Genomic DNA, 72089 nt, shown 5'->3' with positions numbered 1-72089 from the left:
CAACTGCATTCCTAACTCTTGTGCCAAAGATCACTCCAATTATCTTAAAGAAATACAATTTGCATTTATTTTATTTCTGATATCTATGATATGTAAAAATACATTTAGGTTTAGGTGGTGTATAACAGGATAATATACAAGCAATCCTTACATAGAGAATAGGACTCGGTGCTGACTTAGAGTTAACACTGGGAGGAAGTGTGGATGGACTTGACTGAGGCAGTTGCCTCAGAACAGTGCAAATAGCAAACTTCAAGACAGGATGATAACTCTTCCCCAAAATTTGTTTTTCTTCATTTTCAAGGAGTTGGAACCTGTAGAAGCTAGCTGCTTAAAAAAACAGAACAGTCATCATGAGGACAAATACCAAGAAACACGAAGAGAAACTGAAAAAGGGAATAATTTGTTCGATGTACCTGGATCCAGACAAGGTAGTGACAAGCATTTAGGAATTTTTTTTCAATTTACAATGAAATGAAACTGATTTATTCAGCTTTTGTGAGTGATGGTAGGATGGGGCAGCCTGTGTGGGTGAGGGTGGGGCTGGGCAGTGTGGCTTTGTGTGTGTCTGGTGGATGGCCGCAAGCTGAAGGTCTTCCTCCGACGTGACAACCAATGACCAAGGAGAGTGGGCCAGATTTCTGGAACTGTGTTGGCAGAGTTGAGTGTTGAACCCTAGGTCTTGTGGCATACATGGCAGAGACTTCTGAGAAAGCTTTGATGAGGTGCTGGTCTCTGGTCTTGGCAAGGGCAGTGAAGGTAAAGCAGGATGTGGGGGAAGGGAGTTTTCAGGCTGTGGGTACCTGTGGCAAGGGGCATCTTGTGTGCTTTGGATGTGGGATCAATAAACTCAGATCTGTGGTCTTCTGTGGTCTATAACAGGGGACAGTGAGCGGTGTTGGAGAAGGATAGGTTTTCTCCTTGATGCCAGTGAAGCATAGGTCTGCTTGAGGGCAGTGAGGAAGCACAGCTCTGCATGGGAGAGAGGAGTGGGTCAGTGGTGACTGTTGTGAAGTCCAGGTCTTCCTGGGAAAGGGAGGCAAGTGTGGTTGGGATTTGGTTGGGCTCAAGGTCAGTGGGGAAATGCATTCTGTGTTGGGGCAGATGATGGAGAAACATGGGAAGGTTTCCAAGTAAGTTGAAAATGATTATTGTGACCTCCAGGATTGCTTTGGATGTGGTCCATAAGCTGATTCTGAGTTGGGTTGGTGGGAAACTCAGTCCAAAATGGCGTGGGGGCAGTGAGTAAGCATAGGTCTGCATCAGAAAGAGGAGTGATGTGTTGACTATAGATCTTCCTCAGGGGCTTGAAGTAACTGCAGGGGACATTGCATCAGCAGGAAAGTAGGGGTTCTGTATGTTGCAGAGAAGAAATCTCAGTCTGAAGTGGAGTCACCTCAGAACCCATGTCAGGAAGTGAACTCTGGAGTGACTGAGGTGAACAGGGACTCTGTGTAGTATTGGGGCTGTGTGCTTCTGGGGTCCTGTAGTGCTGGGGCTATTGTTGGGGGTCTGCATGGTGCAGGAAGCTGGGTGATCTTGGGGTTCAGTCATACTGGTGACTGTGAGGTGTTGGGACCTGTTTGTGGTTGGATAACTGTGTGATGCTGGGAGGTATGTAATGCCGTGGGTATTGTGGTGCTGGGCATTGTGGTACAGGGGGCCTGTGAGGTGTGGCAGGGCTGTGCTGCGAGATGTGTGATCCTAAGGGCTGTGTGGTGCTGGGGGCTACCTGCCATTGTGGGTTCTGTGGCTTTGTGAAAGTTTGTAGAACTCATTGCTGTGAGGTGTTCGGGAGTTGTGTGATGGAGGTGGTTTGTGGTGCTGCAGGCTGTGTGTTGCTTGGAGGCTGTGTGGTCCTGGGGCACTGTGTGGTGCTGGGAACTGAGTGATGCTAGGTATTACATGCTGCTGAGGGGCTGTTTCGTGCTTGGGAATGTCTGGTGCTGGAAGACTGTATGGTAGTTGATGTCTTTGTGGCTTTGAGACACTAGATTTTGCTCAAGCCTGTGGTGCTGGGGGCTCTGCAGCACCTGGAGATCATGTGATGCTGCGTGGTGTCGGCATTGTGTTTTGGTGCTCTGTGATACTCATGGCTGTATGGTCCTGGAACATTTTTGTACAGGTTGTTGTGTGTTCCTGGAAGCTGTGTGTTGTCGGGGGGCCATGTGGTGCTGAGGATTGTGTGACCCTGGGCACTGTGTGATATTTGGTGCTGTGTTGGTCTCTGTGGTTCTGGACTGTGGTGTTGCTGAGGGCTGTATGGTGCTGGAAGTAGTTTATTATTGGCTTGGCATGGTGCTGGAAGATGTGCAATTTGGGACACTATGTGGTGCTAACTGTGTGGTCCTGGGGTCATTATATAATGCTGGGCATTAGTGGTTCTGGGGCCTGTGTGTTGTTGGGGACCTGTACAGTGCTGGAGACTGTGTTTCCCTGTGGCTGCGTGGTCCTGGGGATACTGTTTGATGCTGGGGACATCTTGGGGTGTGGTGCTATGGGTTTTTTGGGGGGATTGTATGTTTCTGGGAACTATGTGTTTGGCTCTGCATAGTGTTGCTGGTTCTGTGTTGATGGGAGCTATGTGGTGCTTACTGGCTCTGTGGTGCAGAAACTACGTGGTGCTAGGGGAGGTTCCCTGAGTGGTGCTTGGGTTGGTTGTATGTGAGGTGTTGGGGGCTGTGTTGTGTTTAGGACCTGTGTGGTGCTAGAGGCTGTCTGTTGTTCACATGCTGTGCAGTGCTGAGATGTTTGTGCACCTAGGGCCTTGTGGTTCTGGGGACTGTGTAGTTTGGCACTGTGAGGGCTGAGGGCTGGGTGATCCTGTAAGCAGTGTGCTCCTGGGGCATTTGGGTGCTGGGGAGTTGTGTGGTATTGTAGTCTGTGTGCTTTTTTTTGAAATTGTCAGGCAAAAGACTGTGTAGTGTTCAGTAGTTGTGAAGTTTGTGATGGTGTTGTGATGCTGGAGGCTATGTAGTTTAGGGAAAATGTATGGCAGTAAGGTGAGGTGTATGGTGCTAAGAGCTATTGTGGTACTGTGGCCTGAGTTATCCTGGTGGTGGTGTGGTGCTGAGGAGCTGAGTGGTGCTGGGGGCTATATGTTGTTGGGGGATATACTAGAGCCTTGTGGCATTTGGTGGTTGTGTGGCATTGATGGGCTGTGTAGTCCTGGGTAAGCTGTTTGCTTTTGAGTGTCTGTGTGGTGCTTTGGGCTGTGTACTACCAGGGAGCTGTGTGGTATGGGTCTCATGTTGTGCTGAGTGATGGTGTATTGTTGGGGTTAGTGTGCTGTGGCGGTGTGATAGGGATGATAGGGAGCTGAGTCTGATGTGTGTGTGTGATGTGTGTGATGTGGACTCTCTGATCTGGGAGGCTTTAAGGTGCTTGGTTGCTGTGTGTTATGAGGGTGTCTTGTGGCTTTGGGCTACACAAGCCTTTGTGTGTAGAGAGGGACTCACAAAAGAAAGATCTGTGGATGCTGGTGGCCTTAAGCAGCTGGAGCTTTGGGTACAAGACAACCTGGTAAGACAGTATCTGTGGGTACAGGGAAGGGCTCACATGACAGTAGCCTTTGGGTACAGGAATGGCCTTGTGCTACTTTGGATTGGGTTCATGGATGACATTGTTTGACAGAGACCTGTGTGTGCAAGGATCTATGGTTGCAAGGCCTTATGTGACAGGGGCCTGTGACACAGGACTGATCTTCATGACAGGGGTTTGTAGGAGCAGCAGGATGGCTTTGCTTGATGGTGTCCTTTTGATACAAGGAAGACCTTGTGTTTGGGGGCCTGTGGGTGCATGGATGCCCTACTGTGACAGGGGCCTTTGAGTGCAAATGTGTTTTCATGCATCAAAGACCCATGTGTACAAGCACATCTTAGCATGTCCAGGGCCTTTGGATTCAGGGATTATCTCTCATGCCAGAAGTCTGTGAGTGCATAGACAGCCTCACACTCCTGGATGCTGTCAGTGCATGGATGGCCTCACGTGTAAGGCACCTATGGGTGAGCAGTGATCTTGTCAGTCAGGGTTCTGTGGGTGCTGGGACAGCCTTTCTTAATGTGGGTCTGTGGATGCACAGATGACTTTATTATACAGGTGCCTGTCATCGTGTGGATGGCCTTGAGAGTTAGTGTTCTGTGGTATGGGGTGCAGGGTGCCCCTGCACATCAGTGGCCTGTGGTTGTGGGAAGGACCTCCCACATCCTGGAAGACTTGGTAGAAAAGTCAGATTTGGAGCCAGTTACAGGGTCTCCAGGGCAGCAGAAGTTTAGCCAAGTACAGAGAGGGAAAAGCACATGTGTCAGGCCATGAGGAGACTCCTATTTTGGTTTGCTGTGAAGTCCTGCTCCTTACTGCAGATTCAGCCTGTTGTGTTGTGTTTCTTGTTGCACTCTACAGTTCATGCGTATCCTGTGTGTCAGAGTCCATAGATGGCACAGTGGCTCTCTGAATCATCCCTGTGTGCCCTGAGAGGTTTTCCTAAAATGCACAGCACATTAGGACAGGTGACAGGGAGTGGGTGTAATTCAGAGTTGTCCTGGAGATTGGGTTGTATTCTGTGGTACACAGACAGCTGACACTGTCTGGGCTCCCATGTAGGACTTACTGTGTCATTTATATCAAAGCAAAATGTGACCCCAGGAAGTTGCAGAATAATCCATGTTCCATGTCTTTCCTGGAAGAAACCAACTCTGGAAGTGGAAAAGGGGTCTTTAGAGGGAATGAAGTTAAGTTCATTAGGATGGCCATAGATTGCTAGAATGGGGGACATCTTCACAAAGACATGCATAGGGATAGCAGTGGAAAGAGACTTGGAAATGTGAAAATGGAGTATTGATTGCTTGGGGAAATGTTGTCACAGAAGAGGAGGGGTTGGAGCTACCAGGAGATGGAGAGGCATGGAGCACCAGCAGGGCCCTGTAGTGTTGAGTCTATGGCTTCAGGCCTATGAGTAAACATAGCTCTGTTCTTAGCCATCTGGCTTGCGGCCCTCTGTATTCCTGTATGGTGCAGGTTTGTGTCCTGGATGCTGCACTTGCAATCTAGCTCTCTGCTAAAGGCCTAGGAAAGCAATGAAAGATGGCTTGGACCCTCTGGCCCTTCTGGATGTTTTGCAGTTTGGGTTGTTTTGTCCAATTAGAAATGAATGCATTTCTGGGTGTTTTGTCTAGCTGGGAAGTGAACTAACAGAAGGACGACCTCTCTGTGTAACTCAGTTTAAAATAAATAATCTTGAGAAACAAATGGAGAAGAAATATGTAAAGAAGTGAAATTCATCCATGTGCCTACTCTATTTCCATGTGCTTTTCTGGGCTGTTGGGCTGTGGCATAAAACAAAGCCAATGAGGGCTGAAACCGTGGCATAGTAGGCTAAGCCTCCACCTGTGGTGCCAGAATTTGAAATGGGCTTGGGTTTGGGTCCTACCTCCTCCACTTTTAATCCAGATTCCTGCTAATGCACCTTGGGAAAACAGCAGAGAATGGCCTTGAACCCAGAAGAATCACGTGGCTCCTAACTTTGGCTGAACTCAGCTCTGACCTTTGCAATCATCTTGGGAGCAAAGCTGCAGGTGGAAGATGTCTGTGTTTCCCCTTTTCTTAACAACTGCCTTTCAAATAAAAAAATAATTTTAAAAGAGGGGAAAAAATTGAAAACTCCTATTGAGCCAGGTTGAAGTTACAGGGAGGTGGTGGCACTGCTCCTGTAGGCCACAGGGTGGCAACTTAACACAACACAAGCTCTGCAGATATCTCTTCCCTCTTCAGCCTCCAAAAATTGTAGAGCTGCCTATGGCCAACTGGGATGTTTAAAATTCCTGGTGTTTTGCTATGCTAACTTCAAGTAAAACTGCATTTGAAGTAGAACAAGTATTATGAAATCACCATAACAAGAGGGAATCTTCAGCATCCAAAATGAATTCTTATGCATGTTGAGAAGTGTAGAAGTTCACTTTCATAGTTTCATTATCATAGTTGGATAATAACAGAAAAGAGAATTACAAGAGTTAACTGTAGAGAGGGAATTCAAGCCATGGATAATCTCAGTATTGTTCCTGATTTCATTATGTCTCCTTTGTCTGCACGTGTTTCTGTGTGATCATGAAGCATATGGTGTTTGTGTGTGTAAGAACATTAAGTTTCCATTTAATACTGTCACCAATATGAAGTGAAACATATTAAGAAGCATGGTGTTTGTTTGACTGTGGGTTCCCTGGTGCCAGGATTTATGGGAAAATGGAAGAATGCCACAGTACATTTTTAACAAGAAATGGAATCTAAGAGTCCCATATTATGTCACAGTAGCTTTTCCAGCCAGTGCAAGAATCTCAAGCTAGTCTGAAGATTTACTTTCAGCTTCTTAACTTCTTTCTAGGGTAGATAGCCTCCAGGTCACTTAGTGCCTCCCCTTACTATCTCCTCCAGAGTTTGGGACCCCCCATAATTGTGGGTGGTCCTTGCGTGTACTTCCTCTCTTGTTGTCCCTCTCTGCTGTTTTTCTCCTGTGCTTGGGCTCCCTCCATTGCCATAGCTGCTGGTTGGCATATCCTCCCACTTGATGGCTGTCATCCTGAGCTCCAAACAGGCAGTCCCCGCCCCACTGGCCATTTTGTAGAAACGTGGCTTTTCTGGCCCACCCAGGCCTGCTGAGTCAGAACCTCCATGGAGGGACTCAGAACACAGGTTTTGTAAAACATCTGGGGATTCCAATCTATGCCAACATCCCAGCATTGTGCTGTGTGGCATTGCTCCTTTTATCAGAGAAGCTACACAGCATTAGCTCTTAACCATCCCTCAGGGCATGGTAGCCTAAAATCTGATGATTTCTCAGCCCTGTAGGTTGAGCATTTAAACATCTGAAATATGAATTTGATTTTTCTGAATGTCAGTAATTCAGTAGCCTCATGCATTTAAATTTGATAACGATTTGAATCAATTCTAAAGGCTGCCTTTTTGGATGCTATTATCCAGTTGATTCATCAGGAAAGAGGATGCAGTGGAGGGAAGATTCACCACATGACCTCACCCACTAGACCATTTCTCTCTTGACCTCCAGCCCTCTTCTGCCTCCATTGACTTCCCTTAGTTGTTTCCACTGAGTCATGCAGCCAACTTGCAAGACAGACTGTTAATCAGCATGTGCTGGCACTGCCTGCTCACTGCTGCCTTCTGTTTCTTAGAGTGCAGATGCAAGGTTGTGCCATGAGACAGACAAGCTTCTCTGCACTCCCTTCAGTACTTTAACGTGTTTACAAGCAAGTCTGTACTCTAAAGAGGCTTCAAAAGACAAAACACCAAACAGCCCACAGGTCCCTTCTGCTGTGGGCTAAAAGCTGAAAAGAACTTGAAAAAACAAGTCTTGGGTATTGGCTGTGCATGGACTGATTAGAAGTCAGAGACGTGAAGTTCTGACCTGGGGAGTGAGTGCAGAGTCAGAGAAGACTTGGTGAAGCAGAGGCTTAGGAAAGATGAATGACTTGCAGCATGGTTTTATTCACGTCTCTCCCATAGACCTGGAAAGGAAACAACAAGAGCTAAAGCAGCTGAGAATGGATTGTGAGCACTTAAAACCTGGCTGGATAGCATGCAGGCTGACAGTGTGTGGGAGAGGAAGGTGCAGTCTGCCCATAGCTATCTTTCTGGAGTCTGAAGCTAGCCTCACCTCCCCAGGGCTTGGGACACCTGCTGCAAGATCCCACCCCAAGATCCAGACATTGTGATTTGGGACCAAGATATAGGGCACCAAGTCTGACCCACTTCTGACCAGCAGTCCACTAAAGGTTCCAGTGACTCTTGTCCTCTATGACATAGGCCAGCACCACATCTGTCCCTAGTATACAGATCACCCTGCACACCTTAAAAAAGGGAGGCAGCATCCTCCTAGCACCCTTAGACACACAGCCAATACACAAGCCCAAGCAGAACCCAGCCAGTACACCCTACACCATGCCACATCCACTCACAGTATGTGGGGTGTGCCTTGGAGGATGTACCTGTAGGGTGAGCACTCATGGGACCTATGCAGGACGCTGCAAAGCCTGGGTCAACTTCCCAGTCTGAATTCAGCATTGGGAGTCAGATAGCTCCTGCCTTCTCAGGCTTTTGGGCATGTGGTGGGCAGCTCAGCCCTGGGCAGGGAAGTCACCGAGCTCTTGCCCTGTCCTGCCTAGCCCCATGTCTGAAGTTACTACACCAGAGGAGGTGTCCAACCTGGCCCCAGAGTCATGCTCTGAGATTCTGTAATTGCTAGAAGAAAATGAGGAAAGATAATTGAAAACAATGATGAGGGTGATTATTTTTAAATGAAACTCCCCAAATTCAGGCAATAAAAACACAAGTAAGAAAATCATACAAAATTCAGAAATGCCTGCATGCCAAGGAAATTTCAATAGAGTAAGAAAACATCTGACAGAATGGGATAAGATTCTTGCAATTTCCTTATCCAACAAAGGATTGACATCCACAACAATAAGACAAGCAATCAAAAAATACCACAAGAAACCGAATAGACAATTCTCAATAGAACAAGTGGAAATGGACAACAAATATAACGAAAAAATACTTAATATAACCAGCTATGAAGATGCATTTTGCAACCCCAGGGAAGTGCTGTGCATGATAGGCTAAGCCTACAGTGCTGGCATCCCATATGGGTGCTGGCTTAAGACCTGACAGCTTCCTTCGAATCCTACTTTCTGCTGTTGGCTTGGAAAGCACCAGAAGATGGCTCAAGGACTTGGGTCCTTGCACCACTTAGGAGAGCCCAAGTTCTTGGTTGCTGTCTTTGGATCAACTCAGCTCTGGCTGTTGTGATCTTTTGGGGAGTGGACCAGCAGCTTCTCTCTCTCTCTCTCTCTCTCTCTCTCTCTCTGCCCTTCAAATAAAAAATATATAAAAATATATAGGGCCCGGCGCGGTGGCGCAAGTGGTTAAAGGTCCTCGCCTTGCACGCCCGGGATCCCATATGGGCGCCGGTTCTAATTCCGGCAGCCCCGCTTCCCTTCTGGCTCCCTGCCTGTGGCCCAGGAAGGCAATCGAGGACGGCCCAAAGCTTTGGAACCCTGCACCCATGTGGGAGACCCGGAAGAGGCACCTGGCTTCTGATGGGCATAGTATTGGCCCGTTGCGCTCATTTGGGGAGTGAATCATCGGACGGAAGATCTTCCTCTCTCTCTCTCCTCTCTGTATATCCGCCTTTCCAATAGAAAAATAATAAAAATAAATCTTTAAAAAAAATATATATATATTTTTAAATCACAAAGCTATATCTCGTCAACCCAATCTTACCCCACAAAAGAGCAACACACACCAGCCAGGATGTGGGTAAAGGGCATCTCCAAAACATCATTGGCTTGATATCAGTTAGTGTGGCAACTATGGAAATAGTGTGGATACTTCCTTAAAGGCTAGAGATACAAGTGTTATATGATCTAGCAGTCCTACTACCAGATATAGACACAAAAGTTACAAATTCATTGACTCAAAGTGATATCCCCTTCATCATGCTTATGTGCATTAAAATAATTATTTATTCAAAAGGCATAGTTACAGAGAGAGGGAGAGACACAGAGAGGTCTTTAATCCAGTGGTGCACAACCCAGCTTTCTGCAATGGCTGGGGCTGGGCTAAGCCAGGAGCTGCAACTGCATCTCCTATGTGGTTGGTGGCAGGGACGCAGGATGCAGTTCACCCTCTATTGTTTCCCCAGCTAAATTAGCAAGGAGCTGAATTGGAAGTGAGGTTGCTGGGACCTGAACCAGCACTTACCTGGGATGCTGGCACTCTGCAGAGTTGCTTAATCTGGTGCACCTCAATGCCAGTGTCAACACTAGGATTATGACAACACTGTGTCTCACAAAAGCCCAAACATGGAATCCTCCATCCCAGGATAAATGTGCCCTTTCACCCCTGACTTCTGGCAGCCATCAGGTAAGCTAGGCTGGGTGCACGAGTGCATGCAGGAGTGATGGAGAAGGAGCAGTCAAATGTGATGCTCTTTCTCTTAATAATCCATGGCAAGCAGCACCTCCAGCTAACCATGCAGTACAGAGTGCCGTGTTCCACCTGGCTTGCAGACTGGGATACAAGGCCAAGCAGGGTTATGTCATACAGAAGGTTCCTGTGCAGCATCATGTCCACTAACACCCAGTTCCTAAGGTGCAGTCTACAGCAAGCCTGCACATCGTGGTGTGAACCAGCTAAGTGCACAAAGCCTCCAGTCTGCTGCTGAGAGATGAGCCGGGTGCCTCTAAGGAGCTCCAAGAATCCATGTGCAGTCTAATACTTGCTTCTGTGTCTGGCAATGCATGTCATTAATATGCTGGTTAAGCCTGCATTGAAACTAGATTACTTTGGGTAGTATAGGCATTTTAATAATATTAATTCTTCTAATCCATAAGCAAGGAAAAACTTGCTAATGTGTCTTTTGTGATTTATTTTGTCAATGTTTTATCCTTCTCATTACAGAGAATTTTCACTTTGGCTAAATTTATTTTAAATATTTGTTTTTCAAAGTTATGTGAGTGAGATTTCATTCTTGATTTTCTCTTTCAGTAAGCTCATCATTAGCAAACAGAAAAGTGACTTTTTCTGCATTGACTTTGTAACCTACAGCATTACTAAAATGGTTTACCAGTTCTAACAGCTTTTTGGTGGAGAATTTAAACTTTTGCATAAATAACACAATGTCACCTGAAAATGTGACTATACTTCTTTCCCATTTCAATGCCCTCTAGTAGAAGAACTAGAAAACATAATTGTTCACGCCAATGCTTGTAACATTACATTGAATAAGAGTGGTGGAAATGACCATCTTTGTCTGCTTCCATACCTGGAACTCATCATGGCTCACTGTACAATGATCCTGGCTCTACACAATGATCTCTGTTTCCCTACACATTAAACACACCCCTTTCCTGCCTAAAGAGCTACACAAGCGTTGTTAATGCACACTAGCATGCATACATGCACCATGTCATGGGGTAACTCTAAGTGTAGCTTTGAGAATGTTCCAACACTGTAGAACACTTGGTTCTCTGAGCATGAGAACATTTTTCCTGTATAAACTCGGTCTTCACATATGAAAGCACTGTCTGAAGTGTTTCAGACAGATGTTTTGTTTGAACAAAAAAAATGTGCATGTTTCAGAGAAACATTTTCCAGACTGTGACCTTACGCATTTTAATCTTTTCAAGATGCAAATGTGAGGAGCTGGCATGGTGATTGGATGGGTAGCCTGCTGCTTATCACACTGGCATCACTTATGTGCTCAGGTTCAAGTCTAGGCTGCCTCATTTTGATTCAGTTCCCTCCCAATACATCTGGGAAAGTAGTAGGAGTCACAGAGACAGGAGAGAGGGAGAGAGGGAAAAAAAAGGGAGAGAGGAAGCGAGATCTCCCATCTGCTGATTCACTCCCCAGAGGGCTGCAATATGGCTGGCAGGGGCCAAGCACCTGGGCCACATACTGCTGCCTTTCCCAGGCCATGATCAGGGAGCTAGATCAAAAGTAGAGCAGCCAACACTTTACCCCATGTAGCATGCTGGTGTCACAGAGGATGCTTTAACTACTGTGCCACCACAGCAGCCCCATCACAGGTACCATTCTAAGAATTTAAGGATACTTGCCACTATACCCTCCTCCCCACATTTCCACCTTCTCTCCTCCTTTCCTTACACTTTAAAGATATATTCAGCTTCATTTGGAAGACAGATTTTAAGGAAAGAGCCTGAGCTGATCTCATTTGGAGCTGGGAGCTAGACGCTTCTTACAGCTCTACCACATGAGGGCACCATCCTCCACTGCTTTCCCAGGACCATTAGCAGGGAACTGAAATGCAAGTCTCACAGCCTGGTCTCAGGCCTGTGTCCACAAGGGATGCCAGGAGTGTAGGCGGTAGGCTAACCAACTAAGCCATAATGCCAGACTCCATATTTTCTTTATGTAGGCTTCACTTGATAGACATATCAGCGATTGCAAATTCAGCTGCTATAAACACAGGGGTACAGAGAACTTTCTTTAAATGCTGATTTCATTTCAGTTAGCTAAATTTCCAGGAGTGGGGTGGCTGGGTTGTACAGTGGATGCATTTGCAGATCTCTGAGGAATCTCCAAAGTGTCCTCCATGATGGCTGTACTGGTTTACATTCCCATCAACTGTGTATTAGTTGATTACATTTGAATTTTTGGATGATAACCTTTTTGCCTGGTGTGATGTTGAATCTGAGTCCCCATAATGTAAGAACAGTCTATCACCCTTTAAGATTTGCTTGTCTGTCCATTCTCAAAAGGAGTTCACTGACTTTAGGTAGTCATCCAGCTGTCTTACAAGGTTCTAATCACTAGGCTGAGGGAATCCCTTGACTCTCTACTAGGTAAGAAACTTGATGGCCAGTGTTGTCTTGCAGGGATTTATGTGGGGGAATTGCAGTCTGGGAAGAATGTAACTGTTACTTTGATGTAACCCAGACCAGCTGCAGCCCACATGGCCGTTGTAAATTCTCAAAAGAGTATGGATCACTGATCAATCAAGCAATCAGGAGCTTCGCTGACAAACCAGAAACTCTTCAGCCACAATTCCAATATAGAATCGTCACATTTGAGGGATCCCAGGCATGAAGCAATAGCTCATAACTCCTTATTCTCCATTTTACAATAAAAAAATACCTACTTTCTTCTTGCACCCCAATATTAGTGATTGGTTCTTTTGGGCCAGATGAGAGGTCCCAGTTTGGGAGTCCTAGGACAATGCCTCCACCAGTTAGGAGTGTTGCTTTGCAACAAGGTGAAACCTCATAGGGGTTTTGATTTGTATTTTCCTGATGCCTAGTAATGTTGAGCACATTTTCTTGCATTTATTGGCTATTTGAAATTTTCATACTTTTTGAAGAAGCTCTTGATGAATACCTCAGGAGAGAGAAACCAGAAGAGGCTTGTGGCACCAGAGCAGCTCAACTGTGGCCAGTGTGGCCATCTGGGGAGGTGGTCATCAGATGGAAGGTCTCTGCTCACTAAATCTTTTCAAGTAAAAACAAATGAGTCTTAAAAAAATGGCTTGTTTATATTTTTTGCCCATTTTTTCTTTATTTAAGATTTATTTATTTTTATTGGAATGTCAGATACACAGAGAGGAGGAGAGACAGAGAAGATCTTTTGTCTGCTTCTTCATTCCCCAAGTAGCCACAATGGCTGGAGCTAAGGTGATCTGAAGCCAGGAGCCCAGAGGTTCTTCTCAGGCTCCGATGTGCTTGTAGGGATCCAGGGCTTTGTATCATTCTAGATTGCTTTCCCAGGCCACAAGCAGGGAGCTGGATGGAAAGTGGGGCCACTGGAATACATACTGGATCAAATATGGGATTCTGACACATCCAAGGTGAGGACTTGAGCTATTAGGCTACCACGCTGGGCTCTTTAGCCCATGTCCTAATTGGATTGGTTGTTTGATGTTGTTGAGTTTCTTGAGCACCTCACTAACAACACACTGACCTTCATGAAATAGCTACAAAGGAAACACATGTACATGCTCTTCCGGCAGAGTTTGTGCCGCTTGGGAAGCACAATGTACCTAGTCCTGTGCTCATTAAGCAGGGATGGTGCTACTGGCCATGGAGAAGGAAACAGGACGAACATGGTGCCGTGTGACCTCCTGCTCCATTCCATGACATAGGTGCAAGAAAAGGACATTGTCAGGCAGCACGGTTCCTGACACCGTGTGCTTAGATCCATGTGGCTCAGCTCAGAAAATCTGCAACATTTCCAGAGAGACATAGATCAGAATGCTCTGCTATGTACACAGAGCTCAGCCTTTCAGAACTCTTGTAGACAGAGTTCTTGTCATTTTAGTGTATGTGCTGCTGAAGGGAGCACACGTTCTTATAGTTTTTAAAGCACTCTGCACTAAGGCCCCAAGTACATAAAGAACCCTGAAGTGTTGAGAACTACACATTCAGAGCATACAGTAACAATGGGCGTATTTGAGGTAACACTCGTTTGGACAGCAATCTTGTAATTTTCAGTGCATTATGTACTTTGCGCACGTGCACACAGGGTGAGGCGCAGCCATAACACATGGGTTTGCCTTGTGCCCTCAGTGTTGGGGGGTTACAGAAAACTAAGGCTTTAGAGCTTCACAGAGATTTTTAGGGCACCACTCTGATAAATACACTCACACACCAACAGGTGCAAATAAATGAAGATACACACAGAAGTATGTATGCATTGCATAACATGTATTTATATGCTATGTAAATCTATCTTATTTATAAACATCTGCATACATTTATAAATGTATATAACAGAGAAAACATTTAAAGGCCCAGGGCAGTGGTCCAATAGCTAAATCCTCATCTTTCATACACCAGGATCCCATATGGGCACCAGTTTGTATCCTGGCTGCTCGACTTTCCGTCCAGATCCATGCTTGTGGAGGATGACCCAAGGCAATGGCACCCTGCACACATGTGGGGAACTGTGAAGAAGCTTCTGGATCCTGGCTTCAGATTGGCTCAACTCCAGCCACTATGGTCACTTGGGGAGTGAACCAGTGGATGGTAGATCTTTCTGTTTATCTCTCCTTTCTGTAAATTTGATTTTCCAGTAAAAATTAAAGAAAATGAATCTAAAAAGATCATGATACATGTAGTGCTTTAAAAAGTAAAATGTTAGGGCCCAGTGCAGTGGCCTAGCAGCTAAAGTCCTGGCCTTGAACATGTCAGGTTCCCATATGTGTGTTGGTTCTAATCCCAGCAGTCACACTTCCCATCCAACTCCCTGCTTGTAGCCTTGGAAAGCAATCAAAGATGACCCAAAGCCTTGGGACCCTGTACCTGTGTGGGAGACCTGGAGAAAGTTCTTGGATTATGACTTCGGACTGGCACAGCACTGGCCATTGAGGTCACTTGGGGAGTCAATCATTGAATGGAAGATCTTCCTCTCTGTTTCTCCTCCTCTATGTATATCTTACTTTGCAATGAAAATAAAATAAATCTTTAAAAAAAAAGAACAAATAAAAAAAAAAAAAGAAAATGTTTGTTCTGGTGTGGTAGCCTAGCTGCTAGAGTCCTTGCCTTGCACACGTCGGGATCCAACATGGGTGCTGATTCTAATCCCAACAGCCACACTTCCCATCTAGCTCCCTGCTTGTGGAGTGAGAAAGCAGTCAAGGATGACCCAATGCCTTGGGACCCTGCACCCATGTGGGAGACCTGAAGGAACTCCTGGCTCCTGGCTTCAGTTTGGCAGCTGCTTGGTGAGTGAATCAGTGGATGGAAGATTTTTCTGTCTCTGCTCTTCTTTGTATGTTTGAATTTCTAATAAAAGTAAAATAAATGTTAAAAATGAAAATGTTTAAGTAGACATTAATAGTCACAGATATATGTATAAAAATGTACATTTATTCATATACCCATGTTTCTTTTTTTAAGTTTTATTTATTTGTTTTAATTGTTATTAACATTGTATTATGTGATACAGTTTTATAGGCACTGGGATTCCCTCCACCCCTGCCACTATCCTCCCCCCAAAGTGGATTCCTCCACCTTGCTGCAAAATCACAGTTCAAGTTCAGTTGAGATTCCTTCATTGCAAGCATATACCAAGCATAAAGTCCAGCATCTTATTGTCCAGATAAGTTCAGTGGCTTCTTGGGGAGAACTTCTCTGGTCTGAAGGTAGAGCTAACAGAGTAAAGTTCCGGTCAGTTAAAAGCCCCAACAAAACATCAGCAACAATTTACAATGTTATGAAATTGATTGACATAGTATTCAGTAAACAATATGTTAAAAATAATGCAAGTTCAATTCTTCAAAACACCTGCATATACCCATGTTTCTCTGTCAAAAGGTATGCAGTGCTTCACTATACCAAATCAGAAGCCCTCAGCATAATTTATCATGTGCAGGGTCACAAAAGCAGGTATGCACTGAATAAATTACATCAGAACAAATCATCTTAACTCCCCAAACCAAAGCATGTAAATGAGTGCATATCGCTCTATATGTCAATATAGCACATAGGAAACAATAAACCAGACAAACACAGTGCAGTCATCAGCAGAGGTCAGTGGCTCTGCTTTGCATCTTGTGGAAACTTCTTGTGGAGAAACAGCCAGGGGATATTTAGCTACTTCCTGGAGATGTGAGAGCTGACAGAACTACATCAGGCCAGAGAGCCCAACCTAGCCATTGAGAGCTGGCTTTGTTTCCCATGTAATCCCTCCAGAAAGAGACTCTTGTACACAGCCAGTGCATCTTTTTAAAAATAATTTATTTTATTTTTATTAGAAACTCAGATGTACAGAGAGGAGGAGACACAGAGATGAAGATCTTCTGTCTGATTATTCACTCCTCAAGCAGCTGCAATGGCCAGAGCTGCACCAATCTGAATCCAGAAGTCCAGAGCCTCTTTCAGGTCTCCAACACAGGTGCAGGGTCCAAAGGCTGACTGAGGCCCCCAGGCACACGCTCAGTGAGATGGCTGAAGACTGTATCAAGGAGACAGTTCAGATGTGTGACTGAGAGCCCTGGCCCCACACTCAGTGAGGTGGATGAAGGCTGTGGCAAGGAGAGTCCAAGCTCTCAAGTGCACAGTTCAGATGTGTGCACTGGAGGAACTTTGGGATGTTGAATGTGCATGCATAAGGCAAGAAGATGGGCCAGGCTAGAGGCCAAAGGTCACTGAAAGGCTCACGAAGATTTTCAGTAAACACTTAGGTTGTTCCTGTTAGCTGGGGACATGGATGTCATTTCCAAATAGAGTCCAATTGGATGAGTATGACTTGCATGAATGTATGTAAATTAATCAACTTAATGAACTTGATAGAATAAAATATAAGTAACTTTGTTAACATTCATGTTTATTGATACAACATAGAAATGTACTTGATCTTGCAAGGTTTTCCATTCATGGATCTGAGGTGCTTCATCACAGAGGACCAAGAAAAGCAATAAACACAAATTTTATGTAAATTTAAACACACATTAGTGCATACATTATTTTGAAATAAATTATATAAATATGTGATGTTATAAACCCTAACAACACAAGTACATGAGTAAAGACAGAAAAACTAGCACAAGAAAACCTGAAAACAACACGTGTGCTTTCAGGCAGAGGGACCCTAGCTATGTGGCAGTCAGTATGCAATGCCACCCCACGTTTTCTCTGTAGCGCTTCAACGCTTCTGATGTCATTGAAAATTTTTTCAGAAGACTTGGATTTTATTCCAGAGCCTTCTTCCAGACAGCTCTGAGATATTTTTACTTTTGTGTGATATCAGTATTAAGGCTGCAATTTTTTAATGATTGATTTATCTATAAGAGGTCCAGATATTGTCACAAGCTAGGGTGACTCTGTTCTTGGTGTCCCATGACTAATTCCTTTGAAAAGGCTGCCACCATTCCTACTCAAGTGTGGAAGTGCTCAATGGACAATGCAGCTTCTGCCCTGTCCGTCGCACACCCAACGGTACTAGGAACAAAGGAGTTAACCTTTGAGAGTTATGCTGCTCAACTATTACACCTATTCAGGTGGGCCAGGCTGTGAGATGAGCAAGATTCACAAACTGACAGAGGAAAAATCCAGGATTGAATGGTCTTCTCTGGTCACTGACTCCAGCTCAGCCTCATTGTCAGCCAACTGGTATCTTCTGAGAGACTTTTCCCCAGTATGCAGGCAGCATCCTTACTAAAGCACATGGCTACAATACCAAAGCATCCAACTTTAGTCCATCTGGGGCTATTATCACAAATGAGCTCCTTGTGGGGATGTGTCTCTTCCACTGATCATTTTCCTCTCCTCTCCTAGTTGATACCACTGGGTCAGAACCATTGGCCACCTGGCTCTCCTGAGGCAAGTGGCCAGTGTTGAAGGGAGGCTAATTAATGTCCATGTTCCTTTCTCCAGGGATGATTTACACAACTGAAAGCCACATCCCCCAGGGTCAAGAGTTGAGTCCTTGGAATTATAGAACTAACCAAGGAGGTTTTATTAACACTCATTTTAACCTGTCTAGATAATCAGTCTGGTGATTCCTCCCCACCCCATGAGGTGATACTGGCTGTTCTGCTGAAAGCCAGTGAGCAGTGAGAGCAAGAGTACCAGCCAGAGTAGGGGATCAGGAGACCTGGCAGGGAAGCCATCCTTCAATGGGATCCAAATGACCTTGCAGGTCAACAGAAATGATGACACTTTAGGGGCCACCTCCTATTCACAGTTGGACAGGTTTATAATCACTCCCATCGAATGGTCTCAATTTAGACAGATCCAGCAAGCGAGCAGGGTTTAATCTCATCACCTCTTCAAAGAGGCCAACATGTTGCCTCAGCCCCCATGGAAATTGAGATCCCAAGGCCAGGGCCAATGCAATGCAGTGTCCTGATCGCACATTGATTCTTTCAAAAAATTTTTGTTTGTAAGACAAAATGATAGAGGGACAAAACTGAGGAAAGGCACATGGGAGGAAGAAATCTTCCACCCACTGGCTTGTTCTCCCAGCAGCTATAGTGGTTGTAACTGTGCCCCAGAAATCTACCTGGGTCTTTGTTGCACCTGGCAGGGGCCCAAGTACTTAGAGCATCTCAACCACTCTATCCTGAAACACACACACACACACACACACACACACACACACACACTAAGCCTTGCAATTTTTTTTTTTTTTGGTATTATCCAACTCCCCACAGCTAAGGGTAATCCAACATGCCATCGCAGTACTTTCTTCTCACCTCAATACTACTTTTCTGTTCTCTGCTCTTTCTAGGCTAAATAATCTACTTTGAAACAAGAATATATATAAAGCTTACTATTAGACATAAAGAAATCCCAACATAATCCAAACACAAATGCACAAAAAGCAAAATTCCTAAATCTATAGTCAACAAATCAATTTCACAGAATTACCATGTACCACCAAAAATCAAACAGAAGGCAATATTTAATAACAAAAGGTGGATTAGGAAGCAAATAGTTGAAAGCAAAATAAACCAAAAGAGAACTAAAGTATGTAATATTTGTAAATATTCTTCAAAACAATATTTAAAACAACACTAAGGACTGGTGCAGTAGCCTTGTGGCTAAAGTCCTTGCCTTGCATGCAACATGATGCCATATGGATGCTGGTTCTAATCCTGGTGGCCCTATTTGTCATCCAGCTCCCTGCTTGTAGCCTAGGAAAGCAGTTGAGGACAGCCCAAAACCTTGGGACTCTGCACTCACATGGGAGACCTGGAGGAACCTCCAGGCTTCAGATCTGCTTTATTTGAGGTCATTGCAGCCACTTGGGGAGTGAATCATCAGATGGAAGATCTTCCTCTCTGCTCCTCTCTGTAAATAACAACAACAACAAATCTTTAAAAATGGCATAGCATAAAACGTGAATGGAGATGTCCTGATGCAGTGTCAAAGTTGGCTAATCCTCCCCCTGCAAGTTCCAGGATCCCATATGGGCATGCATTTGTGTCCTGGTTGCTTCTCTTCACATCCAGTTTCCTGTTTATGGCCTGGAAAAGTAGTGGAGGATGCTCCAAGTTCTTGCACACTTGCACCCACATTGGAGACTCAGAAGAAGCTTCTGGCTCCTGGCTTTGCATTGGCTTAGCTTTGGCCTTTGTGGCCATTTAGGGAGTGAACCAGCCGATGAAAGATCTTTCTATTTCTCCTTCTCTCTGTAAATCTGTCCTTACAATAAAAATGAATGAATTTTCAAAATAAAGTGAATGGAGATTGCAAAGAATATTCAGTAGAATGTAATCCAGCTGCCACAGGCTATGGCAAGCTCCAGCTCACAGTCTGCTAGCAGGGACATGGACCTTTAGGGCCAACAGGAAGGTGACTGAGTACCAATTTCAGGAAGAACTGGGACCAAGTAGGAGCAGCAGGTGCAGACTTGAACTCCAAATTCTCTCCTTGCTCTTGTTTCATATCAACCTTGTGTGGCATTACCAGTGACAGGGAGGATTCTGACTGGCTGGGTATTTTGTTACATCATAGATTTCCACTACCCTGCAAACCGTCCAGTCAACAGCTGGCTTGTCATAATCACATGGAATCCTGGAGTGTTACCATTGTAGGAGAAGCCATGACTACAGAGGGGCTCTGTGAACTAGCAGTGTGAGCAGCTCAGGCTGTGCTTCATGTGGCCTTTCCTCACACAGGACCCAGCATGGAAGGTGTATGGACTTCAAGGAATCCAAGAAATTGTGAGTGAATGGGGCTCAATGTTGTGTGTGTTTAGAAATGTAGCAAATGTGATTCTTCTGGAAATGTAATGAGCCTCAGTTGTGACTCCCTGAGGTCAATTCCAAAATTCAGATCTGAGGTCCATGCTGTGACAGCTCCTCCCTGCACCCACTCTGCTCCTTTGTCACTCTGTCTCCACAGCACATAACTAAACCCTCTGAGGTTTCCATCTCAGGACCTGACAGTACAGCGCTTCCTAGGGAATGAGTCCATTTTGATTGCTAATACCGTAAAGCCACCAACTGGGTAAGATGAAAAAGAAAACAGCTTTATTTTAGCTCCAAGTTACACTCCCAGGTTGAGAGGAAGTTCTATTTGGCAGAGCCCTGAAGCTGCAAGAACATAATAACAGGGACTCAGAGTGTGCTGGTGACACAATCCAGTTTCACTTTCATAGAAGACCCCATTTTAGAGAACCCAAAAGTGTGTGTTTTCATCCACTCTTGAGGGAGAGGCCTTATGTTCTATTAATGGATGCCTCCATTTTAATTTCTGATAACCAGTACTAAAAATTTATGAAGTGTTCCAATGGAATGAAGTAAATACCTTTCCTGTGTTGGGCTTCTTTTATATCCAGCTGCTATTTGATTGCTCTTAGCTACAGAATTTAGAAAATCTTTCTGTAATTATTGAACAAGTCATTTTCCTGTACTAAACCAAACCAGTCTGGCATAATGATGATCATAAAAAAAGAGAGATCTTAAAATTTTGAAATTTGCTAAGTTGAAAAGGGAGCAGGAACACCAATGGATTGACCATCGGGTAAATCAATGGCCCTTGGTCAGTTTGACAGCTTTTCTGAGCTAATCCAACTCTGAATCTGGATGAAGCTAAGTCCTGTTTCGTATATATACTAGACCTGTATTTTCCTTGCACCATTATGGAAGACTTTATTTTATGCAATTTAAAAAAATATATTTTTATGACATTTACATAGCTGATTAGGATGGGAATGGTAGAGGATTAGGAGAAAGTGGATGAGACCACTGTTTCCAATTTTTCCTTTTCTTCTTCTAGTTTCTGAGGGAAGGAGGAAGATAAGGGGAGAAGCTGCACCCAGCCTCAAAGTAGTATCAGTACCTGGGGATGGATGTCATTCAGGGTGCCCTATGTGGAGCATGTTCCAAGAGTTATTCTCAAGTGATTTCCATAGTTCTGAAATTGTGTCAGTCTCACTGATCGAAGGATGAGGAAATCCTTCCCAGTTCCATTGGCTGATATAGTCCACCTTAGTCTCCATTCACCTGGATATTTGCTGTCAACACTTGGCTGAGGTACTAGTCCAATTTGCTTTGCCATCCTTCTGCTTTGGTACTAGATGTCCTCTGCAGGTCCCAATGGACTATTATATCCTCCATGTGCCTCTGGGTATGCTGTCTATTATCTGAACCACTGAGGAGGCCCAGTTGTGACAAATGCAAACCACAGTCAGACCACAGTTCCAACATTGCTCCCTATGAAATTCTGAGTCCTGTGGTTCAGTTGGGAAATCCCCAAAGAATCCTATTCTAAAGTGATCCCAGACCTGAATCTTATGTGTACTTGCCAGTATTGGGTGCAGTTCAGTCCATCACCCTCATCAGCCTATGCGCATGCAGGTAGTTTAATTGCTGGCTCAGATCTAGGTCCAGCACTGTCTCTTACATAAACCAGCAGATGCTGCAGCCCAACCCCTCCTTACCCTCCACAAACGTGACCTCACATACACCAACAGGAACTGGAGCCTAGTTGGAGCAACCCCCAATAACCCTCACCAGGCTAACCCTCAGCCTTGGTTCCTGTGCTAGCCAGTATGTGCAGCAGACTGGTCCAGTCTGTCCCCAACATACATCAATGGGCATTGGTACCTAGCTTAACCCAACCTACCCCATTATCCAGGTCACACTCATGTTAGCAGGTGCCACTGCCTATCTAGCAAGGCCTACCACGAACCCTGGTTCTCATGTTCACCAGTGGGAGTTGCAGCCCATCAGAGAAGTGCCCATCATTTCCATACTGGGCCCATTCCGGGTTCAAGATCTTGCACTCTCCAGGTCGTTCTAGAGTCTAGTTTGACAAGATTTCTCCCAGTCACAACGCTTGCTGAGACTGTGGAACTGATGTTTTGCTCTTTCTGCTTCTGTGATGCCCAAATGTGTCCACCAAGCCTTTACAAAAATGCATAGGAGACCAACATCTTGCCTAGCAGTTGAGATGCTGGTTGGGACACCTGCACCCCATAGTGAAGTATCATACTCAAGATATAACTCTGTTCCTGATCCCAGCTTCCTGCTAATGCACCTGGAAGGCAGCAGGTGATGGCTCAAGTACTTGGGTCCCTGGACCTGGTGGGAGACCTGGATGGAGTTTTAGGCTCCTGGCTTCAGTCTGGCCCCACCCCCTGCTCCTTGCTCCTTCTTCTTGGCTTCCTTGGGAGATGGGACCAGTGACCCCCCCCCCACTTGTCAGCTACTGGGTGCAGATTTTTCCCCTGTTCCTTACTGTTACCTGTGCCACCTGCTCTCTGACATGGCACCCGGGAAGTTGTGCCTCCACAAGAGATGACTGTGCAGGCTAATCAGCTCACTCTCAGGCAGCGCTGCTCTCCAGTTCCTGGCCCTGCAAGGTGGAGTCAAAGATTGTCCTTCTTAGAAGCCCAGGGGGTCTCCGTCATTACAAGATAAAATGGAGGGGAGAGGGGGAAATGGAAAGCTGTGATTGTTGCTACACATGGCATGGCATATGTGAGTTAGGTGAATGAGTCTGTCTTCTAGATCTGCAGCCCCATGTTGTGGTCCCCAACCCCTTTCCCAGTGTCCTCAAGGCCTAGACAACTTCCATGGCAAACTACAGCATTGCAGACTTTCCAGTTTGCATTTCTAACTTGATAGCCAGTGGCAAGTGCACCTCCCACCTGGCTCTCCTGGCTCCTCAGTAACTTCTATGATCCTGAGACCAATCCATTTGGGAAGTCTTGCTCTAGGTGATGGTGCTATTTTCTCCTGGGGACCAGCACATGAAGCCTCAGGATAGTTAGGCACTGCGTGCGGCTCTTGCACTGGTCCAGCCTTTGCTCTGTCCACAGGGCACACTAGTGTGTGACTAAAGCCTGCAGACACTGCCATCAGGCCTGCTGCAGAAATCTGGCTCAGATTTTGTCTTTCAGCCACTGGATGATTTGCTCTGTGCCTCAGTTTCCCCACTGGTGAACAGAGATCAATGACTGGGGTGAAGCCTTCTGGGAGGCAGTGTGGTGCCTGCTCACACTGCCAGCTCTCCACTGGTCCTTCTGCTCTTCCCTTCCCTTCCCACTTGTTCCCAGCCCAAACTCTGTGCGCTCCAGTGCTTCGGTTTCCTTGCCCTCTGGCTTCCTGTTGAATTTGGCCAAGGGAAGTAAAGAAGGAGGTTCTTCTGTCCTGTCCCCTGCCCGTTTCAGTGCCAGTTGTGGCTCTGGCTGAGTCTCCCTCTGCTGGTTCAAAGTCTCCCAGACCTGGCAGCTCTGCACCCATCCTTTCTTGTCTCACTGTTGTTCCTCACTCCCCAGATTCTGCAGGTGACCCATGAGATACACATGTGCCCACCATTCTTTGCAGCATCCCAGCAACATGAATAGCTCCTTGCTACTCTTCTGGCTGGCACACAGGCAAACAGCTCACTTTCTGGCTGTTGGTGTCCATCATGATGGTATTTGCTGCTGCAAATGCTGGTGTCAACCTCTGCTCACTAAACTCTCCTGTGTGTTCAATTCTCAAGCAAGACACAGGCAAGGCAAGATTTCCTGAGGAGCTTGTGATCCATGTAGAGGAATGGCACATTTCTCAGCTGAGCAAGGAAAGCTTTTGGAAAGTCAGGTTGGAATGTGGCACATTAAAAGACAGCATCCACATACTGTGATCAGGGAGGGGACTTTTGGATGACAGGTAGGTGGGGGTGGTTCACAGAAGTAGAAGAAATATCAATGCAGTTATTCTGTGGGCTATAGGAAGGAAGAGGCAAGGCAGGTGGAGGTGAGGTGACTACCTGGCAAGGGAGCTGGAGGTCCCCACTGGGAAAAGGCGAGAGACACATTCCAAGGTCAAGGGACCCCTCATGGTCCAAGTCTGCTTTTCACAATAGGTTCTTCCTCCAAGTGGGGTTCACGAATTCCAGGGGGTGCCACCTGTTTTGTCACTCACCTCAGATGCGAGCTGGGACAGGTGGCTTTTCGTCTCTGGATTTTACTTTCATCATCCTTGATGTTTCTGGTTCTAACAACATATAGAACATGCCCTGGGGACCCCACAGTGGCCTTTTCTGCCCAGCCAGCATAGCAGGAAGCAGGACTAAGTGCAGCTGTGCCTTGCTGTTGTAATGGGGCAATGTCTACCTGTCAGAAAATTGAATGGTTGTGGAGAGCCTCCATCATGTAGCACAGGACTCAGCCGCAGTAACAGAAAGCTGGACTCTATATGGCAAACATGCGTCAACCTGCAGGCAGCCACCTGCCAGGCTTGACATGGTGTCACAGGTACACGAGGAAAGAAGTTCATGGCTCAGGTTTGTTTGTAGTCTTTCCTTCATGGTGACAGAAGTGCTGCTGTGACTCCAGTAATCACCTGTGAAGGAAATGCCAGGAGTGGCTGTTGGAAGTGTTCCTTATCTCTCTCATTTAAAGAAAAAGAAGCTGAAACCTGAGGAGGCTGTGCCACTTTCGATCCAGGCAAACATCCCTGTGGTTGCCACTCAAGGACCAAGGTGGGCAGACTGGAGGGATTCCCATACTGGGGATGTCCCTGTGGTTTCTGCAGATGCTCATAAGTCAGTCTTCAGGGTGGGATAAGGCCCCTCCCTGTGGGAGTCCAGGGGAACAGAGCCGACCACACTGCTGTGGGGCACAGATGCTCCATCTTCTTCCTGCCACTCCTACCTGGTGACCTGCTGCTCCTTCAATCACCTGCCCTACCTCTCTGCCCCCTTCTCCCCAGGTCTCTTTGGCTTCCTGTTTGCCTGTGGGGACCTTTCCACAGAGGCTGGACCATGAACTCCTGGGCAGCAAATGGCATCAAGGCACGGGGTAGATGTGACTTGTTCTGTTTGTTTTTGTCCACTGGAAATTGACCGCACACTTATCATTTGGCAGAGATTGAGGTGTAAGAGTTCTTGAAACAATTTGCTGATAGCTAACTGCGGAAAAAGAGAGCTAAGGAGACAAAACCTGCTGCTTGCTTTGGTGATTCTGCAGAGAACTGGTTGCGAAGCCAGGGGTGGAAGCCAGGACAATATCCTCTCACACTCCTCTTGCCAAGCAGGTTCTTGTCCCAATAATGTGAGGTTTCAGATGTGTTTGTGACAAGCTCTTTACGGTCGTAAATAGGCCTCCTGGATGGTTGCACTGCAGCTTGGGTGGCTTGGGAAAGGGTCAGGGTTGTCCATGAAAGTTTTTTCTTGTTCCTTAGAGTTTCAGCAAATGGAGGGTCCATTTCCTGGATGCAGAACAATAGCCAAGTAGGCCACTGTTTGCCTTATAATGCCTCCATGGCCTGGTCTGCCTTCTTTGCACTTCTTTAGAAGGGATACTCTGGTATGTTCTGTACGCCAACAGTCTGCCTGTCACTGCAGCACCTATTCTAACTCATCTGTTGGCAATAAGGAGGTAGCAGCAGTATCCACTCATACCTGGAAATGTAGTCACCTTTGAGTACCTGAGAATTACTCATGATTAGGTTTCTCTAAGATCAGTGCTTATCTTATTCTTAGTGTTTCTACCATCATGGCTCAGAAGCTCATCCTGGTGAGAAATGGCAGCAGATTCAGCATATGGAAGGTGACTTGGGGGTTACGTTGAACAAATGGACAAATATTGTTCAACGCTTTGTCACACAACAGGGTTCTGAATGATTAAAAAAACACTTTGCTGAGCTCCTGAGTATTGCTGTTGAAACAGGTTTTCATAAACAAGATCTGATGCTCCAGGATTCCATCCATCAGGAACTCTGAATATATACTCCCTGAATAACTTTTAATTTAAAATTTTCTCTACTATGTTTCTAGTGCAAAAATTGGCCTACTGTATTGCATAAATCAGACTATGATATCCTGGACCACTGATTTCATATTTTCATCATTTGGTTTGGAGAATGATGTGTTGCAGTCAGTCCTTGAAAAATATTTTAATAAATAAATAAATATGATCCTTACATTTTTCTGTGCAGGATGTTGTGAAGTACCCTCTTAGGTTTAAATGTGTTATTGCTCTGTAATTAATCCCTTAGGGGAATACATTGTGTTCTACTGTGAAGTGCAGCAGTGGTGCGTGAGCTGGTGCAGCCAGTGTGCCCTTCTGTTTTTCCTTCCTGAGATTGTTCTCATTTAATATTTGCACCCAGATTCACCCGTTTCTGCTGGAGACTCTAATATCCCACTTGACATTTTGCATTTATTGGATGGTTATTCCTATTATAGTGTTGTAATGAAAAAAAAAGAGCACTATTCGTGGTTTCTTTCTAACTTCTTCTTTTTTTTAAGTTTTATTTATTTGTTTTAATTGTTATTAACATTGTATTATGTGATGCAGTTTTATAGGCACTGGGATTCCCCCCACCCCTCCCACAACCCTCCTCCCATAGTGGATTCCTCCACCTTGCTGCAAAACCACAGTTCAAGTTCAGTTGAGATTCCTTCATTGCAAGCATATACCTAGCATAAAGTCCAGCATCTTATTGTCCAGATAAGTTCAGTGGCTTCTTGGGAAAACCTTCTCTGGTCTAAAGGTAGAGCTAACAGAGTAAAGTTCCGGTCAGTTAAAAGCCCCAACAAAACATGAGCATCAATATACAACGTTATGGAATTAATTGACATAGTATTGAGTAGACAATATGTTAAAAATAATGCAAGTTCAATTCTTCAAAACATCTGAGTTGAGACAGTATCAATGACAGGTTCAAAAACAAATAAGCCAACAAACAAATAAAATTACTGGTTAAATCAAGGCAAACATGTGGTATCTAACCTTTTGGGATTCGCTCATTTCCCTTAGCATTATAGTTTCCAGTTGGGCCCATTTAGCCACAAAGAACTGCATTTTGTTTTTTTTTAATAGCTGAGTAGTATTCCATGGAGTAGATGAACCAAAGCTTTCTTATCCAATCTTCTTCTGATGGGCATTTCGGTTGCTTCCATGTTCTGGCAATTACTGATTGTGCTGCTATGAACATAGGAGCGCATGTTGGTTTGTCGTAAAACAGATGTTTTGGATATATTCCTAGGAGTGCTATTGCTGGGTCATATGGTATGCTGATTTTGAGTTGTTTGAGTGTTCTCCAGACTGATTTCCATAAAGGCTGTACCAACATGCCGCTCCACCAGCAGTGGAGTAGGGTTCCCTTTTCCCCACATCCTCGCCAACAAGTGTTGTTGGTGTTCTTGTTTATGTGGGCCAATCTTACTGGTGTTAGGTGGTACCTCATTGATGTCTTAATTTGGATTTCCCTTATTGCCAGGGAGCTGGAGCATTTTTTCATATGTTTGTTTGCCATTTGGGCTTATTCCTTTGTGAAATGTTTGTCCCTTTCCCGTGCCCATGTCTTGAGTGACTTGTTTGTTTTGGTGATTTGGTTGTTTTGAAGTTCTTTGTAAATCCTGGAGATTACCCCCCTATCACCTATGTAGTGTGCAAAGATCTTTTCCCATTCTGTGGGTTGCTTTTTTACTTTGTTGATTGTTTCCCTTGCTGTACAGAAGCTTCTTAGTTTGATGAGATCCCATTTGTTTATTCTGTTCTCAACTGCTATTGCTTTTGGCATCCTTCTTAGAAAGTCGGGACCTACTCCTAGGTCTTGCAGGGTATTTCCAACATTTTCTTGCAAGAGTTTGAAGGTTTCTGGATGTAGGTTTAGGTCTTTTATCTACGTAGAATGGATCTTAGTGTATGGTGATAGATGTGGGTCTATCTTTTTGTGTCTGCAGTCTATCAGCCAGTTGTCCCAACAACATTTACTAAAGAGGCCTTCCCATTTGCTTGGACTGTCATTGGTCTTTTTGTCAAAGATTAATTGGCTGTATCTGTGTGGGTTCCCTTTTGGTGCTTCTATTCTATTCCATTGATCTTCCTCTCTATCTTTGTGCCAGTACCAGGCTGTTTTGATAACCACTGCTCTATAGTATGTCCAGAGGTCCGGGATTGTGATTCCCCCTGCTAACTTCTTGTTCTTTAGGATGGTTCTAGCTATTCGTGGTTTTTTGTGTTTCCAGATGAATTTTTGAATCATTGTGTCTAGTTCCGTGAAGAATGTTTTGGGCAATTTGATTGGAATTGCGTTGAAAATGTATATTGCTTGTGGTAGTATAGACATTTTAATGGTGTTGATTTTACCTATCCAGGAGCATGGAATGTTATTTCATCTTCTGAGGTCTTGTTCAATTTCTTTTTTGAGTAGTTTGTAGTTTTCTTTGAATAGGTCTCCTACACTTTTAGTTAGATTTATTCCCAAATACTTCATACTTTTCTCTACTATTTTGAATGGTATCTTGCTGGTTACGTCTTTTTCCATCTTGGGGCTGTTTGTGTACACAATGGCTGTTGATTTTCGTTCATTAATTTTGTACCCTGCCACTCTGCCAAACAAGTTCTTGTATAAATTCTAGCAGTTTCTGTATTTAGTCTCCTGGCTTTTCTATGTACAAGATCATGTTCTGCATATAGTGAAAGCTTGACTTCTTTGTTCCCCATTTGTATGCCTTTGATTTCTTTTTCTTGGCTTATGGCCTCTGCAAGTACCTCTAGGACTATATTGAATAGCAGTGGAGATATTGGGCACCCTTGTCTTGTTCCAGATCTCAGTGGGAAGGGTTCTAGTTTTTCTCCATTCAGTATGATGCTGGCGTTCGGTTTTTCATAGATTGCTTTGATTGTGTTGTGAATTTTTCCATCTATGCCTACCTTGGTTAGAGTTTTTAGCACGAAGAGGTGTTGGATCTTGTCAAAAGCTTTTTTTGCGTCTATTGATACTATCATGTGGTTCTTGTTTTTTAGTTTTTGGATGTGGTGTATCACATTTATGCATTTCTGAATGTTGAACCATCCTTGTTTTCCAGGGATGAATCCTACTTGATCTGGATGAATGATCTGTCTGATGATTTTTTGAATTCTATTGGCTAGGATTTTGTGGAGAATTTTAGTATCAGTGTTCATCAAGGAGATAGGTCTGTAGTTTTCCTTCTCTGATGGTTCTCTATCTGGTTTTGGGATTAAGGTAATGTTGGCTTCATAGAATGAGTTTGGAAGGGTTGCTTCCTTTTCTATTGTTTAGAAGAGTTTGTAGAGGATTGGGGTTAGTTCTGTTCGGAATGTTTTGTAGAATTCTGTAGTGAAGCCGTCTGGGCCTGGGCTTTTCTTTGTTGGGAGATCCTTGATGACTGCTTCAATCTCTGTATCAGTTATGGGTTTATTTAATTCTTCAGTTGCCTCAGGACTAAGCTTTGGTAAGTGGTGGAGAGGTCTAAGAACTTTTCCATTTCTTGGTGGTCCTCTGATTTATTGGAGTACAGTTCTTTGTAGTAATTTCTAATTATTTTCTTAATGGTTGCAGTGTCTGTTGTTATGTTGCCTTTTTCATCTTTAATGCTGTTGATTCTCGCTTTCTCTTGTTGTTTTTTGGTCAGTCGGGCCAGTGGAGTGTCTATTTTGTTTATTTTCTCAAAAAACCAACTTTTTGATTTGTTGTTTTTATGTATAGGTTTTTTTTAATTTCTATTTGGTTTTCTCCTCCCTTGTTTTGATGATTTCTTGTTTTCTATTGTGTGTGGGGCTCTTCTGTTGCTGTTTTTCCAGTTCCTGGAAGTGTGTGGTTTGTTCCTGTATTTGGCGTCTTTCTTGGGCCTTGACATGGGCTCCAATTGCGATGAATCTACCTCGTAGCACTGCTTTGGCGGTGTCCCACAAGTTTTGGAATGTTGTATCAGAGTTTTCATTGGTTTCCATAAATTTTTTGATCTCATCTTTAATTTCTTCTCTGACCCATTGTTCATTTAATAGCATATTGTTCAACTTCCAAGAGTGCCTATATTTCCTGGGGAGTTTTGAGTTGTTGATTTCCAGTTTCATCCCATGGTGGTCTGAGAGGGTACATGGTATGATACTAATGTTTTGGAAGTTGTTTAGATTCGCTTTATGTCCTATCATGTGGTCGATTCTGGAGAAGGTGCCATGCACCGCTGAGAAGAATGTATAGTCTGTGGCCTTAGGGTAAAAAGTTCTATAGATGTCTACTAAGTCCAGTTGTTCTATTGTTTGTGTGAACGCTGTTGTTTCTTTGTTGAGTTTTTGTTTCGTAGACCGGTCCATTGATGTTAAAGGCGTGTTGAGATCGCCTACAAGAATTGTGTGGGTATCTATGTCTTCCCTTAAGTCTGTAAGTAATTGCTTTATGTAACTAGGTGCATTAAGATTTGGTGCACAAACATTAATGATGGTGATTGCTTCTTGATGGATCATTCCTTTCACCAGTATAAAATGGCCTTCTCTGTCTCTTTTGATGTTAGTTAGATTGAAATCTATCTTGTCTGAAATTAGGACAGCTACCCCAGCTTTTTTTCTCGTCTATTGGCATGAAATATCTTTTTCCATCCCTTCACTTTCAGTTTCTTTGCATCTTTTCTGGTTAGATGTGTTTCTTATAGGCAACATATAGTTGGGTTTGTTTGATGAGCCATTCCATTAATCTTTGTCTTTTGATTGGTGAATTTAGACCATTTGTGTCAAGAGTTAAAATTGAGAGGTTGCGATTTTGCCCTGCCATGCGAGTGTGTTTTGTGTGTGTTGTTGTCTGTGTAATTGCCCTCCCTTGTGTGGTGGGCTTTAGTTTGGAGACCTTCCTGTTTTCCCTCTTTGTTTATGGTTTGCCTCCTTTTTTTCTGGATTTAGCGCATTTCTAAAGAGATTTTGTAGAACTGGTTTTGTGTAAACATATTCTTCTAGTTTTTCCTTGCTATGGAAATATCTGATTTCATTCTCATATATAAATGAGATCTTTGCTGGGTATATTATTCTTGGTTGATAGTTGCTTTGCTTCAGGATTTGGAAAATCTTTGTCCATTCTCTCCTTGCTTGTAGGGTCTCTTCAGAGAGGTCAGCAGTGATTCTGATGTGTTTTCCCCTGTATGTGATCTTTTCTCTGCTTCATACTTGTCTCAGGATTCTTTCTCTGTCTTTGTTGGAGTAGAACTTGAGTACCATGTGTCTGGGTGAAGATCTCTTTGGGTCATGTCTGTTGGGAGTTCTCTGTCTATCTTGTATGTGGGTTGGATTCATGTTCCAAGTGTTTTGGAAGTTTTCCTGCATAATTTCGTTGAGCACCACTTGCATTCCTGACTCTCTTTCCTTTCCTTTGGGAAGGCCCATGATCCGAATATTTCTGAGGTGATCTTTCATTTCTTGTATCATTTTATTAGCTTTGTTGAGGCTTGTCTCCAGCTGTTTAATGAGCTGGGTATGTGCTTTATGTGTGTCTTCAGCTTCGGAGATCCTTTCTTTTGCTGCATTTATTCTGTTGGTCAAACTTTCCATTTTAAATTCCATGTCAGCCATTTTGGTTTTGACTTGTTGTATTTCTGTGACTATTTTGTTCTTGAAGTCTTCCCACTTCTTTTCATGGTCTCTGATGAATTTTAGCATTATTTTTTAAAATTCCTTGTCTGGTAAGTCTTCCATGTCTTCATCTCGCATCTGTGATATTGGTAATGGCTTTTGGCCCTCATTTGGTGGGGCGCTGGCTCTCTCAACTGAGTCATTGCTTTTTCTGATGCTTTTTCTCATTGTACTATTTTTTCCACGTTCCGGGCAGGTTGTTGTGTTTCCTGCTTACTTTCTCTGGATTCCTAAGTTGCGTGATTCTTCTTGGTTGCTCCGTGTTTAGGGACGCTTCAAGCACTCTTCTCTGCACATTTCTGGTCTGCTGCTCTTCCCTCAGCTATCTTTACCACGTCCTCCTCTATGCCTGCCCTTCTCGGTCAGCCTGCTTCTATTTCCTCAGTTAGGTATTGTCTTGTGTGTACCAATAGGGATAGAGTGTGGATGACTTTGTAGCCTTGGGTTTGCTGTCTTTACTCTGGGTAGATATAGAGTGTGCAGTTCCACACCCTGCTATACTCTCACAAATGTACTCCTCTGTTGGGAGACATGCTGCTGTGGCCCGCTTGCCTGCACCTCCACCCAGGTCAGCAGACTCTATTGAGCAGTGCCCAGCCTCTGGAGTTAAAGCTGAGTACAGCACAGCAGGGTGTTCTGCCCCAGTCTCCAGCCACCTGCTGCTCTTTCCGACCCTGAGTTGTGTTGGAAGGTTGTGTGGGCCTGGCCCTAGTGCGAGGCTGTTCCACCTGTTACACTCGCTCAAAGGCGCTGTCCCACTGTGAGGCGCACTGTCATCTCCCTCCAAGCCTGCCAGCCTGTGACCCTGCCAGGCTCAGCTAGCTGTGTGGAGCAGTGCTGCCCACCTCTGGAGTTGAGGCTGAGTACAGCAGGGGGTTCCACCGGATCTTCCAGCTGCCTGTGGCTCAGAATTTGCAGCCCTGAGCTGGTTTGGGACCTCTTGGTGTGTCCCGGGCTAGTGAGGGCCCCTGTTGCGGTCTCTCAAAGGTGCTGTCGCACTGTGGAGCACACTGTCGTGGTCCTGCTAGCCCGTGAATCAGTGTCCCGCCTCTGGGCTAAGAGCTGAGCCTGGCAGAGGATTCTGCCTGAACCTCCAGCTGCCGGCTTGAGGCTTGGAATTTGGAGCCCCGAGCTGGGTTAGGAAAGCTTGTCTCTGCTGGAGTTTCCAGTTGCCTGCAGCTTGGAATCTGCAACATGGAGCTGGGTCAGAAAAGCTTGGGTTGTCCAGGCCTAGTGAAGTTTCCTGCTGCACTCTCTCAGATGTGCTCCCCAGCTGTAAGGTGCGCAGCTGTGTCCCTTCTAGCCCTCACCTCCGTCTGGGTTGGCTGACTTTGATGTGCGGTGCTCCTCCTCTGGGGGCTCAGGCTGAACACAGCAGGAAACCCGGCAGCTAATCCACAGTTTGGAGCCGAGTTTCTCTGACCCAGTCTCTGAGAGTGGCTCCAGCCCCCTCTGCACTCTTTCAATGGTGCTGAGCTGCTGGTGGGGGTTCTGCTGGGGCCCCCTCACCTGCTTGTCCTCAACCTCTGCAGGGGCTGATGGCCCCTATGTTCAAACCTGTAGCCACCCTTAGGGTTTCCGGGGCTCCAGTAGTCTGTGGCTCCCGCTGGTATGGGAGCTTCTTTTTGCAGTTGCCCTTGTCTTTCCTGGGTCGGCCAAGACTGCGCAGCTGACCTTCCCCCTGTGCGGGACCACAACTCACCAAGTCTTGCGCGGCATGCTGTCTTTCTTTCTTTTTCTGACTGTCCCTACAGGCTGTGTTGATCTTCTTACTTCAGTGCAGTCTAGTGACTTTCCCACTCCTCTCCCTGCAATTCTGTGTCTCCTGGTTTGTTCCTCTGCTGGATCTGCCCTTCTCTCTTTGTTCTCCACATTATACCAGCTCTTCGAGGTCGGCCGGCCATCTTCCCCGACTTCTGTCTTTCTAACTTCTTAAATCTGTTTTTAAAGTGACCATCTACCAAGCTCACGGTAACAGTTGTAGATATTCCCTGTTTGACCCCAAAGCACCAGACAACAGAGCAACCGCCCCAAAGCAGGCATGGAAGACAGACCTGTAAGGGTTTGCCCCTAACTGAAATCAGGCTGTGAGAGTCATGTTCATGTTGTTAGCAGCAGAGCTATGGGAATAATCTAGGCATGCTGATTGCTGATCAGGTTTATTTATCAATGCTCAAGGCTCAAAAAGCTAGGGAACTATCATTGGAAGAAAATGTGGTGTTACATGGTAAAATGACTGCAGTTAATACTGTGTTATGCCTATATATTTCAAAATACCTGTGAGGCAGAATCTTAGCATTCTCACCACAAAGAAATGATGTATGTTTGAGAAAGCAGATTTCTTTCTTAGCTTAACTTAATTGTTACATGATGCATATAATAACAAAATTTGCCTGTGCTCCATAAACATGGAATACCTTAAAGACACAGAGGGTGTAATTAAAAGCTTAGCTTATTTTGATGCAGCAGATAAGGAAAACTATGCCTACATAGGATCCTCAAAATCTCATTAAAATGGTATATTATGAAAAAAGGCATGGATTTAAAATGTTTTAACATTAAAATAAACATCTTGATATAATGGGGTGCATCCAATTGATTGCTAGCACCCAATTGCTGGGCTAATTGACAGCCCAGGCAGCACTGAAATGGAGGTATCACTCCCACCCTTTCCAACACCTCCCTACATCATTCAAGTCAATTGAAAGCACAGAACTGGCTCCAGAGACTCTTTATGTGCACCTGCCCTTCCTGCATCCCATGCTATTCAAATTAATTGACAGTGCTGAAATAGCAGGTGCAGCTCTGCACATGCAGGAGCCCCTCCTGCCTCCTGCCTCCTACTGAGTGTGCTACTTTAGGTTAATGAACTACAGGAAAGCTTTGGGCTCTGACAGCTCCCTTCCTGCCTCCTGCCACTTTATTAATTGGATGCTTGGAAACTTTGTATTATATGCGGCTCTCAGTCTGATTGAAGATTGAGAACTTAAAACCCCTTGACATCACCCACCCTGGGTGGTGGTGCCCGAAGTGTAGCAGGAGTTGCTGTTACCATGTGGTTAATAAAGACTCCTTCTAACATCTACACTTGTTTCCAGTGTAATCTCTCTCACATTTTGCAACATTCAAAATTAATGAGAGAAGGATCTTCCATCCACTCCTCTACTGCTACAGTCCTGGGCTGTAACTGAAACTAGAACGAGGGATTTAATTCAGGTTTCCTATATTTGGAATGACAGGAACCCAATTACCTTACCAGAAGTGCTGCTGTTGGGTTCGGAATTTATCCTTAGTAGTGAGCAGACAGCCTCCATAGGCAACAATGCAAAAGCAAAGAGACTTTATTGCTAGCTCAAGCTAGGGTCCAAGTTTCATCCAATGCGATGGAGTCTTGACAATGACCCTGGCCACACATCTTAGTTTATATAGAGTTTTGGTTATATAACATTAAATTCCAAAAAGAAGTGACATATTCTATGAACAGACGTGGTAGGATTTATGATTGGTCAACCTTTACCACCTGTAATCACCTGTTAACCAGGGACTTTTGAGGTCATCTCTGATTGGTTGGCTCTCTCTAGAGTAGGTGGCAACCCACTTCAGGAAAGTTGTGTGGTCACTTCAATTCTAGGAAACTGAAGCTTAGGCCTAGGCTGTTCTGAGGCCTGTCATGGCTTTAAATTAGTTCTCTAAGCAGCAAGCTGAACAATTGTCACAGAAGCCAAGATTAGTGGTTAGATTAGCATTTAATCAGTCAATTATTCTTAGGGCATGACTTATCTTATGATATAATTAACTTACTACGAATTGCTGATTTATTTCTAACTTTAATTTCTATAATTAGCTAATTACCTGATGTTATAACACATATTTTTTGCTAGTACTTTATCACTGCCTTTATTCTCTTTATTGCTAGACATTTACTTATTACTGAACTATTCTTTAATGCTATTCACTTATTACTTAGCACTACTTCAAGCTAATTTATTAACTATTCCTCAATATGTTCACCTATTACTTAGCACTACTTCAAGTTACTCAATACAAATTAACCAGAATAAAGCCCCCTACTTTCATACTTTGATCTCACGCTGCCTACCGAGATCTGCATGAACAAGAATGTGGGTCGAGAGCTGAGCCAAGCATTTAGTACAGAATCTGAAATGGATACAGAAATCTTGTTAACCAGGTCAAATATCTTCCCCAAACTTATCCTTTAAATGTATTCTTTCACAGCTGTTTTTTAATACCCTTGTATGTACAATAATTATATGTCAATTAAAAATAAAATACTTAAAAGATGTTCATTTTGCAGCATTACAAATACTCATATTTGAGTTTTGTTTTTCTGTGTGCATCTATTGCTTATTTTAATGAACATGCAAGCTTAGAAAAAATGATCAAATATCAAGAAAAATGTGGAGAATCCCCGTGACTCATGTCCCCAGAGTTAAATACTGATAACAGTTTTGTTGTGGTCTTTTCACATACCATTCTGTAAGTAAATAAGAGATCACACACCATCTCTTGTTTGTGAACTGACTTTTTTGCTTAATGAGTACACTAAGCATCTTTTTAGATCCAGCAAGTACCCACAACCTAGGTAGCAGCCTTCTTGCACCTGTGGCACTTTATTGTTCAAGGCTGTTCTTATTGGATGCATAAGTCGTTCCCTGTTTGAGTTATTTGACAATTTTTTTTTGACATAAAAGAATGCTTTTTTTGCGCTCATTCACTATATGGCTGGGATACATTTTCATACAGATAATTTATTTGCAACACTTGACATGGATCTCCAAATTGCTTTCTAAGACAGATGTGAAGTCCTTTCTTACAGGAGCATAGGAGAAACCCCATTTCTCCATATGGTTGCCTCTCTCCAATCACACTTTCCCATTTCAAGCATGTGTGTGTTTAAAGTACTTATTAGGAAGGCATAAATATATACATAAAGAGAGAGTGAGGGAGTCAGAGAGACCGTGTGTTCAGTGGTTCACTCCTAAATTGCCTGCAAATGTTGGACTTGGAGCAGATTGCAGCCAAGAGCTGGAAAATCAATCTGGGTTTCCTCCATGGCTACCAGGGATCCACCCATTTGAGCCATCCCTTGCTGTCTCCCAGGGTGCAAGTTTGTAGGAAGCTGAAATCTGGAGTGGAGCCATTACTTGAGCCCAGCGTAAGGTTCAGCCATGGTGGGTAGGTGGCAGGAAGGAAAAGATGACTGATGGGGGATGACTGAGGGTATTGTGACACAAAGAAAACCTCTGCCTGGCCCAGCAGCTGAGCAGTGACATATGGGCATGCCAAACCCAGAAGGTACCTATAGCAGCACTCCCCAGCACCTTTACAGGCAAATTCCTTTGTCTGCCAGGCCCCACTGTTTCCTGTTCTGACCTCTGTCAGAATGCAGACAGAACCATATCCCGGGGTAGATTGTGTGGGGGTGTGTGGGCCAAACCCTGTGGAATACTAGCCCCACTGGTTAGACCAAGAGTTTAGGGGGTGATGGACTAAGCTAGGTGTGACCATGGAGCCTGCCATCACTCATAAGCAAAGGAAGCAACAACAGTTTGGACTGGTCAAGGTAGCAGCACCCGAATGTGCATCTTGAATAGGGTGTGGGCTAGGCTGGGCTGCACCATTCAACAGCTCATATAAGGCAGAATGGAAGGCCAGACTGCATTGGGCACTGGCCTAAAACCCAATGGCATGTAGGAGAACTGGGTCAGGGAGTGGGTCAAGTGGAGGAACTTGGAAAACTCGTCTGGCGAGTCATAGCTCTTACTGGTGAACATGTGGTCCAGACCTATGGGTCAGACAAGCTGGGCAATGTGTGAGTTGGTAATGGAATGGGGTATACCGGGCAAGACTGAGCAAACCTTAGCCCACAAGCAAAATTAGAAACCAGGACGGAGCACAGGTCATGCTGACCTAGGCTCTTGCACCTACTGATCTGCGAGAGCCAGGGATGCTAAGCCACAGTGTCTAAGGCAGAGGTCTGGCCCGGTGAGGGGCTGTGCCAAGCTGAGTCAGAGCAACCACTGGCATGCACTTAATCTATGGCTGGGAACAGGCCCAGTTGGGGAGCAAAGGGGACACACTAGCTGAGTTGAGTTTCCCACAAAGAGCCTGGGACTAGAACGGGGGCAGCATTCTGATCAGGATATGGTTGCAGTCTCACTTAGCACACGTGTGGACTAGGACTGGACGCACCAAGCCAGGTCAGACTGCAACACCTTTTGATGTTCTGGAGGACCAGGGTAGATGTGGGATAAGTCTCAGCCCTGACTGAGCCATTTGTAAGCTGTATGTGGGTATGGATGAGCCGTGGCTGGGCTGGGCTGAAATATCCAATAGCAAGAGCCAGGTTGGATGGAAGGCAAGTAAGAAAAAGCCACTGTTCCTGCTAGGACAGGAGGAGAACTGAGTAGGGCTGGCTCATGGAACCCCTGGTATGCACAAAATCTGGCATTGGGAGAGGTTCTGATGGAGGAGCCTGGGCAATTCCTCTGGAAGGACACAGATCCGGCAGGTAAGTGCAAGAAACATAATAGGAAACAGCCCAGAACAGGTCATGGAGAGTTACCCACTGGCATACATTTGACATGGGTTGGGGACAGACCAGGTTGAATCAGTTCACATTACCCACTGGTGAATCCGAGCACTGGAACAGAGTGTGGGTCGAGCCAGGTTCAATCATGACAAAAACCAGTTCACATTACAAAATGCCAAGGTAATATTACCTGTACAGGATGTGACTGCTGCACACAACCAACACATGTGAGAACCAGGAAGGCAGGGGGCAGAGCCAGCAGGAGAAATGTGGGGGGGGGTTCCCTTGCTGGACAGCTACTCCCACTGGAGTGCATGAGCTGGGATGGGGCAGATCAGACTAGGCAGGACTACAACACCTGTGGACCTCATGTGGACTAGATCAGGGAAAGCCAGACTGGGCCAATTGTTCCTACTGGTGCAAACAAAAATTAGAGTGGGTGAAGGTTAGTTGGGCTTAGCAGCAGTATCAGCTGGCAGAAGCTGGCACTGGGGGCTAATTCTGTCAAGTTAAACCACAAAATCACCCGAAGAGTGTAAATTCAGGAGTGGGAATGGCCTGGGAGGGAAATAGTGGATTCCTCCCTCCTGGGTTACCACTCCCACAGGAGGGCAAGAAAACCAGGCCAGAGGCTGGGGTGGCTAGACAGAAAGGCACCCAACAACATCTGTGAGGGTTGGATAGTGGAGCTGGTTAGATGGAACTAAGTTTAATACCCATTGAGATGTTTGAGAATTGAATGGGAAGTGGGATGGACTGGACTAGTCTGCTACACATACTGACAAGCCAGGGTAGGGGGCGGGCTTGGTGGGTGTTATTTTGGGTCACTCTGACTAGCCTGCAGCTCCCACTGGCTTATGTGAGGACTGAGTGTGTGCTGGGCAGAAGCAGGCTGGGCTGCAACACCCATTGGTTCCAGTGGAAGACAGGGCTGAAAACAGAACCAACCCAGCAATTTTAAGCGCTAGCTGATCTGGGTGATGGACTGTGCCTGGCCCTGTATTTGTTAGTACATACAAGACTCTGGTTTAAGAACACCTCAGACAAAGTTTTTTTGGGGTCGTTCCCCAATCAAACTGCCGGACCCAGAACCCTAACTATGAAAAGACAGAGGACAGAACAAGTCAATCAACCACCTCAGATATATGTTGGCAGTTGAAAACTGGGAAGCATAGACTATAAGATGGACTATGTCAATCAGTGGATTCTTCAATGACCTCATCATGCTTGGAGTGGCAAGACTGGCAGCAATTCATGACGAACTATTAAAATCACTTGAGCAAGAACCTCAGAGCATGGCTTCTCCCTTAAAATCCCCCTTTATGTCAGATACATGAATGAAACAATGTGGAAATAATAATGTTACCCACTTTTCAGTATCCCTTGAACCTTTTTACCCTAATTAACTATGTAAATATTGTTTTAAAAATATAGTAAAAAAGGTTTAAAAAAAGAATGTAGATTTACAGAGAAGAGATAGAAAATTTTTTCGTCCACTGGCTCACTCCACAAGTCTCTGTAATGGCTGGAGATGAGCCTATCTGAAGCCAGGATCTAGGAGCTTTTTTCCAGGTCTTCTACCCAGTTGCAGAGTCCCAGGGCTTTGTGCCATCCTCTACTGCTTTTCCAGGACACAAGCAGGGAGCTGGAAAGGAAGTGGAGCCATCAAGATCTGAACTAATGCTCATATGGGATCCCAGCACTTGCCAGGTGAGGATTTTAGCCACTAGGCTATTATCCCAAGCCCTAAATAAATAAATAAATAAATAAATAAATAAATAAATAAATTTTTAAAAACACATATTAAATGGAGAACAGAAATCTTAAATTGATAAACAAAAACGTTTACAACTTAGCAAATGAGAAATGTGAATTTCTTGAGTCAGAATATTTCCATTCTTGCTCACCTATAGAAGCCCCTCTCTTCTCCAGCTGCAAGGCTGTAAGACTTCTAGTATGGGAAGCCATAAAATAAACTAAAAGAAGGCAACTTCTCACCCTGGTGGTGGATCTTTTTTAACATTACTCCCAGGGTTCTTTCATTCTAAAAGGTATTGCAAGCAAAAATGGATAGTTCAGCAGTTGACATTAGTACAAGCAAACTCCAAGCATTATAAGGCAACATATACTTTTTATGCCAACTTTATGCAGTTTATGTCATTTTTTCTCAATTGTCCCAAAGTTGATATCTTCACCTTCTGTGTATTTTGAGCAGATCTTTCGCTCATTCTTGTGGCCATCTTGTTGAAATTGTTGTTCAAGTTTCAGATGGTTCAAGCATTGAGCTTCTCCTTTCAAGCTCAGTGTTCTTGTTAGGATTTGCAGATGTTTTCTTCTTTTTAATATCTAGATTTGGTGCTGTGGGCTGCTAACTGTGGAAACACACACATCCTCTCTTGTAGGTTATTATTCTGTCAAGTAGGCTGAAAATGAGGAGCTTAGGGGCAGTGGACAGCCAGTGCTTTTCAACTGTTGTCATGCTTTTATCACTTGCACTTATAAATCTTAAGGTGAATGAGTTTTGTGATACTTTTATATGATCTGACTTATGCATATACACTCCTCCCTTTTTAATTTTAGTCATTGACATTTTAAGTTGGGATGAATCTGTTTTACAATTGTTTGTCTCTGAGGATGATAAAGAAAACGTGTAATATGAGAAATATGTCATTGTTGAAAATAATGATTGAAATTTAAAACTAGTATTACTAGAGCCATCATTAGTTTTTATGTTTAGATGACATCCTAGGGCTGCAAAGGCTGAAAATAAATGAACACATCATACAGCTTTCCCAGCTGAGGCAGATATGGAAATGGAACTTGAAAAGGCAGCAATTATGACATGAGCAGTCCCATGCTTACCAAAAGGATGAATATGTGCAACATTCATAGTTAGAATTATAAAACTTGCTAACCCATAAAAGACATTTGTTTACTTCTAAGAGTATTGTAGAAACCACCTGTAGTGCACCTGGTGCAATAACTTAGCAGTTAAGTCCTCACCATGAACCCACTGGGATCCCATATGGGCACTGGTTCTAGTCCCAGCAGCTTCACTTCCCATCCAGCTCCATGCTTGTGGCCTGGGAAAGCAGTCAAGGATGGTCCAAAGTCTTGGGACCTTGCACACATGTGGGAGAACCAGAAGAGGCTCCTGGCTTCAGATTGACTTAGCTCCAGCCATTGTGGCTGCTTGGGGTGTGAACCATCGGATAGATCTTCCTCTCTGTCTTTCCTCCTCTCTGTACATCTGCATTTCCAATGAATATAAATAAATCTTAAAAAATTAGAAAAATAAAAACAGAAACCACCTGTAGGATTTTATAAATGTATGTACTGCTTAGGCTTCTGGGCCTTTTTGTTGTTGCTGTTGTTAAGATGACAATATAACAAAGTTGTTAAACTTTCATAACATTTGTTTCAGCATTATCTTATATTATGGCTTAAAAATTAGTGCCACTTTGCACCATGATAGTATGTGTAATATAATCCAAATATCCAAATTAGACATTGTCTCTACAAGATAAGAGATATGTCTTTTGATACCTCTAGCGAGCCCCAACTGATAAGAATGAAAATTATTGAGGGAAGACGACGTCCCGTTTGAGACCTGATGAGTCACTTTTAAGGTCTCATCACTGGCAAAGGTCTTTAACAGCAGCAGAGGCAGACTGCAACAGCCTGAGGTTTGGGTGAGCCGGGGAGGGACAGCAGTGGGTCAGCAGCTCCTGGAGCTCGCCCTCCAGGGGGCAAGCACAAAGCCCGAGCCTCTTTGGTGCTTCTCTCCCCACCCCTTCCCACGGAGGTTCCAGCTTCTGAGGACACAGGGTAAGTGCCTTGAAACTGCCAAAACTGTGTCTTGGAGGTGGCGCACAATGGTCCTGTGTGCTGAGGAGGCACAGAGAAAGTGCCCCTAATACCCCCGCGCTGTGTGGACCTGTGCATCTCAGTGCGCAGAAGCTCTCAGAGAGTGTCTGGAACCTCCCCGCATCCTGCTATCCTGTGGGTGGGCGACACACCAGGAAGGCTCTGAACACCACTGCACAGGGCTGTGTGGACCCGCCGCGCAGGAACTGCTTCCACTGGGTGCCTGGTTCACCGCTGCGCAGGAGTCATGCCCAGAAAGTGCCTGGATAACCCCTCGCCCACAGTCCCATGCATGGGTGACACACCAGGTGGGCTCTGAAAAATCCCGCACCACGCCATACTGTGCGGACCCATGCAGAAGAAGCTCACAGAGAGCAAGAACCCTCCGATCCCTGCAGTCCTTGGCACTGAGGACGCACAGAGAAAGCACCTAGAATCTTCCACGTCCTGTGGACTCCCATGCAGGGGGCACACCCAGAAAACGCCTTCATCCCTCCACACCCTAGGGTGCCATACCTGTAGAGGAGGCGCCGAGAGTGTGCCTTGAATCCACAGGGCCTCAGAGGTGGTGCCCTGAAGTCCTGTGCACTGAGGACACACCACAAGTGCCTTGAATATTCCCACGCCCTGCTACCCCACACCTGCAGGCTTCAATCCCTGCAGGAAAGCACTTGAAAACCCCTCAACACATGGGTGCCTTGGCCTCTCCAAAAGATACACCAGTGCAATGGGAAGAACTATCAGAAAAAGTAATGACCAGATGAAAGAGCCAGCACCCCACCAAAAAAGGGCCAAAAGCCAATATCTATTTCAGAGATGTGAGATGAAGACATGGAAGCTTTACCAGACAAGGAATTTTTAAAATTAATGCTAAAATTCGTCAGAGACAATGGTGTTGGTTGGGTGCTGCAGTCACATCCTGTACAGGTAACCTCACCTTGGCATTTTGTAATGTGAACTGGTTTTTGTCATGATTGAACCTGGCTCGACCCACACTCTGTTCCAGTGCTTGGATTCACCAGTGGATGACGTGAACTGACGTGAACTGATGTGAAGGTGTAAAGAGTATTGTTCCATTGCAGGCAGGGCTGCAAGGAATTTCCTGTTGTATGGCAGCACCCGGTGGATGTCTTTACAACCACCTGAATGCAGCTCCACTTTCCTTTGCATGGATATCAGACCAGCCTGCAGAATATTTCTAATCCATTCAGGGATTGTTTGCTATTGTGGAGTTGGCCTTATGCTAATCATGTATTTAGGGTTTCATTCTTTCCTTGATCATTAGGTTCTCCTTTTCTTTGTGATACAAGATTGAGTTGTAGAATAAGAACTGTAGTTGGAATTTCTAGAGTTTTTAGGTAAAACAAATGGCAGAATTATCCTTGGAAACACCCACTTGACCATGATGCAAAAGTCTGAGCCAGAGTTTGACTGCTTTTTTATAAATAAAGCAGACAGCTTTCTCGAATTGTCCATTATAATCATGAAATCATAGTGGTCCATCTCGTTCCTCTTTACACCTCATCCATGCACCCTTCTCGAGTTCCGAACTCAGCTGGAGCTGGACTCCAGCAGGCTCCACCCACTCCCTTCCTGGTTCTCAGGTGTGCTGTTGGGCGCAGTCACATCTGGTACAGGTAACCTCACCTTGGCATTCTGTATTGTGCACTGGTTTTTGTCATGATTGAACCTGGCTCGACCCACACTCTGTTCCAGTGCTTGGATTCACCAGTGGATGACGTGAACTGATTCTGTTAGGGTCCGGTTTTGTCAATATCCCATGAACTACAAAGAGCCTTACTGATAATGCAAAAGCAAGCATAGTTTATTGTGCCAGCATGCTGGGGTTAGACTGATCTTGGGGCATGTAGGCCAGCCAAGAAGGGGCTGGACCCTGAACTAGCAAAAGGCTAGACATTATATAGGCCTCTTCAGTCATTACATGCTTCATAGCCCACGCAAATTCAGGCACAGCAATCAGACACATCATCTTTAGGGCTTCCAGGTACAAACAGTCCACTTCAATTCCAGACACATTACCTTTAAGGCCCCTGGGTCTAGACAGCTCATTCTGTTCCCACACACATTATCTTTATGGCTCATCCTGTTCCTGGGACTGGATGGTTGTGTGACTGTCCTCCTGCACCTGGGTGCATTCTATAGATAAGGCTTGTTACACTGTTCACAAGGTCACAGAGGGACAAGGAACAAATTTATCACTAAGGTGGAGTTTTCTCATGGTTCAGATGCATCCCAACCTAGCCAAGCAGCAGCTTCTTGGCATGAAAGGGCCTAACATTGCCTAATGCTAACATTCTCACATTCTATCATACTAACATTATACTACCATTCTAACAATTCATCCTGGTCTGCCCTCGACCCATGCCGAATGTATGCCAGTGTGTAGCTTTCCATGGCCTGTTCTGGGCTGTTTCCTATCATGCTTCTTGCACTTACCAGCAGGGTCTGTGTCCTGCCAGAGGAGTTGCCCAGGCTCCTCCATCAGAACCTCTCCCAATGCCAGATTTTGTGCATACCAGGGGGTCCATAAGCCAGCCCTACTCAGTTCACATGTCCTAGAAAGAACAGTGGGTTTTCCTGATTGGCCTTCAACCCAATCTGTTTCTTGCTGTTGGATGTTTTAGCCCAGCCATGGTTCATCCATACTCACATACAACTCACACATCTAACCCACAATCTTAACTGTGATACATAAGAAAATAAAAGGTGATAAGGGGAAAAGCACTAATGAAATAAGTGTAAGAAATGGACCAATCACCATCCAGCATGCACTTGAATAAGTGATGGCCCTTGTGAGGTCAGCAAAAAGGAGAGACTAAGCACAGCTGCACATAATCTTGAGGTGGGGGAGGGTTTTTCAAGAGTCTATACATGCATAAAAGTAAGAACACCAAGGACATTTTGATTAAATAGATGATAGTGGTTGATATTTCCTATTTGAGAAATTCCAACCTGAATTGTGCTTCAAGAATCTTTTCATTTCTGATTTTAACAGTTGTAATTGTTGACTTTGAAGGTCACTTAATATCTATACTTGAAATACTTTTTTTTCTGATACAGTTCCATATGCTCAGGTATTCCACCCTTCCCCAATTCACCATTCCCCAATGACTTCCCCTATTATTACAATAGCATAGTTCTTAAAAAACAGTCACAAGCCAAAAATTCTGCTACTTAAGGAAATACACATTCTTTTGCCTTTGAATAATAGGTCTCAAAATGATGGCACATTGCTGGCGTCATGACACTGTGACACAATGTTGTTTCCTGAGGCATGACTAGGCTAGCCAGCAGCAGTTAATAGTTAATATTTGATCTCTCCCCCTCTCATGGGCATTTGCCCCAGCCCCATTCTCCTGCAGATGCCAGCACAGGTTCCCACAGGGCTCAGATCAGCTGCTTGGGAGCCACCCTCACAAAGATTAGTGGACTCACGCCATGTAACATCATCACAAGGACCAAGTGGTGCACCACTTGGGGTGTGGCCTGTGGTGAGTCCTTACCTGTCTTGTGCCACTGGCAGTCATTGCTATTCTGGGAGCTCCTGGTATAGGAATCAGGACTGAAGGCAGAACCTGTCCATCAATAGGCTGCTAATGACTTATCCCTGTGCCTCCTCTGTCCACTCAAAATGCACAAAATGTAAACCTCCCACCATGGTCATCAGTAGGGTATGTCCAACAGGCCCACACCTCACACTCACTTGCCCATCAGACTGAGATGTAACACAGCACCATGCCAACTAGCCATGAAAATGTAACCTGATCCCATGGACTTGTGAGAGCACCACAATGGCCCAGAGTTGGAGAAACCCATCCTCTGCAAGCCCTCTGGTGTCCTGGTGTGGTCCAAGCTGGAAACATTCACCATGCCCAAGGCACTGAACCCACTCCAGTGGGAGGGGTCATGTGGCATCCTTAAACTGCACTGAAAGTGGGGCAGGGCTGCTGTTTATCCCTGCCTTGCCCAATGACCATCTGTCCCTGTAGTCCCCTGCATACAATAATTGAGTGGTATATTGAGGGCATCATGTGGATGGGTCAACTTCCTGACATTACCATCTACCCTACTAGTGGCCCTGCCCTTAAACCCGATTGGCCTGTGCTACAGGGTCTGGATGCTATGGTCTTATAGCCCTCTCAAGAACTGCCACTCAAGGGCCAGGTCTGGCACACAATACAGACTCTTGCCAAGTGAGGAACAGTAAATTCGTTGGTCAGGAAGGTGGTAGGTATGACATGACCATCAAGCTGGGGGAAGGGGCAGCAGGAGGTGCAGCCAGCATGTTCTCCTTGCTGCCCACCATCTGTTCGCCTGTCAGTTGCTTACTGTGTGCTGGCTGGGGACTGGGCTCCAAGCTCCTCAGCAAGGAACCTCACCAATTCTGGGAGGGCAGGAGGCAGGGGGTGCAAGCAGAGGGCCAGGACAACTCTGCAGCTGCTCACATGGCCAGTGTAGATTACAAGGCTTTTTGTGCATGCTCAGCAGCTGGGCCTGGATGGTTTCTACCACCCTCTAGCAGTGGAAGATTTGGCCTGGGCTTGTGGCCTGCAGGTGAAGGCATGGACTGGTGTGGTGTCATTGGGTAGGGGTGGGGAAGGCATAGGCACCTGAGAGCAGTGTGAAGGTGATTTGAGTAGATGCAGTTATCCCCATGGCCCTCCCACCCTCCATTTTGGTGATGTCCGCTTGTGTATTAATCATTTTCTGGAACACAGTTGGGCTGCCTGTCAGCATGTAGTCAAACCAGAAGACCATGTGTGCCTAAGCCTGGGGATTTAAGGATGACACCAGGGGAGGTGGGGCTGGTATAGGGGGAGGTGGCCCTAACTTTTGTGATGTTTAGATTGAGAGTGGGGAACAACAGGGTCAAGAGGTGGGGTCAACAGGACACTGGCCATCCAGGGCCATTGTCTGCAGGGCAGTTTGCAAGTTTGGAAGGCCCTTCCTGGGCTGGGGATCCTTGCAGGCCATATTCCCATGGCATAGCTCTATGGACTCAGGTTGGGTGGGCAGGGGAACCACATTAGGCAAGCCCAAGCACAAGTATGGCTCTTGGTAGAGTCTCTTGGGGGCTATGTCCTAGCCTGGAAACCCCTCTCCCTTTCTGCTGTAGGGGAAGCATGAGGGAAGAACTCATTCCAAATCCTAGGGTCAGCAGAGACAAGTTCAATAATTCAGTTTGGGGCGGGCTGGTCCATAACATCCATGGATCATACATAAGCTGGAATGGAAGAGTGTCAGTGTCTAACACCTGCTGGTATGTGTGAGATCTGGGTTTGGGGAGACTTGGGAAACTCCACTGGAGGGCTGTAGCTCTCGCTGATGGGCATGTGATTCAGACCTGGCTGTTGGTCAGACCGGGTGGGGTAGCTCAACCCATCAGCAAGTGTTTGAGTTGGTTTTGGAAGAGGGTGAACTGGGCAGAGCCAGCCCAGCCTTAGCTCACTCCAAGTTCAGGAGCCAGGCTGGAATGTGAGGCATGCCAGGCTAGGGTATCACACCCACTGGTTTGCATGTGTCAGGGATGGGTGTGGACTCTCCAGGGTAAGGCTATAACACTTGCCAATAAGCTGGGACTGGGGACAGGCAGGTTAGGCCAGTGGCAAAGGTCAAAATGGGAGATGAGATTTGCTGAGCCAGGTCAGAGTAACCACTGGCATGCACAAAATCTGGGGCTGAGAAGAGGCCTGGTTGTGGAGCCAAGGGAACATTCTGGCTAGGTTGTGGTTCCCACTGGTGAGTGTGAAAGCTGAATGGGATAGTGGTATGGCTGGACATGGCAGCAGTGTTTCTTGGAATGAGTGTGGACTGGTTCTGGGGCACACCAGACTGAGTTGGACTTCAACACTCACTGGTGTCTGTGAGAGCCAGAGTGGGTATTGCACAGGTAGTGCTAAGTCTTAGTTCTCACTGGCTCACATAAGAGCTGTGTGTGATCATAGAACAGTTGTGCCTGGGCTATAACACCCAACAGGAAGAACCACATTGTGTGTAACCCAGCTGGGCAAGGCTAATATTCATCTCAGGAAAGGAGATGCACTAAGTCAGCCTGGCCAAGGAACCATCAGTGTGTGCAAGAACTGACACTTAAAGGAGACCTTATAGAGGAGCTTTAGGAAATTCTTGGTCAGGCCATAGTTCTTGACAGGTGAATGCAAGAACCAAAGCAAGGAACACCCGAGAGAAGGCCAAATTGCTGCTCCTACCTGCATATATGTGAGTCAAGTAAGGGAACAGGTCAGGCAGGGTCAGTTTATAACACCCACTGGTAGATCTGAGATGCAGGATGAAGTACAGGAAAGGATGGGTTAGGTGGCATCACCAGACAATTCACGTAAGGGCCAGACTGGGGCAGAGGTAGCACGGGTCTTCCAGTGCCAAAACTACCCAAATAGGATCATTCACTTCACATACCATGAGCTTTTCGAGCAGATCACCAGGAAACCCTGTTTGGTCACTACTGCTTAAATGACCATGCAGCACAGGAGGATGAAATCAAGCATGTTGAGCACCCACACATACAAAAATGAAGGTCCTCAGTCCAGGCTCTAACAACTCCACATCCAGGGAGAAGTTCAGCGCCCAAGGCATTTTCAGCTACCATAGAAAATTTTAAGACTAGCAGCATATATGAATAACAACTTATGTGATCCCTGGGGAACTGAGTGTGTTGGTGAATGGAAACATTCGAAAGGGACAGCACAGATCTTTCAGTGCCAAGAGGACTCTACTTGGCTCATTCACTTCACATACCATCAGCTTTTTGAGCAGATCTAGTAGAAAAGCCTGTTTGGTCACTACTTGTCCAATGTCCATTGAGCCCAGGATGACGAAATCAAGCTTATTTTGCAAACACACATAAGAAGGATGCAGATCCTCAATCCAGGCGCTAACAATTCCTCATCAAGAGAAAAGTTCAGGGACCAATCAAATTTCAGCTCCATGAAACGACGGCTCTGGCAGCACAAATGCTGAAAGTGTCTGTGATCCCTGGGAAACTGAGTGTGTTGGTGAATGGCAACATTCGAAAGGGGCAGTACAGGTCTTCCAGTGTCAAAAACTCCGCTTGGTTCATTAACATCGCATTCCATCAGCTTTTAAAGAGATCTAGTGGGAAAACCTGTGTTGTCACTTCCATTAAAATACACCTGGAGCCCAGGATGATGGAATCAAGCATGTTGAGCACCTACACAAAACAAGGATGCAGATCCTCAGTCAAGGCACTAACACCTCCACATCCAGAGACAAGTACAGCTCCAAAGCCATTTTCAGTTAGTATGGAAAACAACAGCTCTGGCAGCACATATGCCTGAAAGTGTATGTGATCTCTGGGGAACTGAGTGTTTTGGTGAATGGCAACAATCGAAAGAGGCATCACAGGACTTCCATTGCCAAAACGACTCGAATTGGCTCATTCATTTCACAAACCATAAGCTTTTTTAGCCGATCTAGAGGGAAACTATGTTTGGTCACTTGTCCTAAAATTCGCATTGAGGCCACGAGGATGACACCAAGCATGTTGAGCATCCACACAAAACACGGATACAGATCCTCAGTCCAGGCGCTAACACCTCCACATACAGAGAGAATTTCAAATCCAAGCCATTTTCAGGCATCATGGAAAACGACGGTTATGGCAGAACATATTCTTGAAAGAGTATTTGATCACTCGGAATCTGATTGTGATCAGGAACTGAGTGTGATGGTGAATGGCAACATTCGAAAGGTTCAGAACAGGTCTTCCAGTGCCAAAATTAATCCACATGGCTCATTCAGTTTGCATACTACCAACTTGTCGAGCAGATCTGGAGGGAAACCATTTTGGTCACTTCTTGTCCAATGTCCATGGAGACCAGGATGATGCAATCAAGCATGTTGAGCACCCACACAAAACAAGGATGCAGATCCTCAGTCCAGGAGCTAACAACTCCACATCCAGAGACAAGTTCAGCGCCCAAGCCATTTTCAGCTACCATGCAACATGATGGCTCTGGCAGCACATATGCCTGAAAGTGTATGTGATGCCTGGGGAACTGAGTGTGTTGGTGAATGGCAATATTCGAATTGGCCAGCAGGGGTCTTCCAGTGCCAAAACAACTCCACTTGGCTCATTCACTTCACATACCATCAGCTTCTCGAGCAGATCTAGAGGGAAACCCTGTTTGGTCACTTCTTGTCCAATGTCCATAGAGCCCAGCATGATGCAATCAAGCATGTTGAGCACCCACACAAAACAAGGATGCAGATCCTCAGTCCAGGCGCTAACAACTCCGCATCCAGAGACAAGTTCAGCGCCCAAGCCATTTTCAGCTAGCATGGAAATCTAGTGATATGGCAGCACATCAGAATGAAATTGTATGCGATGCCTGAGGAACTGAGTGTGTTGGTGAATGGCAATATTCGAAAGGGTCAGCACAAGTCTTCCAGATGCAAAATGAATCCACTTGACTCATTCACTTCACATACAATCAGCTTGTTGAACAGATCTAGAAGGAACCCAAGTTGGTTCAATTCATGTCCAATGTCCATGGAGACCAGGATGATGCAATCAAGCATGTTGAGCACCCACACAAAACAAGGATGCAGATCCTCAGTCCAGGCGCTAACAACTCCACATCCAGAGACAAGTTCAGCGCCCAAGCCATTTTCAGCTACCATGGAAAACAAAGGCTGTGGCAGCACATATGCCTGAAATTGTATGTGATGCCTGGGGAACTGAGTGTGTTGGTGAATGGCAATATTCGAAAGGGCAGCAGAGGTCTTCCAGTGCCAAAACGACTCCACTTGGCTCATTCACTTCACATACCATCAGCTTGTTGAGCAGATCTAGAGGGAAACCCTGTTTGGTCACTTCTTGTCCAATGTCCATGGAGCCCAGGATGATGCAATCAAGCATGTTGAGCACCCACACAAAACAAGGATGCAGATCCTCAGTCCAGGCGCTAACAACTCCACATCCAGAGACAAGTTCAGCGCCCAAGCCATTTTCAGCTACCATGGAATACAAAGGCTGTGGCAGCACATATGCCTGAAAGTGTATGTGATGCCTGGGGAACTGAGTGTGTTGGTGAATGGCAACATTCGAAAGGGCCAGCAGGGGTCTTCCAGTGCCAAAAACGACTCCACTTGGCTCATTCACTTCACATACCATTATCTTTTCGAGCAGATCTAGAGGGAAACCCTGTTTGGTCACTTCTTGTCCAATGTCCATGGAGCCCAGGATGATGCAATCAAGCATGTTGAGCACCCACACAAAACAAGGATGCAGATCCTCAGTCCAGGCGCTAACAACTCCACATCCAGAGACAAGTTCAGCGCCCAAGCCATTTTCAGCTACCATGGAAAACATAGGCTCTGGCAGCACATATGCCTGAAAGTGTATGTGATGCCTGGGGAACTGAGTGTGTTGGTGAATGGCAACATTCGAATTGGCCAGCAGGGGTCTTCCAGTGCCAAAACGACTCCACTTGGCTCATTCACTTCACATACCATCAGCTTGTCGAGCAGATCTAGAGGGAAACCCTGTTTGGTCACTTCTTGTCCAATGTCCATGGAGCCCAGGATGATGCAATCAAGCATGTTGAGCACCCACACAAAACAAGGATGCAGATCCTCAGTCCAGGCGCTAACAACTCCACATCCAGAGACAAGTTCAGCGCCCAAGCCATTTTCAGCTACCATGGAAATCTGTGATCTGGCAGCACATATGCCTGAAAGTGTATGTGATGCCTGGGGAACTGAGTGTGTTGGTGAATGGCAATATTCGAAAGGCCAGCACAGGTCTTCCAGTGCCAAAACGACTCCACTTGGCTCATTCACTTCACATACCATCAGCTTGTCGAGCAGATCTAGAGGGAAACCCTGTTTGGTCACTTCTTGTCCAATGTCCATGGAGCCCAGGATGATGCAATCAAGCATGTTGAGCACCCACACAAAACAAGGATGCAGATCCTCAGTCCAGGCGCTAACAACTCCACATCCAGAGACAAGTTCAGCGCCCAAGCCATTTTCAGCTACCATGGAAACATGATGGCTCTGGCAGCACATATGCCTGAAAGTGTATGTGATGCCTGGGGAACTGAGTGTGTGGGTGAATGGCAATATTCGAAATGGCCAGCAGGGGTCTTCCAGTGCAAAAACGACTCCACTTGGCTCATTCACTTCACATACCATCAGCTTGTGGAGCAGATCTAGAGGGAAACCCTGTTTGGTCACTTCTTGTCCAATGTCCATGGAGCCCAGGATGATGCAATCAAGCATGTTGAGCACCCACACAAAACAAGGATGCAGATCCTCAGTCCAGGCGCTAACAACTCCACATCCAGAGACAAGTTCAGCGCCCAAGCCATTTTCAGCTACCAAGGAAACATGATGGCTCTGGCAGCACATATGCCTGAAAGTGTATGTGATGCCTGGGGAACTGAGTGTGTTGGTGAATGGCAATATTCGAATTGGCCAGCAGGGGTCTTCCAGTGCCAAAACGACTCCACTTGGCTCATTCACTTCACATACCATCAGCTTGTCGAGCAGATCTAGAGGGAAACCCTGTTTGGTCACTTCTTGTCCAATGTCCATGGAGCCCAGGATGATGCAATCAAGCATGTTGAGCACCCACACAAAACAAGGATGCAGATCCTCAGTCCAGGCGCTAACAACTCCACATCCAGAGACAAGTTCAGCGCCCAAGCCATTTTCAGCTACCATAGGAAACGATACTCTGGCAGCACATATGCCTGAAAGTGTATGTGATGCCTGGGGAACTGAGTGTGTTGGTGAATGGCAATATTCGAATTGGCCAGCAGAGGTCTTCCAGTGCCAAAACGACTCCACTTGGCTCATTCACTTCACATACCATCAGCTTGTCGAGCAGATCTAGAGGGAAACCTGTTTGGTCACTTCTTGTCCAATGTCCATGGAGCCCAGGATGATGCAATCAAGCATGTTGAGCACCCACACAAAACAAGGATGCAGATCCTCAGTCCAGGCGCTAACAACTCCACATCCAGAGACAAGTTCAGCGCCCAAGCCATTTTCAGCTACCATGCAACATGATGGCTCTGGCAGCACATATGCCTGAAAGTGTATGTGATGCCTGGGGAACTGAGTGTGTGGGTGAATGGCAATATTCGAATTGGCCAGCAGGGGTCTTCCAGTGCCAAAACGACTCCACTTGGCTCATTCACTTCACATACCATCAGCTTGTGGAGCAGATCTAGAGGGAAACCCTGTTTGGTCACTTCTTGTCCAATGTCCATGGAGCCCAGGATGATGCAATCAAGCATGTTGAGCACCCACACAAAACAAGGATGCAGATCCTCAGTCCAGGCGCTAACAACTCCACATCCAGAGACAAGTTCAGCGCCCAAGCCATTTTCAGCTACCATGCAACATGATGGCTCTGGCAGCACATATGCCTGAAAGTGTATGTGATGCCTGGGGAACTGAGTGTGTTGGTGAATGGCAATATTCGAATTGGCCAGCAGGGGTCTTCCAGTGCCAAAACGACTCCACTTGGCTCATTCACTTCACATACCATCAGCTTGTCGAGCAGATCTAGAGGGAAACCCTGTTTGGTCACTTCTTGTCCAATGTCCATGGAGCCCAGGATGATGCAATCAAGCATGTTGAGCACCCACACAAAACAAGGATGCAGATCCTCAGTCCAGGCGCTAACAACTCCACATCCAGAGACAAGTTCAGCGCCCAAGCCATTTTCAGCTACCATGCAACATGATGGCTCTGGCAGCACATATGCCTGAAAGTGTATGTGATGCCTGGGGAACTGAGTGTGTTGGTGAATGGCAATATTCGAATTGGCCAGCAGGGGTCTTCCAGTGCCAAAACGACTCCACTTGGCTCATTCACTTCACATACCATCAGCTTGTGGAGCAGATCTAGAGGGAAACCCTGTTTGGTCACTTCTTGTCCAATGTCCATGGAGCCCAGGATGATGCAATCAAGCATGTTGAGCACCCACACAAAACAAGGATGCAGATCCTCAGTCCAGGCGCTAACAACTCCACATCCAGAGACAAGTTCAGCGCCCAAGCCATTTTCAGCTACCATGCAACATGATGGCTCTGGCAGCACATATGCCTGAAAGTGTATGTGATGCCTGGGGAACTGAGTGTGTGGGTGAATGGCAATATTCGAATTGGCCAGCAGGGGTCTTCCAGTGCCAAAACGACTCCACTTGGCTCATTCACTTCACATACCATCAGCTTGTGGAGCAGATCTAGAGGGAAACCCTGTTTGGTCACTTCTTGTCCAATGTCCATGGAGCCCAGTATGATGCAATCAAGCATGTTGAGCACCCACACAAAACAAGGATGCAGATCCTCAGTCCAGGCGCTAACAACTCCACATCCAGAGACAAGTTCAGCGCCCAAGCCATTTTCAGCTACCATGCAACATGATGGCTCTGGCAGCACATATGCCTGAAAGTGTATGTGATGCCTGGGGAACTGAGTGTGTGGGTGAATGGCAATATTCGAATTGGCCAGCAGGGGTCTTCCAGTGCCAAAACGACTCCACTTGGCTCATTCACTTCACATACCATCAGCTTGTCGAGCAGATCTAGAGGGAAACCCTGTTTGGTCACTTCTTGTCCAATGTCCATGGAGCCCAGGATGATGCAATCAAGCATGTTGAGCACCCACACAAAACAAGGATGCAGATCCTCAGTCCAGGCGCTAACAACTCCACATCCAGAGACAAGTTCAGCGCCCAAGCCATTTTCAGCTACCATGCAACATGATGGCTCTGGCAGCACATATGCCTGAATGTGTATGTGATGCCTGGGGAACTGAGTGTGTGGGTGAATGGCAATATTCGAATTGGCCAGCAGGGGTCTTCCAGTGCCAAAACGACTCCACTTGGCTCATTCACTTCACATACCATCAGCTTGTGGAGCAGATCTAGAGGGAAACCCTGTTTGGTCACTTCTTGTCCAATGTCCATGGAGCCCAGGATGATGCAATCAAGCATGTTGAGCACCCACACAAAACAAGGATGCAGATCCTCAGTCCAGGCGCTAACAACTCCACATCCAGAGACAAGTTCAGCGCCCAAGCCATTTTCAGCTACCAAGGAAACATGATGGCTCTGGCAGCACATATGCCTGAAAGTGTATGTGATGCCTGGGGAACTGAGTGTGTGGGTGAATGGCAATATTCGAATTGGCCAGCAGGGGTCTTCCAGTGCCAAAACGACTCCACTTGGCTCATTCACTTCACATACCATCAGCTTGTGGAGCAGATCTAGAGGGAAACCCTGTTTGGTCACTTCTTGTCCAATGTCCATGGAGCCCAGGATGATGCAATCAAGCATGTTGAGCACCCACACAAAACAAGGATGCAGATCCTCAGTCCAGGCGCTAACAACTCCACATCCAGAGACAAGTTCAGCGCCCAAGCCATTTTCAGCTACCATGCAACATGATGGCTCTGGCAGCACATATGCCTGAAAGTGTATGTGATGCCTGGGGAACTGAGTGTGTGGGTGAATGGCAATATTCGAATTGGCCAGCAGGGGTCTTCCAGTGCCAAAACGACTCCACTTGGCTCATTCACTTCACATACCATCAGCTTGTGGAGCAGATCTAGAGGGAAACCCTGTTTGGTCACTTCTTGTCCAATGTCCATGGAGCCCAGGATGATGCAATCAAGCATGTTGAGCACCCACACAAAACAAGGATGCAGATCCTCAGTCCAGGCGCTAACAACTCCACATCCAGAGACAAGTTCAGCGCCCAAGCCATTTTCAGCTACCATGCAACATGATGGCTCTGGCAGCACATATGCCTGAAAGTGTATGTGATGCCTGGGGAACTGAGTGTGTGGGTGAATGGCAATATTCGAATTGGCCAGCAGGGGTCTTCCAGTGCCAAAACGACTCCACTTGGCTCATTCACTTCACATACCATCAGCTTGTGGAGCAGATCTAGAGGGAAACCCTGTTTGGTCACTTCTTGTCCAATGTCCATGGAGCCCAGGATGATGCAATCAAGCATGTTGAGCACCCACACAAAACAAGGATGCAGATCCTCAGTCCAGGCGCTAACAACTCCACATCCAGAGACAAGTTCAGCGCCCAAGCCATTTTCAGCTACCATGCAACATGATGGCTCTGGCAGCACATATGCCTGAAAGTGTATGTGATGCCTGGGGAACTGAGTGTGTGGGTGAATGGCAATATTCGAATTGGCCAGCAGGGGTCTTCCAGTGCCAAAACGACTCCACTTGGCTCATTCACTTCACATACCATCAGCTTGTGGAGCAGATCTAGAGGGAAACCCTGTTTGGTCACTTCTTGTCCAATGTCCATGGAGCCCAGGATGATGCAATCAAGCATGTTGAGCACCCACACAAAACAAGGATGCAGATCCTCAGTCCAGGCGCTAACAACTCCACATCCAGAGACAAGTTCAGCGCCCAAGCCATTTTCAGCTACCATGCAACATGATGGCTCTGGCAGCACATATGCCTGAAAGTGTATGTGATGCCTGGGGAACTGAGTGTGTGGGTGAATGGCAATATTCGAATTGGCCAGCAGGGGTCTTCCAGTGCCAAAACGACTCCACTTGGCTCATTCACTTCACATACCATCAGCTTGTCGAGCAGATCTAGAGGGAAACCCTGTTTGGTCACTTCTTGTCCAATGTCCATGGAGCCCAGGATGATGCAATCAAGCATGTTGAGCACCCACACAAAACAAGGATGCAGATCCTCAGTCCAGGCGCTAACAACTCCACATCCAGAGACAAGTTCAGCGCCCAAGCCATTTTCAGCTACCATGCAACATGATGGCTCTGGCAGCACATATGCCTGAAAGTGTATGTGATGCCTGGGGAACTGAGTGTGTTGGTGAATGGCAATATTCGAATTGGCCAGCAGGGGTCTTCCAGTGCCAAAACGACTCCACTTGGCTCATTCACTTCACATACCATCAGCTTGTGGAGCAGATCTAGAGGGAAACCCTGTTTGGTCACTTCTTGTCCAATGTCCATGGAGCCCAGGATGATGCAATCAAGCATGTTGAGCACCCACACAAAACAAGGATGCAGATCCTCAGTCCAGGCGCTAACAACTCCACATCCAGAGACAAGTTCAGCGCCCAAGCCATTTTCAGCTACCAAGGAAACATGATGGCTCTGGCAGCACATATGCCTGAAAGTGTATGTGATGCCTGGGGAACTGAGTGTGTGGGTGAATGGCAATATTCGAATTGGCCAGCAGGGGTCTTCCAGTGCCAAAACGACTCCACTTGGCTCATTCACTTCACATACCATCAGCTTGTCGAGCAGATCTAGAGGGAAACCCTGTTTGGTCACTTCTTGTCCAATGTCCATGGAGCCCAGGATGATGCAATCAAGCATGTTGAGCACCCACACAAAACAAGGATGCAGATCCTCAGTCCAGGCGCTAACAACTCCACATCCAGAGACAAGTTCAGCGCCCAAGCCATTTTCAGCTACCATGCAACATGATGGCTCTGGCAGCACATATGCCTGAAAGTGTATGTGATGCCTGGGGAACTGAGTGTGTGGGTGAATGGCAATATTCGAATTGGCCAGCAGGGGTCTTCCAGTGCCAAAACGACTCCACTTGGCTCATTCACTTCACATACCATCAGCTTGTGGAGCAGATCTAGAGGGAAACCCTGTTTGGTCACTTCTTGTCCAATGTCCATGGAGCCCAGGATGATGCAATCAAGCATGTTGAGCACCCACACAAAACAAGGATGCAGATCCTCAGTCCAGGCGCTAACAACTCCACATCCAGAGACAAGTTCAGCGCCCAAGCCATTTTCAGCTACCATGCCAAAATGATGGCTCTGGCAGCACATATGCCTGAAAGTGTATGTGATGCCTGGGGAACTGAGTGTGTGGGTGAATGGCAATATTCGAATTGGCCAGCAGGGTCTTCCAGTGCCAAAACGACTCCACTTGGCTCATTCACTTCACATACCATCAGCTTGTGGAGCAGATCTAGAGGGAAACCCTGTTTGGTCACTTCTTGTCCAATGTCCATGGAGCCCAGGATGATGCAATCAAGCATGTTGAGCACCCACACAAAACAAGGATGCAGATCCTCAGTCCAGGCGCTAACAACTCCACATCCAGAGACAAGTTCAGCGCCCAAGCCATTTTCAGCTACCATGCCAACATGATGGCTCTGGCAGCACATATGCCTGAAAGTGTATGTGATGCCTGGGGAACTGAGTGTGTGGGTGAATGGCAATATTCGAATTGGCCAGCAGGGGTCTTCCAGTGCCAAAACGACTCCACTTGGCTCATTCACTTCACATACCATCAGCTTGTGGAGCAGATCTAGAGGGAAACCCTGTTTGGTCACTTCTTGTCCAATGTCCATGGAGCCCAGGATGATGCAATCAAGCATGTTGAGCACCCACACAAAACAAGGATGCAGATCCTCAGTCCAGGCGCTAACAACTCCACATCCAGAGACAAGTTCAGCGCCCAAGCCATTTTCAGCTACCATGCAACATGATGGCTCTGGCAGCACATATGCCTGAAAGTGTATGTGATGCCTGGGGAACTGAGTGTGTGGGTGAATGACAATATTCGAATTGGACAGCAGGGGTCTTCCAGGGCCAAAATGACTCCACTTGGCTCATTCACTTCACATACCATCAGCTTGTGGATCAGATCTAGAGGGAAACCCTGTTTGGTCACTTCTTGTCCAATGTCCATGGAGCCCAGGATGATGCAATCAAGCATGTTGAGCACCCACACAAAACAAGGATGCAGATCCTCAGTCCAGGCGCTAACAACTCCACATCCAGAGACAAGTTCAGCGCCCAAGCCATTTTCAGCTACCATGCAACATGATGGCTCTGGCAGCACATATGCCTGAAAGTGTATGTGATGCCTGGGGAACTGAGTGTGTGGGTGAATGGCAATATTCGAATTGGCCAGCAGGGGTCTTCCAGTGCCAAAACGACTCCACTTGGCTCATTCACTTCACATACCATCAGCTTGTGGAGCAGATCTAGAGGGAAACCCTGTTTGGTCACTTCTTGTCCAATGTCCATGGAGCCCAGGATGATGCAATCAAGCATGTTGAGCACCCACACAAAACAAGGATGCAGATCCTCAGTCCAGGCGCTAACAACTCCACATCCAGAGACAAGTTCAGCGCCCAAGCCATTTTCAGCTACCATGCAACATGATGGCTCTGGCAGCACATATGCCTGAAAGTGTATGTGATGCCTGGGGAACTGAGTGTGTGGGTGAATGGCAATATTCGAATTGGCCAGCAGGGTTCTTCCAGTGCCAAAAAGACTCCACTTGGCTCATTCACTTCACATACCATCAGCTTGTGGAGCAGATCTAGAGGGAAACCCTGTTTGGTCACTTCTTGTCCAATGTCCATGGAGCCCAGGATGATGCAATCAAGCATGTTGAGCACCCACACAAAACAAGGATGCAGATCCTCAGTCCAGGCGCTAACAACTCCACATCCAGAGACAAGTTCAGCGCCCAAGCCATTTTCAGCTACCATGCAACATGATGGCTCTGGCAGCACATATGCCTGAAAGTGTATGTGATGCCTGGGGAACTGAGTGTGTTGGTGAATGGCAATATTCGAATTGGCCAGCAGGGGTCTTCCAGTGCCAAAACCACTCCACTTGGCTCATTCACTTCACATACCATCAGCTTGTGGAGCAGATCTAGAGGGAAACCCTGTTTGGTCACTTCTTGTCCAATGTCCATGGAGCCCAGGATGATGCAATCAAGCATGTTGAGCACCCACACAAAACAAGGATGCAGATCCTCAGTCCAGGCGCTAACAACTCCACATCCAGAGACAAGTTCAGCGCCCAAGCCATTTTCAGCTACCATGCAACATGATGGCTCTGGCAGCACATATGCCTGAAAGTGTATGTGATGCCTGGGGAACTGAGTGTGTGGGTGAATGGCAATATTCGAATTGGCCAGCAGGGGTCTTCCAGTGCCAAAACGACTCCACTTGGCTCATTCACTTCACATACCATCAGCTTGTGGAGCAGATCTAGAGGGAAACCCTGTTTGGTCACTTCTTGTCCAATGTCCATGGAGCCCAGGATGATGCAATCAAGCATGTTGAGCACCCACACAAAACAAGGATGCAGATCCTCAGTCCAGGCGCTAACAACTCCACATCCAGAGACAAGTTCAGCGCCCAAGCCATTTTCAGCTACCATGCAACATGATGGCTCTGGCAGCACATATGCCTGAAAGTGTATGTGATGCCTGGGGAACTGAGTGTGTGGGTGAATGGCAATATTCGAATTGGCCAGCAGGGGTCTTCCAGTGCCAAAACGACTCCACTTGGCTCATTCACTTCACATACCATCAGCTTGTGGAGCAGATCTAGAGGGAAACCCTGTTTGGTCACTTCTTGTCCAATGTCCATGGAGCCCAGGATGATGCAATCAAGCATGTTGAGCACCCACACAAAACAAGGATGCAGATCCTCAGTCCAGGCGCTAACAACTCCACATCCAGAGACAAGTTCAGCGCCCAAGCCATTTTCAGCTACCATGCAACATGATGGCTCTGGCAGCACATATGCCTGAAAGTGTATGTGATGCCTGGGGAACTGAGTGTGTTGGTGAATGGCAATATTCGAATTGGCCAGCAGGGTCTTCCAGTGCCAAAACGACTCCACTTGGCTCATTCACTTCACATACCATCAGCTTGTGGAGCAGATCTAGAGGGAAACCCTGTTTGGTCACTTCTTGTCCAATGTCCATGGAGCCCAGGATGATGCAATCAAGCATGTTGAGCACCCACACAAAACAAGGATGCAGATCCTCAGTCCAGGCGCTAACAACTCCACATCCAGAGACAAGTTCAGCGCCCAAGCCATTTTCAGCTACCATGCAACATGATGGCTCTGGCAGCACATATGCCTGAAAGTGTATGTGATGCCTGGGGAACTGAGTGTGTGGGTGAATGGCAATATTCGAATTGGCCAGCAGGGGTCTTCCAGTGCCAAAACGACTCCACTTGGCTCATTCACTTCACATACCATCAGCTTGTGGAGCAGATCTAGAGGGAAACCCTGTTTGGTCACTTCTTGTCCAATGTCCATGGAGCCCAGGATGATGCAATCAAGCATGTTGAGCACCCACACAAAACAAGGATGCAGATCCTCAGTCCAGGCGCTAACAACTCCACATCCAGAGACAAGTTCAGCGCCCAAGCCATTTTCAGCTACCATGCAACATGATGGCTCTGGCAGCACATATGCCTGAAAGTGTATGTGATGCCTGGGGAACTGAGTGTGTGGGTGAATGGCAATATTCGAATTGGCCAGCAGGGGTCTTCCAGTGCCAAAACGACTCCACTTGGCTCATTCACTTCACATACCATCAGCTTGTGGAGCAGATCTAGAGGGAAACCCTGTTTGGTCACTTCTTGTCCAATGTCCATGGAGCCCAGGATGATGCAATCAAGCATGTTGAGCACCCACACAAAACAAGGATGCAGATCCTCAGTCCAGGCGCTAACAACTCCACATCCAGAGACAAGTTCAGCGCCCAAGCCATTTTCAGCTACCATGCAACATGATGGCTCTGGCAGCACATATGCCTGAAAGTGTATGTGATGCCTGGGGAACTGAGTGTGTGGGTGAATGGCAATATTCGAATTGGCCAGCAGGGGTCTTCCAGTGCCAAAACGACTCCACTTGGCTCATTCACTTCACATACCATCAGCTTGTCGAGCAGATCTAGAGGGAAACCCTGTTTGGTCACTTCTTGTCCAATGTCCATGGAGCCCAGGATGATGCAATCAAGCATGTTGAGCACCCACACAAAACAAGGATGCAGATCCTCAGTCCAGGCGCTAACAACTCCACATCCAGAGACAAGTTCAGCGCCCAAGCCATTTTCAGCTACCATGCAACATGATGGCTCTGGCAGCACATATGCCTGAAAGTGTATGTGATGCCTGGGGAACTGAGTGTGTGGGTGAATGGCAATATTCGAATTGGCCAGCAGGGGTCTTCCAGTGCCAAAACGACTCCACTTGGCTCATTCACTTCACATACCATCAGCTTGTGGAGCAGATCTAGAGGGAAACCCTGTTTGGTCACTTCTTGTCCAATGTCCATGGAGCCCAGGATGATGCAATCAAGCATGTTGAGCACCCACACAAAACAAGGATGCAGATCCTCAGTCCAGGCGCTAACAACTCCACATCCAGAGACAAGTTCAGCGCCCAAGCCATTTTCAGCTACCATGCAACATGATGGCTCTGGCAGCACATATGCCTGAAAGTGTATGTGATGCCTGGGGAACTGAGTGTGTGGGTGAATGGCAATATTCGAATTGGCCAGCAGGGGTCTTCCAGTGCCAAAACGACTCCACTTGGCTCATTCACTTCACATACCATCAGCTTGTGGAGCAGATCTAGAGGGAAACCCTGTTTGGTCACTTCTTGTCCAATGTCCATGGAGCCCAGGATGATGCAATCAAGCATGTTGAGCACCCACACAAAACAAGGATGCAGATCCTCAGTCCAGGCGCTAACAACTCCACATCCAGAGACAAGTTCAGCGCCCAAGCCATTTTCAGCTACCATGCAACATGATGGCTCTGGCAGCACATATGCCTGAAAGTGTATGTGATGCCTGGGGAACTGAGTGTGTGGGTGAATGGCAATATTCGAATTGGCCAGCAGGGGTCTTCCAGTGCCAAAACCACTCCACTTGGCTCATTCACTTCACATACCATCAGCTTGTGGAGCAGATCTAGAGGGAAACCCTGTTTGGTCACTTCTTGTCCAATGTCCATGGAGCCCAGGATGATGCAATCAAGCATGTTGAGCACCCACACAAAACAAGGATGCAGATCCTCAGTCCAGGCGCTAACAACTCCACATCCAGAGACAAGTTCAGCGCCCAAGCCATTTTCAGCTACCATGCAACATGATGGCTCTGGCAGCACATATGCCTGAAAGTGTATGTGATGCCTGGGGAACTGAGTGTGTTGGTGAATGGCAATATTCGAATTGGCCAGCAGGGGTCTTCCAGTGCCAAAACCACTCCACTTGGCTCATTCACTTCACATACCATCAGCTTGTCGAGCAGATCTAGAGGGAAACCCTGTTTGGTCACTTCTTGTCCAATGTCCATGGAGCCCAGGATGATGCAATCAAGCATGTTGAGCACCCACACAAAACAAGGATGCAGATCCTCAGTCCAGGCGCTAACAACTCCACATCCAGAGACAAGTTCAGCGCCCAAGCCATTTTCAGCTACCATGCAACATGATGGCTCTGGCAGCACATATGCCTGAAAGTGTATGTGATGCCTGGGGAACTGAGTGTGTGGGTGAATGGCAATATTCGAATTGGCCAGCAGGGGTCTTCCAGTGCCAAAACCACTCCACTTGGCTCATTCACTTCACATACCATCAGCTTGTGGAGCAGATCTAGAGGGAAACCCTGTTTGGTCACTTCTTGTCCAATGTCCATGGAGCCCAGGATGATGCAATCAAGCATGTTGAGCACCCACACAAAACAAGGATGCAGATCCTCAGTCCAGGCGCTAACAACTCCACATCCAGAGACAAGTTCAGCGCCCAAGCCATTTTCAGCTACCATGCAACATGATGGCTCTGGCAGCACATATGCCTGAAAGTGTATGTGATGCCTGGGGAACTGAGTGTGTGGGTGAATGGCAATATTCGAATTGGCCAGCAGGGGTCTTCCAGTGCCAAAACGACTCCACTTGGCTCATTCACTTCACATACCATCAGCTTGTGGAGCAGATCTAGAGGGAAACCCTGTTTGGTCACTTCTTGTCCAATGTCCATGGAGCCCAGGATGATGCAATCAAGCATGTTGAGCACCCACACAAAACAAGGATGCAGATCCTCAGTCCAGGCGCTAACAACTCCACATCCAGAGACAAGTTCAGCGCCCAAGCCATTTTCAGCTACCATGCAACATGATGGCTCTGGCAGCACATATGCCTGAAAGTGTATGTGATGCCTGGGGAACTGAGTGTGTGGGTGAATGGCAATATTCGAATTGGCCAGCAGGGGTCTTCCAGTGCCAAAACCACTCCACTTGGCTCATTCACTTCACATACCATCAGCTTGTGGAGCAGATCTAGAGGGAAACCCTGTTTGGTCACTTCTTGTCCAATGTCCATGGAGCCCAGGATGATGCAATCAAGCATGTTGAGCACCCACACAAAACAAGGATGCAGATCCTCAGTCCAGGCGCTAACAACTCCACATCCAGAGACAAGTTCAGCGCCCAAGCCATTTTCAGCTACCATGCAACATGATGGCTCTGGCAGCACATATGCCTGAAAGTGTATGTGATGCCTGGGGAACTGAGTGTGTGGGTGAATGGCAATATTCGAATTGGCCAGCAGGGGTCTTCCAGTGCCAAAACGACTCCACTTGGCTCATTCACTTCACATACCATCAGCTTGTGGAGCAGATCTAGAGGGAAACCCTGTTTGGTCACTTCTTGTCCAATGTCCATGGAGCCCAGGATGATGCAATCAAGCATGTTGAGCACCCACACAAAACAAGGATGCAGATCCTCAGTCCAGGCGCTAACAACTCCACATCCAGAGACAAGTTCAGCGCCCAAGCCATTTTCAGCTACCATGCAACATGATGGCTCTGGCAGCACATATGCCTGAAAGTGTATGTGAGGCCTGGGGAACTGAGTGTGTGGGTGAATGGCAATATTCGAATTGGCCAGCAGGGGTCTTCCAGTGCCAAAACGACTCCACTTGGCTCATTCACTTCACATACCATCAGCTTGTGGAGCAGATCTAGAGGGAAACCCTGTTTGGTCACTTCTTGTCCAATGTCCATGGAGCCCAGGATGATGCAATCAAGCATGTTGAGCACCCACACAAAACAAGGATGCAGATCCTCAGTCCAGGCGCTAACAACTCCACATCCAGAGACAAGTTCAGCGCCCAAGCCATTTTCAGCTACCATGCAACATGATGGCTCTGGCAGCACATATGCCTGAAAGTGTATGTGATGCCTGGGGAACTGAGTGTGTTGGTGAATGGCAATATTCGAATTGGCCAGCAGGGGTCTTCCAGTGCCAAAACGACTCCACTTGGCTCATTCACTTCACATACCATCAGCTTGTGGAGCAGATCTAGAGGGAAACCCTGTTTGGTCACTTCTTGTCCAATGTCCATGGAGCCCAGGATGATGCAATCAAGCATGTTGAGCACCCACACAAAACAAGGATGCAGATCCTCAGTCCAGGCGCTAACAACTCCACATCCAGAGACAAGTTCAGCGCCCAAGCCATTTTCAGCTACCATGCAACATGATGGCTCTGGCAGCACATATGCCTGAAAGTGTATGTGATGCCTGGGGAACTGAGTGTGTGGGTGAATGGCAATATTCGAATTGGCCAGCAGGGGTCTTCCAGTGCCAAAACCACTCCACTTGGCTCATTCACTTCACATACCATCAGCTTGTGGAGCAGATCTAGAGGGAAACCCTGTTTGGTCACTTCTTGTCCAATGTCCATGGAGCCCAGGATGATGCAATCAAGCATGTTGAGCACCCACACAAAACAAGGATGCAGATCCTCAGTCCAGGCGCTAACAACTCCACATCCAGAGACAAGTTCAGCGCCCAAGCCATTTTCAGCTACCATGCAACATGATGGCTCTGGCAGCACATATGCCTGAAAGTGTATGTGATGCCTGGGGAACTGAGTGTGTGGGTGAATGGCAATATTCGAATTGGCCAGCAGGGGTCTTCCAGTGCCAAAACCACTCCACTTGGCTCATTCACTTCACATACCATCAGCTTGTGGAGCAGATCTAGAGGGAAACCCTGTTTGGTCACTTCTTGTCCAATGTCCATGGAGCCCAGGATGATGCAATCAAGCATGTTGAGCACCCACACAAAACAAGGATGCAGATCCTCAGTCCAGGCGCTAACAACTCCACATCCAGAGACAAGTTCAGCGCCCAAGCCATTTTCAGCTACCATGCAACATGATGGCTCTGGCAGCACATATGCCTGAAAGTGTATGTGATGCCTGGGGAACTGAGTGTGTGGGTGAATGGCAATATTCGAATTGGCCAGCAGGGGTCTTCCAGTGCCAAAACGACTCCACTTGGCTCATTCACTTCACATACCATCAGCTTGTGGAGCAGATCTAGAGGGAAACCCTGTTTGGTCACTTCTTGTCCAATGTCCATGGAGCCCAGGATGATGCAATCAAGCATGTTGAGCACCCACACAAAACAAGGATGCAGATCCTCAGTCCAGGCGCTAACAACTCCACATCCAGAGACAAGTTCAGCGCCCAAGCCATTTTCAGCTACCATGCAACATGATGGCTCTGGCAGCACATATGCCTGAAAGTGTATGTGATGCCTGGGGAACTGAGTGTGTTGGTGAATGGCAATATTCGAATTGGCCAGCAGGGGTCTTCCAGTGCCAAAACCACTCCACTTGGCTCATTCACTTCACATACCATCAGCTTGTGGAGCAGATCTAGAGGGAAACCCTGTTTGGTCACTTCTTGTCCAATGTCCATGGAGCCCAGGATGATGCAATCAAGCATGTTGAGCACCCACACAAAACAAGGATGCAGATCCTCAGTCCAGGCGCTAACAACTCCACATCCAGAGACAAGTTCAGCGCCCAAGCCATTTTCAGCTACCATGCAACATGATGGCTCTGGCAGCACATATGCCTGAAAGTGTATGTGATGCCTGGGGAACTGAGTGTGTGGGTGAATGGCAATATTCGAATTGGCCAGCAGGGGTCTTCCAGTGCCAAAACCACTCCACTTGGCTCATTCACTTCACATACCATCAGCTTGTGGAGCAGATCTAGAGGGAAACCCTGTTTGGTCACTTCTTGTCCAATGTCCATGGAGCCCAGGATGATGCAATCAAGCATGTTGAGCACCCACACAAAACAAGGATGCAGATCCTCAGTCCAGGCGCTAACAACTCCACATCCAGAGACAAGTTCAGCGCCCAAGCCATTTTCAGCTACCATGCAACATGATGGCTCTGGCAGCACATATGCCTGAAAGTGTATGTGATGCCTGGGGAACTGAGTGTGTGGGTGAATGGCAATATTCGAATTGGCCAGCAGGGGTCTTCCAGTGCCAAAACGACTCCACTTGGCTCATTCACTTCACATACCATCAGCTTGTGGAGCAGATCTAGAGGGAAACCCTGTTTGGTCACTTCTTGTCCAATGTCCATGGAGCCCAGGATGATGCAATCAAGCATGTTGAGCACCCACACAAAACAAGGATGCAGATCCTCAGTCCAGGCGCTAACAACTCCACATCCAGAGACAAGTTCAGCGCCCAAGCCATTTTCAGCTACCATGCAACATGATGGCTCTGGCAGCACATATGCCTGAAAGTGTATGTGATGCCTGGGGAACTGAGTGTGTGGGTGAATGGCAATATTCGAATTGGCCAGCAGGGGTCTTCCAGTGCCAAAACGACTCCACTTGGCTCATTCACTTCACATACCATCAGCTTGTGGAGCAGATCTAGAGGGAAACCCTGTTTGGTCACTTCTTGTCCAATGTCCATGGAGCCCAGGATGATGCAATCAAGCATGTTGAGCACCCACACAAAACAAGGATGCAGATCCTCAGTCCAGGCGCTAACAACTCCACATCCAGAGACAAGTTCAGCGCCCAAGCCATTTTCAGCTACCATGCAACATGATGGCTCTGGCAGCACATATGCCTGAAAGTGTATGTGATGCCTGGGGAACTGAGTGTGTGGGTGAATGGCAATATTCGAATTGGCCAGCAGGGGTCTTCCAGTGCCAAAACCACTCCACTTGGCTCATTCACTTCACATACCATCAGCTTGTGGAGCAGATCTAGAGGGAAACCCTGTTTGGTCACTTCTTGTCCAATGTCCATGGAGCCCAGGATGATGCAATCAAGCATGTTGAGCACCCACACAAAACAAGGATGCAGATCCTCAGTCCAGGCGCTAACAACTCCACATCCAGAGACAAGTTCAGCGCCCAAGCCATTTTCAGCTACCATGCCACATGATGGCTCTGGCAGCACATATGCCTGAAAGTGTATGTGATGCCTGGGGAACTGAGTGTGTGGGTGAATGGCAATATTCGAATTGGCCAGCAGGGGTCTTCCAGTGCCAAAACCACTCCACTTGGCTCATTCACTTCACATACCATCAGCTTGTGGAGCAGATCTAGAGGGAAACCCTGTTTGGTCACTTCTTGTCCAATGTCCATGGAGCCCAGGATGATGCAATCAAGCATGTTGAGCACCCACACAAAACAAGGATGCAGATCCTCAGTCCAGGCGCTAACAACTCCACATCCAGAGACAAGTTCAGCGCCCAAGCCATTTTCAGCTACCATGCAACATGATGGCTCTGGCAGCACATATGCCTGAAAGTGTATGTGATGCCTGGGGAACTGAGTGTGTGGGTGAATGGCAATATTCGAATTGGCCAGCAGGGGTCTTCCAGTGCCAAAACGACTCCACTTGGCTCATTCACTTCACATACCATCAGCTTGTGGAGCAGATCTAGAGGGAAACCCTGTTTGGTCACTTCTTGTCCAATGTCCATGGAGCCCAGGATGATGCAATCAAGCATGTTGAGCACCCACACAAAACAAGGATGCAGATCCTCAGTCCAGGCGCTAACAACTCCACATCCAGAGACAAGTTCAGCGCCCAAGCCATTTTCAGCTACCATGCAACATGATGGCTCTGGCAGCACATATGCCTGAAAGTGTATGTGATGCCTGGGGAACTGAGTGTGTGGGTGAATGGCAATATTCGAATTGGCCAGCAGGGGTCTTCCAGTGCCAAAACCACTCCACTTGGCTCATTCACTTCACATACCATCAGCTTGTGGAGCAGATCTAGAGGGAAACCCTGTTTGGTCACTTCTTGTCCAATGTCCATGGAGCCCAGGATGATGCAATCAAGCATGTTGAGCACCCACACAAAACAAGGATGCAGATCCTCAGTCCAGGCGCTAACAACTCCACATCCAGAGACAAGTTCAGCGCCCAAGCCATTTTCAGCTACCATGCAACATGATGGCTCTGGCAGCACATATGCCTGAAAGTGTATGTGATGCCTGGGGAACTGAGTGTGTGGGTGAATGGCAATATTCGAATTGGCCAGCAGGGGTCTTCCAGTGCCAAAACGACTCCACTTGGCTCATTCACTTCACATACCATCAGCTTGTGGAGCAGATCTAGAGGGAAACCCTGTTTGGTCACTTCTTGTCCAATGTCCATGGAGCCCAGGATGATGCAATCAAGCATGTTGAGCACCCACACAAAACAAGGATGCAGATCCTCAGTCCAGGCGCTAACAACTCCACATCCAGAGACAAGTTCAGCGCCCAAGCCATTTTCAGCTACCATGCAACATGATGGCTCTGGCAGCACATATGCCTGAAAGTGTATGTGATGCCTGGGGAACTGAGTGTGTTGGTGAATGGCAATATTCGAATTGGCCAGCAGGGGTCTTCCAGTGCCAAAACCACTCCACTTGGCTCATTCACTTCACATACCATCAGCTTGTGGAGCAGATCTAGAGGGAAACCCTGTTTGGTCACTTCTTGTCCAATGTCCATGGAGCCCAGGATGATGCAATCAAGCATGTTGAGCACCCACACAAAACAAGGATGCAGATCCTCAGTCCAGGCGCTAACAACTCCACATCCAGAGACAAGTTCAGCGCCCAAGCCATTTTCAGCTACCATGCAACATGATGGCTCTGGCAGCACATATGCCTGAAAGTGTATGTGATGCCTGGGGAACTGAGTGTGTGGGTGAATGGCAATATTCGAATTGGCCAGCAGGGGTCTTCCAGTGCCAAAACGACTCCACTTGGCTCATTCACTTCACATACCATCAGCTTGTGGAGCAGATCTAGAGGGAAACCCTGTTTGGTCACTTCTTGTCCAATGTCCATGGAGCCCAGGATGATGCAATCAAGCATGTTGAGCACCCACACAAAACAAGGATGCAGATCCTCAGTCCAGGCGCTAACAACTCCACATCCAGAGACAAGTTCAGCGCCCAAGCCATTTTCAGCTACCATGCAACATGATGGCTCTGGCAGCACATATGCCTGAAAGTGTATGTGATGCCTGGGGAACTGAGTGTGTGGGTGAATGGCAATATTCGAATTGGCCAGCAGGGGTCTTCCAGTGCCAAAACGACTCCACTTGGCTCATTCACTTCACATACCATCAGCTTGTGGAGCAGATCTAGAGGGAAACCCTGTTTGGTCACTTCTTGTCCAATGTCCATGGAGCCCAGGATGATGCAATCAAGCATGTTGAGCACCCACACAAAACAAGGATGCAGATCCTCAGTCCAGGCGCTAACAACTCCACATCCAGAGACAAGTTCAGCGCCCAAGCCATTTTCAGCTACCATGGCAACATGATGGCTCTGGCAGCACATATGCCTGAAAGTGTATGTGATGCCTGGGGAACTGAGTGTGTGGGTGAATGGCAATATTCGAATTGGCCAGCAGGGGTCTTCCAGTGCCAAAACCACTCCACTTGGCTCATTCACTTCACATACCATCAGCTTGTGGAGCAGATCTAGAGGGAAACCCTGTTTGGTCACTTCTTGTCCAATGTCCATGGAGCCCAGGATGATGCAATCAAGCATGTTGAGCACCCACACAAAACAAGGATGCAGATCCTCAGTCCAGGCGCTAACAACTCCACATCCAGAGACAAGTTCAGCGCCCAAGCCATTTTCAGCTACCATGCAACATGATGGCTCTGGCAGCACATATGCCTGAAAGTGTATGTGATGCCTGGGGAACTGAGTGTGTGGGTGAATGGCAATATTCGAATTGGCCAGCAGGGGTCTTCCAGAGCCAAAACGACTCCACTTGGCTCATTCACTTCATATATCATTAGCTTGTGGAGCAGATCTGGAGGGAAACCCTGCTTGGACACTTCTTGTCCAATGTCCATGGAGCCCATGATGATGCAATCAAGCATGTTGAGTACCCACACAAAACAAGGACGCAGATCCTCAGTCCAGGCGCTAACAACTCCACATCCAGAGACAAGTTCAGCGCCCAAGCCATTTTCAGCTACCATGCAACATGATGGCTCTGGCAGCACATATGCCTGAAAGTGTATGTGATGCCTGGGGAACTGAGTGTGTGGGTGAATGGCAATATTCGAATTGGCCAGCAGGGGTCTTCCAGTGCCAAAACGACTCCACTTGGCTCATTCACTTCACATACCATCAGCTTGTGGAGCAGATCTAGAGGGAAACCCTGTTTGGTCACTTCTTGTCCAATGTCCATGGAGCCCAGGATGATGCAATCAAGCATGTTGAGCACCCACACAAAACAAGGATGCAGATCCTCAGTCCAGGCACTAACAACTCCACTTCCAGAGACAAGTTCAGCGCCCAAGCCATTTTCAGCTACCATGCAACATGATGGCTCTGGCAGCACATATGCCTGAAAGTGTATGTGATGCCTGGGGAACTGAGTGTGTTGGTGAATGGCAATATTCGAATTGGCCAGCAGGGGTCTTCCAGTGCCAAAACGACTCCACTTGGCTCATTCACTTCACATACCATCAGCTTGTGGAGCAGATCTAGAGGGAAACCCTGTTTGGTCACTTCTTGTCCAATGTCCATGGAGCCCAGGATGATGCAATCAAGCATGTTGAGCACCCACACAAAACAAGGATGCAGATCCTCAGTCCAGGCGCTAACAACTCCACATCCAGAGACAAGTTCAGCGCCCAAGCCATTTTCAGCTACCATGCAACATG

The sequence above is a fragment of the Ochotona curzoniae genome, unplaced genomic scaffold, assembly GCF_017591425.1.
Source record: "Ochotona curzoniae isolate NIBS_2020 unplaced genomic scaffold, NIBS_Ocur_1.0 contig_1400, whole genome shotgun sequence".
NCBI classification, from domain to species: domain Eukaryota; kingdom Metazoa; phylum Chordata; class Mammalia; order Lagomorpha; family Ochotonidae; genus Ochotona; species Ochotona curzoniae.
This window is presented reverse-complemented; position numbering follows the sequence as displayed.